At 41.5% G+C, this 61,002-nt stretch overlaps 3 protein-coding genes across 5 annotated transcripts in view; 1 reads left to right on the top strand and 2 right to left on the bottom strand.

Moving 5' to 3' along the window:
* The first annotated feature begins 982 nt into the window (after positions 1-982).
* Positions 983-26,472, top strand: pip4k2aa (phosphatidylinositol-5-phosphate 4-kinase, type II, alpha a). 3 transcript variants are annotated; one of them, XM_080489071.1, is made up of 11 exons: positions 983-1,969; positions 14,425-14,522; positions 14,675-14,771; positions 16,028-16,180; positions 16,491-16,637; positions 16,986-17,024; positions 20,508-20,615; positions 23,628-23,741; positions 23,884-24,124; positions 24,708-24,811; positions 24,919-26,472. In XM_080489071.1, the coding sequence occupies exons 1-11, from the start codon at positions 1,829-1,831 to the stop codon at positions 24,997-24,999; spliced, it is 1,323 nt and encodes a 440-aa protein (XP_080345197.1). In that variant the 5' UTR covers positions 983-1,828; the 3' UTR covers positions 25,000-26,472. The 3 variants fall into 3 exon arrangements, with proteins under 3 accessions (XP_080345197.1, XP_080345196.1, XP_080345198.1); XM_080489070.1 differs by having other exon boundaries at positions 20,508-20,624; XM_080489072.1 differs by lacking the exon at positions 20,508-20,615.
* An 11,145-nt stretch (positions 26,473-37,617) lies between these two features.
* On the bottom strand, positions 37,618-41,765 carry spag6 (sperm associated antigen 6; the record flags this gene model as incomplete). The annotated part of the gene is made up of 11 exons (XM_080488976.1): positions 37,618-37,681; positions 37,999-38,144; positions 38,211-38,327; positions 38,909-39,100; positions 39,166-39,318; positions 39,394-39,567; positions 39,953-40,158; positions 40,245-40,428; positions 41,078-41,244; positions 41,548-41,643; positions 41,741-41,765. 11 exons carry the CDS (start codon positions 41,763-41,765, stop codon positions 37,618-37,620), a joined length of 1,524 nt encoding a protein of 507 aa, XP_080345102.1.
* Positions 41,766-47,856: 6,091 nt separating this feature from the next.
* The window catches only part of bmi1a (bmi1 polycomb ring finger oncogene 1a), a 13,834-nt gene continuing 688 nt past the window's right edge, over positions 47,857-61,002 (bottom strand). Inside the window, exons 2-18 of the mRNA XM_080489946.1 lie at positions 60,599-60,710; positions 59,809-59,872; positions 59,693-59,727; positions 59,160-59,220; positions 59,031-59,087; positions 58,873-58,926; positions 58,360-58,415; positions 54,912-54,978; positions 53,161-53,296; positions 52,916-53,012; positions 52,077-52,132; positions 51,611-51,658; positions 51,338-51,446; positions 50,774-50,813; positions 50,430-50,528; positions 50,223-50,303; positions 47,857-49,113 (exon numbers count right to left, since the gene is read on the bottom strand). Of these exons, the coding sequence (XP_080346072.1) occupies positions 48,706-49,113; positions 50,223-50,303; positions 50,430-50,528; positions 50,774-50,813; positions 51,338-51,446; positions 51,611-51,658; positions 52,077-52,132; positions 52,916-53,012; positions 53,161-53,296; positions 54,912-54,978; positions 58,360-58,415; positions 58,873-58,926; positions 59,031-59,087; positions 59,160-59,220; positions 59,693-59,727; positions 59,809-59,872; positions 60,599-60,710 (1,580 nt within the window). The 3' untranslated portion in view covers positions 47,857-48,705. The remainder of the gene's footprint in view (positions 49,114-50,222; positions 50,304-50,429; positions 50,529-50,773; positions 50,814-51,337; positions 51,447-51,610; positions 51,659-52,076; positions 52,133-52,915; positions 53,013-53,160; positions 53,297-54,911; positions 54,979-58,359; positions 58,416-58,872; positions 58,927-59,030; positions 59,088-59,159; positions 59,221-59,692; positions 59,728-59,808; positions 59,873-60,598; positions 60,711-61,002) is intronic.

The raw sequence follows: 61,002 nt of genomic DNA, 5'->3' as shown, positions 1-61,002 counted from the left end.
CCCTGTGTGTTCATCATTTCACATTTATGATTTATCGGTAGATTTTTCTCTTTGACATATTATCCATTTCTTGTTCGTCATGCATCCTCCCAGTAGGGAAAGTGACTCCCCAGGGACTGGGAGAAGAGAAAGATCTCAGCACCATGAACGCATCATGAAAAAATCAACCATTATTGATGCTGTATTAGTTTAGGTTATACTGTACAGGCCAGTGTTGTCATTCATAAGAAAATAGCAATGCATGTGTGCAGAAAAGACAAATATAATCATGCAAATTTAAGAATGAGCCCAAGACTGCATCATTTGCTCTCTTGCGTGCTGTACCACAATTTATTAACGTATAACACCACAAACAGGCAGGTAATAAGCATGAAGATGAACATTTTTGAGAAACACTTTGGAACAACGTTACATGTGTGATTGTGGGATACGTGCATGGGATGGAGGGTAGTAGTATTGCGATATAAATGAGCAGTAGTGAGGAGTGAGTCATGAAACAATAAGGCATAAAGCCCGCCGAGGCTCGGTGCTTTTAGAGAGGTATACTGACACAGCATTGTGCCAGAGGAAACGGCACAGCATGCACCAGAAAACCAAATGACCTCTAAAGACATTACCTCTGGTGGAGTGGAACATCATCACTCTGCTTCCTGAAATCAGCCTCAGATTAATCTCATCTAAAGCCAAGAATGGGTGCATGTCCAAGGATAGTGTGCAGGGGTCTGTTGATGCATCATTATTTATTACAAGGCTGCAAAATAGGCCAAATGACACACGTGCGCTCACACCACAGACCGTCGATTGTATTCCGGTCTGTAAGTATGAAATGTAAATGTATTTTGATAATGGAAAGGCTTATGGGCGCTAGTAAAAAAATTTAAAAAAATAAAAAAGCAGAGCTCGGCAGCAGAGGCCCGGTGGAGGGAGGGAGCTGCAGCGAATCAGCGCAGCAGACACTGCAAAGCTCGGGCTGTCACCTCCCATCCGTCCAGCTGTCAGTGGACGGCAGCACACATGAACATCAGTGCTGCAGCCGGAGAGGAGAGGACCACCCGCTCAACTCACGTCGGCGTTGCGCTTCAAGCAGGGCACGGACATGACAGGATACACCCCTGTCATTTCTCCGGACTAACCAGGAACGTGTAGGAGGAGCAGGGCTGAGCCGCTTTTGGCTGCGAGCAGCTGGCTAATGGCAGTTAGCTCGCAGGCTAACGGCTAAACTGCACTGCTGGCTGGCGAGCGAAGGTCGGAGGGAAGCCGCGTTAGCGAGGAGCTACACCCTGCAGCGTCGTTTACATGTCGTTTTTTTAATATCTCCTTTTAAAACCGCGCCATATCTCGCGTCGCCCCAGTCACGTGCTTTCGCGCATTTTTTTAAAAAAAATTGTTTGCTCTCCGTGCGTGTTTTAATTTTCTGAAATTGCCCGTCGGGCTAGCAGTAGCGGGCTAGGCGGCTATGCTAACGCCAGCTCAGTGAGGGCTGACATCGCTCCGCACGAGTCGAGGAAGGAAGAGTGTTGACTTATGATGTGGGCTGGGGGAAGCGGAGGAGATCAGCAGTATTAGCTCAAACACACCGTGTCTTTTATTTTATTTTTATTTTTTTCATATTCCGATCGTGGTGTGGGTCCACACCGTAACGCGAGCTGCGTGGGACGTCGGATGCAGACGGGCAATCGGGTCACTTTGATTTTGCGAGCCGTGGCTAAATGAATAGTACTGCTATTACTGAGTCGTGAGCTGCTGGTGGCCGCTGTGCCAGCTTCTGGTTGAAGACACTAGGTCGGGGATTATCGCACAGACTGCAATAACCAGTCTGCTTGAAAAGATGGCTTCGGCGAGCAGCATTGCCGCATCTATTGCGAGCAAGACGAAGACGAAGAAAAAGCACTTCGTCGCGCAGAAAGTGAAGCTCTTCCGTGCCAGCGACCCTCTGCTCAGCGTGGTGATGTGGGGAGTCAACCATTCGGTGAGTCAGACCGCCTAATGTCCCTCCGACCATCCTCAGCTCTCTCTCTCTCTCTCCCTCTCTAGACCTCTCCAGGTCCCACGTTAAGTCCCACTCGCTGTCATGTATGGACATTTGTGTTATTGCAGCTGGTTTGACAAATACATGATGACAGCTGTCAAATGTGCGAGTGGCTGCGAAGCGCGCCGTCTTCCTATCGCAAATCATGAACTCTGTGTAGCTGAGCCTGCAATCATTACTATCCCACAATTGTGTGTGTGTGTGTGTGTGTGTGTGTGTGTGTGTGTGTGTGTGTGTGTGTGTGTGTGTGTGTGTGTGTGTGTGTGTGTGTGTGTGTGTGTGTGTGTGTGTGTGTGTGTGTGTGTGTGTGTGTGTGTGTGTGTGTGTGTGTTCGTGTGTGTGTGTGTGTGTGTTTTGAGTTGCAAACTCCTCTTTGGCTTCCTGTTGTGCACATGTAGGATAAGCTCCTAGGGCTCTGTGTCATGAGAGAGCAGATCTTCCCATGCAAGACAGCTTATCTCTGCTCTGGGCTCTCTTTCCTTCCCTTTACTGAATATTTTCTCTGCTGAGCACTAGTATGTTGAAGTGAGCACGAATTTGTCAGCCAGAGAACAGACGAATATTTCTGGCATCAAATCACTTGCGTTTAAACCTTCAAGCTATCTCTATTTATTCAAAATATTAAAACAATTGATCGACTGCGGTTGAGATTTCTCCATTGTTATATTAATCTCTTAGCTCATAATTATTCTATTGTGTCTCACAGTCATATTATGGTTATTACAATATTGCGTTGGGTTGCCCACACACCACTCTTTTTTTCTGGTGTTTAAGATTGTAGCTTTCTAACATCTAACCTAAAGAAGTAAGCTTGCAGCACCCAGTCAGTTAATACTGTAATGAAAATGTTAACTGTTGTATTTAATGTACAAAACATATTAGATAATTACGATTCAGGTCCTTATTTTCCAGGTTGCAGCTCTAAGTTATTTCCCTTTATTCTTGTCAGCCTGTCGTCACGCAGTTTGAAACGTATCATCAACACTACTTTTTTTTAACAAATTGGTTGTGCATCCTTCATCCTGGAAGCAGTATAAATATTCAACTGGCTTCATATTGTGTCAGCTGTATATTAAAATCTATTTACTATTACCTCAATGAGTCAGCTTCAAACCTACTGACACAGCAGTTGAGTTTGTTAAACATTGCTAATAAATGACACCACAACTGGGTCACATGTCGCTTTGCAATATTTTTCATCTTCCCACAAACTGTGGACTTTTCTTTTCTCCAGACTTAGATTTTTGATAGTTGCTAATAGGTTTTGTTGATATGTTTCGATTCTTTATAACTTCCGTCCTGTCACGCCCGATGCTGCTTTATCCAACTAAGTTGGCGCCCGTCTCGGCTGACAGCGGGTAAAGGCAGGTTATACGCTGAACAGATTATCAGTCCATCACAGGACAAACACACACACAAAGACAGAATCACATTAACAAATATAATTACTTTGAAATGCATGTTTTTGGAAATTGGAGCATATGGAATAAACCCATGCACGTCCAGAGAGAACAGGCAAACTCCACACAGAGACCCTCAAGCCCAACCCAGCCTTGATCCAGAGATGTTGTCAGTATAAAGCAGGCGTACCAACCAGTACGTCAATGTGCAGCCCTACGGTTATCATAACGCACTTTTTACACGCTTCACTGGTTGTAATGTAAATCATCAGGAGAAGTCATAACGACATAAAAGTCATAGTGCAACAGTATAATGGTTGCATGGCTATACAGCGAGTGTTTCCATGCGTTACACTTTAACAAGTAAAAGAAACCAAAAAGAGGTTAATGCAGCAGCCACTTTTTCTTTTTATTTATTTATTTTTTTACATCTTTTGGCTTTCTGTTGTGTGTTGCTCTCAAAACATAAAATGTCATACAAACTATACTTGATTGGCAAATTATGTTTTAACTCACAACTTTTTGTTGACTGTTTCCAGCAACAGATTCTCCAGGATGCAGTATTTGACTAACAATATTTACCTCACCTTGAGCAGTTCCTAAGTCATTACCCAATTCTATTTATTCTTTTAAACTGTAGCGTTCAATTTTTGCCCCAGTGTTAAAGGGTTGCTGTTAAGTTTGGATTACATTGCCTCAGAATAGCCCGATGTATGAGAGGCCAAGAGAGCTAAGGACCCAGAGCTTTTATTCTTTATCTAAGCTTTAGACCATAGATGGATTACAGTCACCTGGCTGTGCTGTTAAGCCTGAGGGGACAAGGTAAAGTGTTTAAGAGGTACACGTCCCAGGAGCTATTCAGTCTATTCAGTAATAATTAATGCACTGTTTGAATGTCACTTAAAATGCTAGAGAAGGATGAAGATTGATGCATGGTCCACTTCTTTGACTAGATTGCCTTAACATATTTGACACGGCCATTCATCAGCTGAAGTGTGGCTGGAGCAACTTCGCAACACCAACAAACCCTTTAGAATTTCGATTTCAACATTAAAGCAGTTGCTATAATTTCTGTCTTTTAATTGCATGATTAATAGAATCCAGTTTAACATAATAACATATATTTAGTCTGTTTCTGGTGTCTTAGAAGTCCCTGCTGAAGAGAGTTGCTGGGTTTCAGCCACAAAAAACTGCACCAATAGAATCTACATGTTCAAACTGTTCTTGATTGCATAACACAGACCAGGAGTGCCACTAGCACATTTCTTTCTCTCGCCTTAGGCTACTTCCTTTGCTGTTTTCTCATCACTTCATCAGGCACTCGGTTTGTCATACCAAGGGCTGCGTCAAAATGATAATCGGTGCCAAGTCAACAGACTGAGTGATCCCAAGTTATTGCCAGCGGGTGTGAACGATGGAAGTTTGCAAGTGCTAATGTCAGGTTTGAGTACTTTAACAAGGAGAATGCAAAAAGTAGCCTGCAAGACACTGCAAAGGAATGAATGAAGGGTGAGGCTGGAGAATGCAACTAGGCTGCAGAAGCTGCATGCAAACACAGGTTCAGCAAAAAGTAGCCCCCACCTCTGTGGCCTGTCACCCTTAAACATCCCCAACCACACCTCCTGGAAATGAAATTGGTTCAGATCTCTGGTTCCCTAGCTGTACTTTGAATATTACTGAGAAAGTAGAGTTACTTTTTATGTCCACAGTAAAGTAAAGATTGTGTAGAGAATGAACATGCACTACCAAAGAAATCCTAGAAATAAATTAATGAGTAATTTGGTGACAGTACAATTCTATTTATTCTGTTTCGGTTAAGCCAAGTATTTTATTCCAAAGCTTATAAGGTTAAAGCTATGTAGAGACCTGAAAATATTTTTCTTATGGAGGTAGCAAATTTTCCATCAGTTCTTATATTATGAATTTTTACAAGTGTCCATAAAGTCCTAATAAGTTAAGTGGCTTGTGGTTTTTACAAAAATTGGGTTTATGTCACAGAGAACATTTCAGACATTTGTCAGTGACCATTAAAACTCAAATGGTGCAAAACCTCAAAGGAACTTTGAACATTTGGAAAATGAATCACCATTGTTACTGAAGCATCTCCAGGCTTTAGGTCTCTATGACATTTCAGATTAAGAGTAGATTTTATCTCTCTAGGAGGCGCTGTTTGAAATTTACGGATTTTGCTTGAACTCTTTCACCCTAACAAAAGCACAGTGAATTCTATGAACGAGTCGCCTTTTATCCCATTGAATAGTGACTCTTATCTTCTACCACACATACCTGTGTTTGGAATATAATGGACCCAATTGACACCCTAACGACTCGTGTCATGACTTTTTTTATGAATAGTGGAAAATTGTTCCATGTCTACTAATCTGAGTATGGATGGATGGCATTCTGGCTTGTCTAACTTTTTGTAAGCCCTTGGAGTGTGTGAGTGCTGAATTTGAATTAGAAGCATTTAAAATATCGACGTCATAGTTTGGAATACAGCTTTAGTTATTCCAGTTTTCTGAAAATTGAGTAGATTGTTGTTGTGCTTTTCTATTCTAACAGACTCTAACCTTTATGTCAGTAAATTGTATAGGAGGATAAATTGCAAGTCTTTTCTTTCACGATTCACTTTGGGCTTCTGTTGGTTACAGTTAGTGTCTTCTTTATCCCTTGAGTACTCTCATTAAACTCCCTCCAGCCTGTAGCTTTGTGGGCTGGCTTCATCAGAACCCCCCCCTTTGTGCCATCCTGTCAATGTGGCTAAGTCCCCCCTCCCCATGTACTCTCTCTTTTTTCAATGTCTCTACCTTTCTGCCTGACTCAGAGTAGCTGTGTCTGGTCTGTGGATTGCATAAGAGGCTGATTCTATAAATATCTGCAGGAGTAACCTACAGCTAATATGTGCAATGATTATGACTAAGAAAAAGTGGGACCTTACATCTTGGCACCCCGACGAAACAACAGATAGAAGAACTTGTGAAGGCATCTTGTGCATTTGCACAAACATTTTCCTTACCTGCTTGTGTGAGTGGCTGTCCTTTGGCTCCTTGCATCCATTGATGGCTAAAGAAATAGCGTTGACTGTAATTATCTTTACCTGTCTGCAGTGATCATTTTGGATATGCACCTGTCCGTTGCAATACAAATGTATGCAGCCCTCAGGCAATGCTGACTTTGCACTTTTCTCTTCATTACACACTGTATTGGCGGCACGATGAGGTCCAGTACTCCAGTATGAAGGTGATGCCAAAATTCATAAAACATAATTGAACTTATTTCACTAAAGCACCATTCGCACTTTGTGTTAATACTGAAATGCGGCAACGTTTGGAATGGTGTAACAATGGGTGAAGTCCAACACACGCGCAGTCACCTATAGAAATGCTTTATATTAAGTCAGACCTGGTTTCAGACTGAAAGAATTCTGAGCACTTCAAATAAAGAGATGTAACCTTTTACTGCACGCATCTTCAGAATGTGGTTGCTCCTAACATTGCTAGGCTACTCTTAATCAGTTCTTTCATTAAAGTGAAATGTTTATTTTGTTTGTGTTATAAAACATAGAGCTATGGAGTGGATGTTATTGATTTTATTTCTTCTGGGTAGGTCATATTATGTTGTTGTTTACATCGTTCTAAGATATCTTTACTTAAGGAATCATAACTGCTGTACTGTATTTCATGTGACAGACATTTTTTCAGGTAACAAACTCCACCTGGCAGTTAACTGTAATCTAAAACCTGAAGACTCAATTTCTTTCTTTAGCACTGGTGCGTGTGTATGTATGTGTGCGTGAGAGTGACTGACTGACTGACAGCAACGGACAAAAATAGACTTGCATAAGCTGTTTCTGTCTGTTTTCGCAGACGTCTCACAATTCAAGGCTTGACTAAGCTTTTAATTGCCCCGCAGGTGTCTTACTCAAATACTATGATGCTACAACTTTGACGGGTAGTAAAATCTGACTTGGGGTAAAAAAAAACAAAAAAAAACAATGTAATTGCCGCAAATTGATTATAAAGAAACCATTAGTACTCGAAGGAAAAAAGTATTGTTTGAGGTTGATTATATTTCTTTCAGAACTGCTGAAAGTTGAAATCAACGTCACAATTTACTTTGCAACCTGCAAAACAATATAAAGAGAATGGCCTTCCTCTATCTGCCTAAACAGGATGTTTAGCACAAATTTTAAAAGAAACATTTACAAAATGAATCAATTTATCAATTTTCCATTATCTGTATTTTATTTTCAGTGCTAGAATCTTTTGTTTTGATGTCATTGTCAGCTTTTATACTCATCAACAAAATTAAATATAGCTGTTCAAGCTCATTAAGGTACAGTTCATCTAGGGTGCTGTTTGTTTGTCTCTCTGGCTCTCTTCCTCTGTCTCTCATACACACAGTTGGCCTGCTACCTTTCCTCTGCTCTACTTTTATCATCTATGTGTCCTCATTATTTTTGACCTCTCCTCGGAGCGGACAAGGAACTGATCTACTTTACTCTTATCTTCCCTGCTTTGTGTATGGTCACTTTTTTTTTCTTTTACTTGTGTAACATCCAATGATGTTTCAGTTTTCCCTATGGAGAAGACACAGCTAAGATCTATTACACAGTGAAAATTCACAGGTTGTGCAAACATATTGATGAATGTTGTGGCACAGCTTTTGTTTTGAGTGCAAAACCTAATTTCCTCCAAATAATTGCCAAATTAATCATGACCAGACAGTAACGATTTAAATTAGAGCCATATGCTTCACAGTATTGTACGAATAATTATAGTAGGGCACAGCTGACTGTCTGAAAGTTGGTCTCCTTTCTGTAATGTAATTTGACCCTAATAATTTGTTGGTAAACTTTTGTGATTTGTTTTGTACATGTGTGTCTTAAAACTGTCCTCTAATCAGTGTTTCATATTGGTACAGTGTCAGTGTTTCAGTTGCGCATACAATTGTGATTCACAGTAACTTCTATACAAAATTCCAAGGGCAGGAGGGTAACCATGACCTGCATACATTTTAATACATTATTATGTTACACTCATAACACATGACAAATAGTCCAGTCTTATTCAACAAAGTCCTTTAGCAAGTCTATTCATAATTAAATAACCTAAGAAGAGATCTCAAGCCGTTTTGTACCTTAATACTACACCGTGTTTCTATTGGCATTTTAGAGAAACACCCACTGCTAATAGTTGTTCCTGAGGGGGGGGGGGGGGGTTCCCCTATACTCAAATGTGGTATTTTCTTGTCCCTATACAGCTAAGTGTTTGAGCCTCAATATGTGAATAAAGTATGCACACATATCAAACCAAAGCAGATTTCCTTCACGTCACAGCAGTTAATGGTAAAACACTTCCAGTACATATGGTGAGAAGATGAACATGTGAAGTAGGCAGCACTTTGTTTCAAGCACTTTATTGGGTATGCCTAAATATTTTAGGTGGTCCAGAATAAATTTCTGCTTTAACATTTGTGGGGTTTATTTATGTGAAATGTGCAGTATTGTTTAGGTTGAACTCTAACGTATGCATAGGTGTTGCATTCATCCATTCATTTTTTGATCCGACTTTATGCAACTTAGAGTCACAGGATTTGGTTTGTTTGCTGGCTGGCTGTTCTACACATAATTTCACTCACCAACTAACTTCAACTGCAGGTCTTTGGACTGTGGGAGGAAACCCAAGTTCCTGAAGAAACCCCACACACACGAGAACATACAAGTTCTTCACAGAATGGCTTCTCAAGTATGGCCTGGAATTGGAGATAATCTTAATGTATAAGTGTGCTAAACATTACACCACCATGTATGTTAGCCACATGATTAGAAAGGAGGAAGAGAGCATGGTTTTTTCTCACTTAAATACTGTTTTATAAAAGATGTAAGTAGCACACAGTAAAGGTTGTCAAACGTGTCTACAAACGTCCTGCTGTGTCATGCTCAAACTGACCCAATTTTCTCCGAGAGATTTTCTAAATTTAGAGTGAATTATATGATATTTTAAAGAAACTATTGAAATAAAGACAAACCAAACTGGAGCTTCTGTGTTTAGCCTTAAGACTAATGTAGGTTGACGCCAAATGGATGATCAGTGACCTTCGCAAAGAAAAGTACTGTCAAATTACTACAATACTTTTGCACTGATGTGGTATTTTACTGGTTTCTTGCATATCAGTGACAGTGTTGTGAGGAATTAGAAAGGATTTTTAAGATGTGTTGGTCCATTTACTTTCCTTTTTAAGCTGAGAATAAGTTTACTCTCTTTTTTTTTTTCCACCCCTGTGTGCTATTACTAAGTGTCATCTGTTAGTAGGGAGTCGTGTATAATTTTTTACAAAGATAGGGCCGTGCCAGGCTGCTGACAGTGCACGTTCTCCTCATTGACTTCCTGCCCAATGGAGCAACAGCACACACTTGCTTCACTCTGGGCCGGAAAACCAGTCTTTGTCACCAAGGAGACAAAAAGGAAGTGGCAGTGTGAAATTTGTCTGCAAATTTGATAGCTGCAAGATAAGATGAGATATCGCATGCATCAGATGAAACTAAACAGGGGAGTATACGGCTCATAATAAAAGTCCTGGCAAGAGTAGGAAGTACATTACTTACTAAAGGAACACATTACTTTATGCAATTAAAGTACTGCCTGCGAACAGGAAGTGACCGTGTGAAACAGCTTCCTGCTTTCTATCAGTCAAAAACTGGTAAATCATAGTGACTGTCAAAATCTTGATTGGTGATAATGGTGTTATGAAATGTGTTGCATTGTCACAGACTTTGACACTCGCATGCTCCTTGGTTTTGTCAAAGCAAAGTGTCATGACAGGAACAATCTCCTTTGGCACCCAGAGGAAATGATACAAAATGGGCTTTGAAATTTAGGGTTTGTCAACTTGAGGACATCCATTGTCTTTCTTTCTCAAAGATTGATATGTTCACCTCCTTTCTGTGTGTTTCTTTTTCATAGCTTTACACCGACATTCTCGCAGACTTATGTGTGTGCTAACATCAAGCATTGTCTCTGCTATTGTGTGAAGCACAGCTTTGTTGGTGAGGTGACATCTCCCTACCGAGTACCCAGGATGCATCTGTTCTGTAACATCACCGTGACGTCGGTGCCTGTCACACCAGAGTGTCAAAACAAGCTTGGCTATAGCATCTGTTGGCTTAGATCTCATTGCTCTGAGCTCGTTAATATATTTTTTCCATATTATTCACACCTTTTACTTTTGTAGTGATGTTTTCTTTGTTTTCTCCCGCTGTCTTGACTTGGTGTGCTCTCTTCTAAAAATAATCTCCTGCATTTATTTTTGAAAAATTTGTTGTTTAATGTTTGAAATAATTGCAGATTTGTTTATAAGTTCATTGTAGCTGTAACCCAGAATATTCTAGTGCTGCATCCACTAAAACAGCTTTGTCTTGTTCAGTAACTGTTCAGTTACTGCATGTGTGCTGAGCCTATTTGTGATTTGTGTGTTGAGGCAGTGGACAAAGGCAGAGATTTAGATGCCATTACATCTTGTGGAGTTCAGCATTCATTTACATTTGATCAGTCGATGCCATTAAGTTGGCGTTCCTTATTTAAGCACAAGCTGGAATAATTGATGAGGCCGACGACATTGAAGAAATAATGAATTGCTTTTTGTTAGTTTTACAGTGGGTCTAGTGCATCTTAAATCTGTCTCATAGATTTTCTGCTTCCCACCGCCTCTTTGCCTTCCTTTCATCAGCATACTGCGACATCCTGCCAGCTCCTGTCCTAGATATTAGCTGTGTTTAACTGCTTTTATAGCGAGCGACTTCAATCTGCTGTGCACCAACGCTGCCAGAAAACACTGCCTGCAGTACCGGGACGATATACTTTGAACACAAATGCCATTACTTCCACAGGAAGGGTTAAAATAGTCTATTAATAATCTTGACAGCTCTGCCGACAGTTTTTCTGTCATCAGCAACGTTATTCATCTCGCCTACCTGCTGGACAGATTTCTCCAGTCGCTCAGAAAGGCTCAGATAACACATTGCAATACGTTCTCAACAAAATATTTAGGGGGAAAGGTAGCTGCACGTCTCTGACTGTGCCGTTAACCTGTCAGTCACTTGTTGTTGACTAATCAGGACTTCTTAAGGTTAAGACGCTACAACTTAATGCAGTGCAAGTGAGCCACAGGAATGAAGTAATTTGAGTGGCCACAAGCTTAAGTAGGTGCTCTTCCAAGGTCAGCCCCTTAGTAGTAATAACAGGGTTCACATCAGTGCAGTGAACGCTTTTAGTCGTAAACAAAAATAAGATCTGATTTGCTTTAAAGAAAATGTTTCAGCCTAATGATTCCAAGAGTCAGTCTGGGGTGGGTGTGTGCATCAAACGCCATCCTGCAGATTTACTAGGCAACAATGTACTCTACCTCGTCGAAGGTCACTACTACAGTTGTGATAACATGACACCAAGTCCAGTGTGAGAGAAATCACTGCATGAAACCTAAATAAGATTTCGGACTCTGCTGTAGATAAACGAGAACAATTTGTGTTGCAGTCAATCGAAGTTTGAGTATTATTCAGTACACCTACAAGTATGCTTGGTTAGAATGATTGGTTATTAATAGATTCAAGAAACCTGCCAGGCACCCTGCCTGCAGCCAACAACACACACATGCACACAGGCAAACACACACAAGCATCCACACACATCATATGTGCATCAAGCTGTGTCTGAGTCATAACAAATGTCAGATCTACGTAATCTCGCAATGTGAAACATAGCCAGCTCCACGGTGAAACTCTTGCCATGTACCTGAGGTGTTCGAAGCCCTGCTGTGTGTTGGATCGTGAGATGTCCGTTTTTGTGTTGATCATTCAGATTTTCCACTCCCTCAATTGTTCATCTGCTGACACAATTTGGGCATTGAACAGGTCATTGATTCTCTGCTGCATTCAAAGAAGAAGATTATCAAAAAGCAGTGCTTCCCACACTGCAGCAGGATATTGAGATTATCTTGATGGCCTGAGCGACTGTCACTCATAGATGTGACATGTCATCTGGTCTGGCATACTTCCTGAGATGCCCAGGCAGAAACAAATGTACTGTGTCTCCACTTGTTCTCCCGGCTTGTCTTTTTACACTTCAAAACACCTTGATGCTTCTGCAGCTCTGGCAGCGTTCCCACTTGCCCTTTCCTCCTAGCTGTCCTCCAAAGCTGTAGGGCTTCCATTGTGGAAAATGTAATCTCTGAGCGGCTCACACCACATAGTGGTCTGTTCCTAAGATTGGTATTGATTTATGACCCCGAACTAAATGCTTGGCATGAATTATAAACTTGCCCAAATAACTTGGCATCTGCTCATTTTCATTAGTTTGAGGATAAAAAAAAAGGTGAGGACATAAGTTCACTCTCGTAATTTGTATTCTTACTTTTTTCTTATTGTTCTGCCACGTGCCAAGTTTTACACTTGTCTCATATCACCAACTTTAATGACTTCTTTTGTTTTTCAACTGTAAAAGCTGCACTGTCTCTTTCATGTCCAGATGTTTGATCATACTATTAATGCAATTCTAAACCTATGGCCAGATGTGTATGTTTTATCACCTGATTTGTCTTTTGATCTTTTTTATACTTAATAGATGAGTAAATAGTGTTGCATTGTTCAGCGATGTTGTCCTGTGGCTTTGATTCCAGGCTAAGACCTTACTTTGTCAGCTTTGATGTTTTTGTTGAGCCTGGCTGGATTTTCGTCTGTCAGATTTGTTGGTGACACTAAATATATATTATGTGTGAATGTACTTGATTTACTGTCTCTGCATTAGGGCTCTTGTCTATTGTGGTCCCAAACTTGGATAAAGTGCATCTGGATGGCTGTTTACTGTATTTAGTGGTGAGGTTTCATATGAAAATGTGTGATTGCCGGTCCTTCCCAAAGTCTGCCAAAGGTTATATTTCGCTGGGTTCTATTAAAATGCATCATAAAAAAGCTTATGAGATGTTCTATGAAGCATAAAACTTTCATTAGGTGGTGTTGCTATCGAAATACTCAGATATGAAACACTTGGATCGGACAATTTATCAGATTTGTGACCTACTATATAGTATTGATATAAAATGATTATAAAAAATTATATAAAATGAAAATAATCACATTTGTTTTTAAGACAATTGGCCACAAAATGATTCTGATTCTGACTGTCCTGCAATCAACTGTCTTCATTCAAGGGTCCCGTTTATACAGTTCAACCTGCAGGTTGTCAGAAAGGCCCTGTGTGGTTTAGTACCACAGAGGATTTAAATTCATGACTGAAAACAAGTTCAGGGTCTCCCAGCAGAATGGAACCTGGGTGAAAATCTGTCAAACAGATGGTGCAGGCGGCAAGTTCAAAAAGACTGGAAAATGCCAAGTGTCAGGAAAAATGATTTGAACCACATATGTGACAGGTGGACAGGATGCACAAATGCAGGTTTTATGCACAAGAATATTTCATGTTTCAATTCTGCTGGAGAGGAAAAACATCAGTGGAGAGGCCATGCTCTTTATTTGATAAAATGTGTCAGTGACTTTCCCAACAAGATAAAATTGTAAATATGTTTCCTCAACATTTTCTTTATCTTTGAAACAGATGTTGAAGGTGGGTGTTGAGAGGTTGTTTGTTATAACAGTATAACATCAGTTGGACATGAAACAATTGCCATGTCATGAAATGTGGCCTCTGACGTTTTCAACTAATGGTCACTGTCATTGTTGTTTGTATTGTGTTATTTATATTAGATGACGCTTGTCTCTCTATCGTCACTATCCTTCAACTGAGGGATTTTTTTTTTACAATCTATTAAAAAAATGGAACAATTAAATCTGCATTGCAAGAATCTTTTCAATAATCAACATATCTTTTTGGGGGGGATTACTAATGCCTGTGCTGTTCGAAGTGCTCAGCGACATGCTTCAGGCTGCTTTGGGTTTGAAGATACTTCACTAATCTCTGCCGCCCCTGTGTTTTTTTTCCTTCACAGATAAATGAGCTAAGCCATGTTCAAATTCCCATCATGCTCATGCCAGATGACTTCAAGGCATATTCTAAGATTAAAGTGGACAACCACCTCTTCAACAAGTAAGATCCTTATAAGTATATTACATAAAGTTCTCACCATCTCGGGAATTACACTGTATTCTGTGTGTTTTCCTGACAAGTTTGAAAATTTAGCAAACTCAGCTGCCTGATAAACTGTGTTCCTTGTGTTTTCAATATTTGTGTGCACACAGGGAAAACATGCCCAGCCATTTCAAGTTCAAGGAGTACTGCCCTCTGGTGTTTCGAAACCTCAGGGAGAGGTTTGGCATCGACGATCAGGACTTCTTGGTATAATCAATTACTGTACTTTTTCTCTAATCTCATGAGAGCCTATCCTCACTATCACTTCTGGGTCAACTTCCTTTTTTACTACCTTTTACTACTTCATCAGTGCGAACTGGCAAAATATGAAGCAGCCAGTTACCACTCATGTACGCACTAAATCTGATGAATATACAAACACACTGTAATTTCAGAACCGATTATTGTGCTTTTTCCTCTCCCCTCTTCTGTTTTCGCCGACTGCTTCTCTTCCTTTTATTATTCACTCTTTCCTAGTAAGTCCCCATTTCCCAGCGCAGTCAGTGAGTTGGCAGTATTTGGAGGTCATTGTGTCCCAGCTCAGTGCAGCTGTCCGTCTCTCATGTTTACATTAGGGTACAGCTGGCTGCAGTGAGTGGGCATTCAGAGCTGTTAAGAAACTGACCACACCAATGGAATTGGATGACGTTCGTACCGCAGCCACTTGTCATCTTTTTTTTTTTTTTTTTCTTCTTGGACTTGTGGCAGTTTCAGCCTGGTGTTGTAACTTCTAACTAATTCTACAGTGTTTTTCTTCACATCATAGGAACTGAATGCTTAAACAAATGACCACACAATATTAGAATAATACTTTGAAGTAACATTTACTTTCTTTTGAACAATTTCAGGTTGTGATACTGGCTAATCCAGTCATCGAAGCTTCTTTAATCTTTTTAGAAACCCCAAGAAACAATACTTTAACACACTTTAATTGTACTCAAATAAAGAATATTTTATTTTTCATGTACCTCAAAAGTGAGTTCTCACTTTGCACCACAGCAATGGATGCTGAGGGTTGAAGTGAGGGGAGGGATCTGAGGAATTCTTGGAGAATGAGGCACTGAGCCAGGGGTTTTGGATCATGTTACTTTGGAGCTCCAAAGTCTGGGCAGCAGCTGTTTGTGTCTGTGTGTAGCTTTGGACAGACAGCATACGCAAAGGTCAGAACCTCATATGTTTAGACTGACGTGTGGGAGGAGGTGAGACAATAAGAAGGCAGATTTAGGACAAGCTGCTTCCAAATACAGTTCAAGAGCTTTTCCTTTAACTGTTCCCTGCCCAGAAATTGCAAGCTTCCCTTTTCAATCATGAAATGGAAATGTGGCTTCTTAGTCTTTCTATTTCTAAAATGTGGTGAGATAATAAAATCCAAATGTAAAATCTATGTCGTAAGTATGTTATTACAGTGTGTTTACCAACTACGGTCACTTTTTTTATTTGTTGTCTTTTCTCTATGTCTGCAGAACTCTTTGACACGCAGTGCTCCCTTGAATAGTGAGGCCCAGGGACGGAGTGGGGCCCGCTTCCATACCTCTTATGATAAGCGCTACGTCATCAAGACCATCAGCAGCGAGGACGTGGCCGAGATGCATAACATCTTAAAGAAATACCATCAGGTGAAAGCAATCATTCTTTGAGTAGTGTCTTGAAATGGAAACACTTAATTGTTTTCATCGGATTTATGTAAAAATTGCCAGGTTTTTTTCTGTCAAGCACAGACTTACACTCATAGCTTCATTTCAGCTTTAGACCTTGCTACCTTAGTTCATAGTTGACCACAGAACAAAATTAGGTTATCTTTGAATAGCTGCATCTTATCAACTATTCTGATTCATTTCTTATGGTTACACCTCTGGTGTAAGCCCTTAGCATCTGTTGTGACTAGAACAGGATCATGAATTTGTATTCCTCACTCTCTGTTGGTAGTTCATTGTGGAGTGCCATGGCAACACCCTCCTCCCTCAGTTTCTGGGGATGTACCGGCTCACCGTGGATGGAGACGAGACCTACATGATTGTTACACGCAATGTCTTCTCCCACCGTCTTTCTGTCTTCAAAAAATACGACCTCAAGGTAGGAGGACGGGGAGGAAAGCACAGAACAAGATAAAGGGAAACGAGGAAAGGAACCTTGTCTGATAATGTTGTGCAGTTATGCAAATTAGAAAGCGAGTCACTCTTTATCCCGTTTTGAATTCTCCAAGTCCAGACACCTTTGTGGATGTAGTTCACCTATTTGATAAAGTGTCTTGTACAAACCTGGGCCTTTGAGAATCATTCCTGATAATGAATACATTTTCAAAGTGTGGTTCTAATTTAAAAAGCAGTTGCTTATTAACAAGTCTCCAAAAGAGGGTTTGATGTAAATTAAGTCACACATATTCTGTTTTTGTTCATTTATTTGGCTTTATTATCTTTTTAGGGTTCTACAGTGGCAAGAGAGGCCAGTGACAAGGAGAAGGTACAGTCGTCTCTTGTGAACCAGGACCAACAATCACACATATTCACACATGTTTAAACTCAGATTTGTATTATTTTTTATATACACTGTTTTGGTTGTATAAAAGGAAACTAAACCAATGCATCTGACACTCAGTGAAGTGTTCAAAGGAACTAGAAAATCTACATCACCATTCGAAAAGTGCAGTAAATATTTTAACGTTCTGACCTCACTTGTCTCTTAGAGCTGATGTCTAAATTTTATATAAATCCACACAACCATTACTGTGTTAAGCATCTACACACAAGCTGCATATGTTTTTGTTTTATTGTAGCCATAGTGAAGCAGTTTCCTATTTTCTGTACATTTAGAGGAAATACAACATCATAATTCACTTCCTGTATTTCCACTTTAAAGCCGTTTTTCTTGTTGTTGAAGTTGAAAACGTCCTTCCGTCCATCAGGAGCTTCGTTGATATCATAAATGTCAAATCGTTCAGTATCTGAAGAACATTTATTTAATACACCAAAAAAAACTGAAAGTGTTTCAACAATGTCATGTAGCTAGCTGTCTGTCAAATTTATTTATCAGGTTTTCTGGTTGAACTGTAGGTAATTGGTGAAATAATGGAGAAAACAACCAGTGGTTCCAATAAGCGACACAGCTTCAAATGGTTTGAAGCTTACTGTCAACACCCAAATGGCCAAACTAACACAACGTCTACCTTTGTTTCCCTTTGGGTGGGGATGACAGGAGCAAATATCCATCTCCTTCAGTTAGCACCTGTTTCATCACTCCATTTCTTTTGTAGCCACTGCACGCTATCCGTGTCTCTTTTATTTGCCACATCCCCCTCTAACCTTGCTTCTGCTGTTCCATCAGTTCCCCTGCTTGCTGTCTGTGTGTGTGTGTGTGTGTGTGTGTGTGTGTGTGTGTGTGTGTGTGTGTGTGTGTGTGTGTGTGTGTGTGTGTGTGTGTGTGGGAGAGACATAGGGGTGTGTTTGTGCGCGTGTCTGTGTACTGTGGTGTGTGCTGGATTGAGAGTTCGTATTGTCGAGTCAGTTGTTGTCTGATGTTCCGAGTTGTCTTCTGTGTGATGTTTTTTCTTTGTAGCTGTGTGTCTGAATGGGTGAAGCGTCTATATGAGGAAGATTTATGTGTGTTTGATAGCAATGGGCGTGTTTTCATTTCGATGTGAGACGCTGCCTATCTCAAGTTTTTGGCTTTTGGCTGCTTGCACAGAGTCACCTGCCAAAAATTAAGTAATTGTGTACCCGACCAGTTGTCTTTTGCTGTTTCTTCTCAGTTGATATGGCGTAAGCTGAAAATTAGGATTGTTACGCTCCCGGATATAAATAGTTTTATTTGAGACAGAAATAGGCTTTGTCCTCGAGTGATGAAAGCTGCTGACATCGCCCTTGAACGCTGTGACTTTGGAGAACAGTTTGTCAGCTCAGCAGTATTGTAAGGGGATTATGGAGGTCTGTAAGGATTTTGTTTCCACTAAATGTCTTCACTTTTTGCATCGCAAAGGTTGTTTTCTGGTAAGGCTTTTATACGAGGCTGCCACACGTTTGACCCAGAGCAGTTTGAACTTTCCACCAGGATTTACAGGGGTTTAATTGTGGAATACCATGAGGTGAGGCTTGGGAGACTTCAGGGAATCCCTGAACTAAATATAGCCTTCTGTAAATGGAGGAAGAAACAAAACATTATTGGGGTTAAAACAGAGGAGTGGAAAAGCAAAGCAGCTGAGGATTTAACACACGTGAGCCTACTGTGTGACCTCTTTTCTGTCTGCAGCACAGCTGTGTGTGAAACACCGTTCACTCTCTCGCAACAGATTAAACTGACATGAATGAAGTAGATTTTTAAACTTTATCCACTGACTCGTAACTCAAGCTATTGTTAGTTGTTTTAGTTCCCATTTATTTCTTTAGTTGCTTTACTTTATTAGTAAAATTAGATGATTGTTGAAGTTTCTCACTCCTATACATATAACATACTTTTGCATGCAGAATGCAGAAATATTGTATGTAATCACACTTGGTCACATCTGACTTACAACAGATCTCTGAGACATGACTTATTTTTTCTTTTCTGTTTTGTTTTTTGTTTTGTTTTTTCAAATTTAATTGAGAGGAAGCAAATGCGAAGCCTTATTCTAGACCGGCTTAAGAAAGGCTGCAGTTAGTTTCTATTCTGAGTGGGTTTCTGTTAAATTACTCTGCTTTCACTCAGCTCCAGTGTGTGGACACAACATTAGATGACATTAGCCCGACCAGCACGCACTAAAATCAATGAAGAGATTGAATCATGTGAAATGAAGGTGAAACATAACATTTTTGTTCAGAAGATGCCGAGTGTGTCTGGAACAAAAAGAATCGCTACACGTACACACAAACGACAAGCACGGCAGGGTCCTCTCCTGACTGCATGGCCCTCTCCCTTTCATGCATGCATCTGCATGGTATATAATGTTTCTCTGCATCCTTTATGAACTTACTTTTTTTTCTAACACATCTTGATGTGTATGAACACCAGCCTCATTCTTTTGCCCATTGTGGACATGTTCTGTTCTATCCACATATGACATGTATTTTTCTTTCCATAAAAGTAAATCTTGTGGTCCTTGTAGCTGCTGTCTGACAGTTTTGTCTATTGGGTTGCCGCAACCGGCTAAAGTTGCTCTCAAATTATCTTAACTGAAGCACAAAATCAGGTCTTGCGGTTTTTATGCAGTTTCATCAAACCATACTGGGTTGTTGATGTTGCTTTACTTTATTTGTTGCTAATCTATCGAGGACATATTGATTCATGTAATCAGTTTTTTCTATTGTCACTTATACAATGTCGGGGTTGTATCATTAAATATCTTCAGGTTAATGATGTGTGGAGTAGAATCCGAATCTCCATGAGGAGTTCTTGTTTTCTTTATGCCCTCTCTTCTCACCAGCACACACTGGTATCTCTGGCTAACTGGGCGTGTGCACATATTTTTATATATGCTTCCCTATATTCAATAGTTGTTGCCCTTTAGAAATAGCTGCACACCTGATCAGATGCAAAATAGCGGTTTTGTGGTATCCAAATTAGTTCACAGCTGTTTGCTTGCTCCGCATAGCCCCAGTTGACGTAGTGTTTCCAGGCTGCAAGTAAATGACAGAAAACGGTCATAAAACCACCAAAAGTAGAAATAATCTTTTAGAGTGTCAGAAGTCCGTTTCATAAATAAAATCAGAATATTCTAACCTATCAAAAAGGATTATATTTAGTGACTTCTAACTGGAGGTGCAGGTTTTCTTGAATCAGCTATTGTAAACGTCGCGCAGACCCTTCGCGCTGATGCCCTTTCCAACCCTCTACCAATCTGAAATAACACTTGTGTTCTGTTACATTTTAAACGCTTTGCCTTTACTTCCAACTTCCTCCCTCCCTTCCTCTCTCCTTTCTTCTCTCCTTTCCTCCACCCCTACCGTCCCTCCCTCGCTCCCCCTTTTCTAGCAGCCACCCCCACCAGAGGATGCGCCCCCGCGGCCCAAATCTGGTAACGTTCAGCAAAGGCTGCAAACACTGCGGATTGCCACGCGCTTTTACTGCGCCATGAAACACGTAAGAGATGTAAGAGAACCAGGGCTCATATACCAGGCATGATCTATTAAATCAATCTTATTTTACTGTTTTCCTTTTATTTGGTTTTTTTGGGGGTTTTTTTGTTTCATTTTTTATTTTTTGTACGGCCGAACTTTTCCGTTCTTTTGTAACCTCAAAGCTGATTCTGAGTCATTTGAAAACCATATTTTGCGCACATACCATCCATTTTCAGTCGCCTTTTGCTCAACTTATTAGTAAGTTTGGTTTCACCGGACAGTTGATTTTGCTCCCACCATTCACTCATCGGCACCTACGTGTTCCTAAAACCCAGAGAACCAGTGGGGGAAGAGCAGGATAACTTTAGTTAAGAAAGAGGTCTCTTGGATCGTTGCTATTTGTCTCATGTCATGCAGGGAAGTTGTGAGTCAACTCAAATTGAAATGTGATAATCTGTCAAGAAAGACTCGTCCGTGTGTGCTCAACACCGTTGTAATAAAACCACAGTACTAAATTAGGTGTATTTTCTAGCTACTGGCAAAAACCATGAGGCCTGTATAGAGGAGTTGTCAAGATGGCAAATATCTTTCCTTCAGATCTTTTTTTTTTTCTGGTTTTGGGAGCTATTGCCCATTTTTCAACTAAATTAGGAAAATATTTAGAAAGCAGTACATTTGTATTTGAATGTGCCGCTTTTAGAATTCAGCAGTTCAGTGGTTTTGTCAATTGATTTGGCAACTGGTTTAACACTTTATAAGCGCCTCAACTGCTTTCAGGAGCAATTTGTTTTTATGTATGTTAACTAGTAATTATGAAGAATAGTCAGAGCTACATAACCTCATGAAAGTTAATGTTACTTTACATGTTTAGGCTGTCGCCATACACATGATGATTTGCAACTAACTGAACTAATCAACTGCCTTCATACTTTAAAAATCTTATTATACTAATGTGAAAAAAACCCTTGTATATTTATGTGCACATGAACACGTCATCAGGAAGGTCAAACATTGCAAATATATTGGAACTTTGCGGTATTATCATACCACAAATCCTGCAGCAGGGCGAAGCTTTGTGAAGACATCCAGATCCTTTACAGTAGCAGCTGATATGAGACACAAAAGAAATTGCTTCAATCGTTTGAGGTGGTGGAGAAATTCAGCTCCTGTCACAATGCTTTGCAAGGCTCATTGACAACCCGCCCTTTCTTCCTGCCTCTAATAATATCTTTCTGTTTTTCTACTTACTTACCTCAGTGGCGTTCACCAGTCACAAGTCAGACGCATCTTATTGCAGTCTGTGCAACTGAGAAACTCTTCGACAGTGCAACCGACAGAGTCTTTAAGTGTGACAGAGAGGAGTTTATTACATAATGAACCCATTAGTATGTGTTGGGCCAGAACATTAGACAGTTGACGTGAATTCACAGAAAGATGGATGGTTGTAATTTTGAGGCGTCTGCTCAGGTAATAGACCTATAAAACATTTTCAGAGGATACGCTCGCTTTCTACAGTCAGCCTCACGTTGCGTCCTCATTTACTTTTTATGTCGCATCTATGTTCAGTCAAGCAAGTTGTACATCCCATATTTATTGCAAATTGGAGGTCCATGTCTGTATATATATGTGCTCAAGTGTCCTACTTTGTGAGATGTATTTCTGTGTTTCTCTGTATACACTGTATGTGTATGTATGTGTGTTAGTGTGCGCTGTCTGAGCTCATTCTAGTGCCACAAAGTGCTGTTATGTATGTGTTGCTACTTTTCTCCTGCTGCCATAGAAACATTGTAGTAGCTAAACTGCTGCTGTACCCCTGTTACCTCATTTCCTGCTCTCTTTTTCCTTAGTGACTCAGAACTAGGTCCCGTCCCTCCCCACATAACACCTCTTCCCCCTACAGGCTGCTGGCAGCTTTGCAGTAGCCTTGTTAAGTAGCAAAACGGATCCCAATAGACACATTTAAATAGGAAACTCCATCTGTCTGCCTGTAGACCTCATAAGGGGAACTTGTCTGAAAAAAAAAACAGATTTATAGAATGAGAAAATATATATGGAAGCTGCAAAACTGGTTTCTGAAAAGCATCTTTCAAAGAGATATCATGGCACACTCGGTCTCTGGCAGAAATATATGCCTTTCTAACTGATAAACATAGATGCTTTTTAGAGTCCTGCCCAGTGCTAAGAAATGACTTCTCATGGCTTTGAGTTAGACCTGCTTTTTTCCCATGTCACAAAGTGTATGGATCTAACAGATGCATTTAAATCACTATGTAAATATGTGTGCAATGTGCCAGTAAAAGCGCCATTGTTTTTTACGGCACTGTAAAATAAGTTTATTTCAATATGAACAAGATGCTAAATATGCATATTGTTGCATCATATGGATCTGTACCCTGCTGTGAGCATGCTGCATGCACAGTCTTCCACAGTCGCCACATTTAGTGTGAAACGAGGTATGCCTTGGTTTGGAGACAAGACTGCTTGTGACTTTTAACAGCCAACTTTACTTACCAATAAAATCTGCTCCATTTGGATGAATTTGACAAGCTTATCCAACAAACCACAGGCTGAAAGCCTCATTAAGATGAACGGGGTATTTCAACATGCAGGGTTGCTCGTTAGGTTCACGTGCACAGAATGATAACTAATGTCTACCGTTAGAATTAATCTTTGTTGTTGTGCTTCTTGAAATACCCCTTAGTACATTAGAGTGGAGCAGCTACGTGCTGTCTACCTGCAATATTTTAAATGCTGCATTCTGGTGGGGAAAAGGTGAAGAAAACAAATAATGGTGTAGCTAATTCCTAAATATTAATGTTTTAATCATTATATGAATTGTCCATCACCAAGATTTAATATATAGCTATGGATCAGAACTTATAATTAATTTTTATCATCTTCTGAATGAAGAATTTACATTCAAGCACCAGAATTTTTTCACGTTTTTGCCCAACCCAGCTGAAAGCAGTACTGAAGGTTGTGTTGTAGTTTTTAATGTTTGAAATGGTCGCTAATCTCCAATACTAATGGCCAGGCCAAGGAGCTGCCCACCTACAAGGACAATGATTTCATCAACGACGGCCAGAAGATCTACATTAATGAGGAAAACAAGAAAATGTTCCTTGAGAAGCTCAGGAAAGACGTGGAGGTATGTGCTTTAAATCGAAATGTGGATCGAAGGTGGTCAATTTTCCTCTGGGCTTCATTTCTTTCCTACTCCACCTCTGTTTGATCCACCTCCACCTTAAGCGCATTACTCAGTTGGTGTTATATCTTTCCCAATCCCTCAGTTTCTGGCCCAGCTTAAGCTTATGGACTACAGCCTGCTGGTGGGGATCCATGACGTGGAGCGGGCCGAGCAGGAGGAGGTGGAGAGCGAGGACAACGAGGCAGAGGACGAGGGTGAGAGTGACGGAGGGGGCATTGGGACGCCCCCCGACAGTCCCAGTAACACCCTGGATAGCAACAAGCCTCTGTCACCTGGAGAGTTTGACCCCACCATCGATGTCTATGCCATCAAAAGTAATGAAAGTGAGTGGCACACCTCTTGCAGAATCAATCCCGTGAGAAGAAATTTTGTTATTTGAATAGTTTTGGCCCAACAAGAAGAAGAACGACTAGATGTGTAAAGCATTAGGTGACTACAAAATGGAAAAATGCTGCAGCTCAGCTTGACTGCACAATCGGAGCTTGTTTTCCTCTTGATCACAAACCTGGAAGTAAAGTCTGAATCTTCACCAGTAGTGCGAGACTGTTTGGTTCCTGCGATCTTTCCTTCTACATGAATTGTTATTAAACTTTCTTTCTAATTAGTGAAGATTGTTGCACATAGTCGTATGTAAATGGGGAAAGTTTGTATCACTGTATGAAACATAATAAATTAACAGCTGTAGCGAGCCATCATGGCTTTACAGTCAGGATGTAATGTGATTTCATTAACTCATTGAATTTGAAGAGTTGTGTGAGCCATCTACTGCTTCACATAGTACAGAGAGCTCCCCCTACTGGCTGCTGTTTCTTTCACTCTCGTCCAACAATCCCTCCGTCAGATAAGTTTTTCATGCTACTGAAGAGAGAATCCATATTCAGCTGTAGATTTCATTTTGACCTCCAGGTGCCCCGAGGAAGGAGGTTTACTTCATGGCTGTCATCGACATCCTGCAGCATTATGATGCCAAGAAGAAAGCTGCCCACGCCGCCAAGACTGTCAAGCATGGGGTGCGTAGCGACTGAGACCTGTTTAGGTTCATATGCTTAAAGGAACATCACCCCAACATGTATAAACTGTTTTTATTATGTCTAATGTGTCTGTGTGAACTCTGCAGGCTGGAGCAGAGATCTCGACAGTGAACCCGGAGCAGTACTCCAAGAGGTTTTATGATTTCATCACCACTATCCTGTCATAGCCTCCAGGAGTGACGGGGGCACAGAGGCACATGGGAAAGGGAGGGGTTGGGCAAGCGGGGAGCAGGGTGGAGAAAAGAAGTGACGGAGAGGGAAAACCATCGAGTGGCTGCATTCATAAGGTGCTGTGATGGCTTCGTATCACTCTCCCTCATCCGTTCTCCTCATCCCTCCCTGTCTGTTCCTCTCTCTTTCAGTAGTGTGCCACACTGCAGCTAAAAAGAGAAAAAGAAACATCGTTCGTTTACATTTAACCTCTCCTCTGAGTTCTGTTCATGTGTTACTTTGGATGATAAGGGTGTTGTTACAAGCCAGTGTCCTAGTCATTACATTTTCATATTTTTTGTTTATGTGGGAATACGGCTATTTTATTATTATTTTTTTTTGCCTCTAACACAACATCCTGCACCCTGCATTTTTTTATTTTATTTTTTTGATCTTGTTTGCATTTGTGTTTTCCTCGTGGTGTTCAGGGGAAGGCTTGGAGAGTGTAATGTGAGGACAAGCCGAGTGCAGACGTTGGATTACAATACGGACTGAGGTCCCTCTTGCAGATAAAACGTTGAAACTCAAAGAGGAAGATTATGTTGAGCCTCGCCTAATGCAATTGCTTCGTTTCAGGAAGTAGGAAGCAGTCTTCCAATAGGCCAACAGCCAGACCCCCACCCAGATGCTATTCAAGTGCTCAGCCAAACCAATCTTTCCATTTGGGTTCTTCCTCCATCATTCACCCTTTAATAGACGAACCCACCCTCCAGTTACTGAAAAGAGCGTCTGGATTATTCGCTGGCCACAAGCTTGAACATGCGTCGTTAGCTGAGCTGAGCTCACTTGTAGTCTTTTACAAGGCTTGTCTCCAGCACTGGTCACTCCTCTGTGTCTGTCAGCGCTTTGTTCTTGTTGTGAAGCACGGCGATCGGGAACGATAGAGGGAAGAAATATGCATCGTAAGTTGAGAAGAAGAGGGGATTTCAGTGGCCACTCTGAGCATGTTGGGCATCATTAGAAGGCCGTGCTTTCACTTCCTGTGGCAGAGAATGGCCCAGAAGTCACATGTGGCTGCAGCTGCTTCAGATCGAGTCGCTCGTTATTGTAGTAACTTCACATTGGGCGTCGGATTGAACCGTCAGCTGCCCTTTACTTTCTGTTGCCATCAGCACCTTATGAGTAAAATCAAAACAATGTTGCACTTTTATTTGTTGTTAGAGGTTAGGAGCTATTATTCTGTTACATGCGCAGCAACAAAGAGGAAAAGGAACTCGAATCTTTCACCTGAATCTTGAAAAGCCTGTCTCCTCCTTCCCAACAAGGATCCTCCCACGGGCATCTTTTGGGAGGAATTTACAGCAATACTGGATACGGAAAGTGGACGAGTTGTGTTTACAAAGCTTTTGTAAACTAACCCCTCCGATCCTTTAAAAAAAAAAAAGAAAAAAAAAAGACCCCTGCTGTGTTTTGATGGCGGCTTTGAAAAGCAGGCCGGAGTGTGGCTGCTTGTTCGTTCAGGGCAGACTGAAGACGGTTTACCTCCAGCATCGTACCAGCACACACCCAGTACTCAGTGTGTGTGTGTGTTTGTGTGTGTGCGTGTGTTTGCGCGTGCGTGTGTGTGCGTGCGTGCGTGCGTGTGTGTGTGTGTGTGTGCGTGTGTGTGTGTGTGTCAGTGTTCATAAGTAGAAAACAAGCTGTGGGAGATTGGGATGAGTAGCTACAGATGTAAGGATACATAAAGTCATTAACACCAGGAGCGTCGTTCTCTAACCTCGGCTGTGAGTCTGTTATTCATCATCGGTTCTGTTGTTGTCGAGTTTTTGTCCAAGGTGGATAATCTGTGTTTGAATTTGGCAGTTTTATGAATTGACGTGATTTTATTCTTTTCTTTGTTTCTGTTTGAGGTATTTTGTATATTTTGCACAAGAGGAAAGGAACCAAATGTTACGAATATGATCCCAATTAGAAGATGCGGTCTTAACAAGGGAAATGCAATATACTTGTAAGTGAGAAAAGTTGTTTTGCGTGTGTTGTTGTTGTGTATCACTTCCGGATAACCAACTAAAACAAGTAATCGTCATCCGTCTTGACTCCTTAAACCCATGCAAAAAGCTTCCATCACAATATGTTTGTTTAGATATCATAGATTATATTCACATTTATATTTTTACATTGGATTTCAGTCATAAAATATAGTTGTATTTTAAAGGAAAAAAAACAAAAAAACAAGCCACCCTTCAGAATGAATGATGGTGCTGTGGTAAATGAAGAATGGTATCGCTTGAATTTTTACAATTTATAGATGTACTTAAAACAAAAAAATATCTGAAAAAAAAAAATTTGTTTTGCATGTGACAGGACTAAGTTTCCTCTCCCCTCCTTATCGTCTGTGTCGTTGGCTGTTCAGGTTCTTCTTCTTTGTGCCCTTCCACTTTAACCGAGTCTGTGAACTGTTTGGCGTAAAATAGTCCCCCCCGCCATGCTTTAAATAACTGTTTTTCATTGTATACACTGTGCAAGATGTGTGCCTTTATATTCCAAATTATTTAATTTTATATTTTGTAATCTTTTTTTAAAACAAAAGTAAAAGGTTATTTTAATAATAGGGTGTTTATGTTCACGTGTTGTTTTCCATTTTACTTTCGACCGCCCCTCCCCCGCCCCTCCGTGTTCAGGTTTCTTGTAGTTGGTCATTCGAACAAAAGCCGCTCGGCTGCGTAAAACCAGCGGGAAGGTGTCGAACATCTGACGACGATCTGACTTTTGACTCTGTAGATTGAAATCCATCATTCTGATTATCCAATTCCCCCCCCCCCCCCCCCCCCAAATATCCTCTGCTCGGAGGTGGTGTTTGTTTATATTAACCTTTTGGTGGTCCGTGCTGGTGCTGCCTTCATAAAGAATGACTGTGCATGTATGTGGAGTGTGTGCGTGTCGCGACTGTATTTTTGTTGTGGTCTTCAGCTGACGACTTCAGGAGCCGTTCAGCATTTCAACACTTTAACCAGCTCCAGATGCTTTTGTCCCAGATTTCACTCAACCCCCCCACCCCCAACCCCCCATGTACTTTTAATTTCTTCAACCAGCTTGTGTTCTATTGCTTCCTCACCTCCATGTTATTCTGGTTTTTGTGTGTAACCCCGATCACATGCTTATCAGGGAGGTTATCAGCCCACAGTTCTTCTCCATCCAGTTGTTTGTGGATATTTCTGTGTTCTTCGACTTTAAATGGGCCTGTTCTGTTCCTGTTGTCACATCGCTCATACTGTACGTAGATCTGTGTCGAGGAGAAAACGGAGAAATGAGGGAACTCAATCATCTTCGTTTGGCCCCCCCCCCCCCAAAGAACTCCTTTGTGCAAGTGCAGTGCATGCTGAGCAACTTATCTTCTTTTCTTTGTTTTGTTTCTGCTTGTTTCTGTTTTTCTGAGGGGCAATATTACCACGAGATGTGAAGTAAGAACAAGGAAAGGTGAAGCCAGACTTTTAACAGATGCAAAAATCCAAGAGGATATTAACACACATGCTCTGCTGCTGTACCTTGAAATAAATAAGTCTTTGCTTTTGTGACTTCTTTCATGAATGAACTCCTTCACCCACCAGTGAACCTGCTGCCAGCGTCGTTTGTTAACTTGCCAAAAGCATCTTTCAGCAGACTGAACTACCCCCCACATGAGCTTGAAGAACATTGTGTATTGTAAAATGTCTGTTTAAACTAAAAAAAATATATATATTATTTTTTTTGTGATAGATGGAGTGAGGTGTGCAGTGCTCGTGTGTGAACATGTCCAAACTTATGGGAAAAAGCCCCGTGTTTCATGTGGTTTATCAAATGTTAAGGGAAAATTACATCACAAACGATAAGAGGTCTGGCAAAATTCTGCAGAGGTGGGAGACGTTCGTTTGGCTTCAATTTTGGAAATCAGCTGCAATTCACACAAATATCAGAATTTCAATGCGGCGGCCCACCTCTACAGAACGAGCCTCGACAGCCCCAAGTGCTTCGTGTGTGTGTGTGTGTGTGTGTGTGTGTGTGTGTGTGTGTGTGTGTGTGTGTGTGTGTGTGTGTGTGTGTGTGTGTGTGTGTGTGTGTGTGTGTGTGTGTGTGTGTGTGTGTGTGTGTGTGTGTGTGTGTGTGTGTGTGTGTGTGTGTGTGTGTGTGTGTGTGTGTGTGTGAGAGAGATAATGGTTGCTGAGAGTTTCCCTTCAGTGGCAGAGGCCAAAATGATGTTGTATGTTTATTGTTCTTCACATTTAATGATGATAATAATAATACACTCCATTCCATAAGCATTCACTCAAACCAATTAAAGCACTTGTTCTGCTTAACTTGAAGTCTGCCTGGAGTGTTTTATTTTTTTATTTTTTTAAATCCAGTATTATTCAAGATTTCAGTTTCCGTTTTGAACAACACTGCTTTCACAGCTTCTTTTATTTTTTTTTACAATAATTTCTATTCAGCTGTGTCTTTTTACAGAAGTTACCTCAGCACCTGCACCTAACTTTTATTTTGCGCTGAATGAATGTCCTTTCAGGGATTCGAACCCGCGACCACGGAGATGCTTTTTGTGAACGGCTAAATTATCTATTGCGTAATGATCAATACACAATAACTGAAAAGCGATCTGGATTTATTTTGAGTGCTTCATGCTTAATAGTTGTAGCCTGTTATTTGATGCATGCATCTTTAAGTCTTAAGAATGCTGAAATATCTGTCTTCCAAATTGTTCCACATTAGTGCAACTTACATGTTCGTTTAAATGCAGTGAAATACATTTACATGAAGAGTAGACTTGGATTAAAAAATGATTAGATTGAATTTGGCCACAAATTGTTGCAAATGTTTGCGCAGATGCCCTCTTGTCATATTTATGGTAATTTATTCTATTAAAGCGTTTAAAACACCGCTTCCGCTTGTGATCCGCAGCTCACTTTAAATACATGAACAACCTTGTGATGGAACACCGCCTGAAAAAAAATTCGTCTTTTCTTCCTTTAATTTGCGCAAATCAAAAGTTAACCGGACGAAGTTTTTCTTTTTTGTCCGGCAAAAAATTATATATGTAAGTAAAGAATATACATTTGTGCGTATTTTCTTTTTTCAGTTTGGAAAAAAAGACATTACAATTAAGTTTTGATTTTGTCTCGAATATCTCTACAAGGTTAGTCCGTTTGAATCAATGGATTTCCTTATCGTTCCTCTATATCAGCCTGTTTCTTTAAATTTACATGTCATACTTATTGATTTATTTATTTTTTTAATCAAATACCCAACGTTGTTCTTTACCGTTAGGATTTGCTGGCTTCATCCCGATTTGTCCAATTTCATTTCCATTTTTCAGAGGTTTCATAGTTTATTTATTTATTATAGGGACGTTTTTTAAAATGACATTTACACGAAATGTTCTCACACAAACCTCAACAAAATCATGTTTGACTACATTAAGAGCGCCAGCTTTTCGACCCGTTTCAAAAAGAAAATGTTTTAAAACGGCTCCATCAGCAGCTGCATGACTGTCAGTGGACTCAGATTAAGAAGAAATACAGGTTATGTTTCCGATTATACAGTAAATTACAGCGTGTTATTTGTCTGCGTAATTTTTATTCGTTTAAAACCTGCAGCTGCAAAAGTCGATGCAGGGTTGGTTTTTTTATTACATGAGAGGAAACAGCATTGGAGCAGGAGGTTCTACCACTGGTCATAATCTGCAGCATGCGTCAAACGATAAAACAGGTTGTGGGACAAAACACGAGATGTTTCTGCAGGAGGAGCGGGGAAGAGGGGCCGGCAGCTGCAGAATTAACGTGCTCAGGTCTGCGCGAGGCTTTACCCGCGTCGTCAGTACAATGTGGAGAACAAGCGGAGGCAAACCCTGCAGGACAATAAACAAAGAGCGGCTCGCCATGTGCGCTGCAGCTGCTGCGGCGGGGCGCGGCCACGGCCGCCAGGAGGCGCTGTGACCCGTAGAAAAGGAAAAAGGTTGCATCCGCACGGGCATTGCGTCACATCGTCTGCATTTTGACGATTATTATACAGATTGAAGGCGCATGAGGGAGAAACTCTACATCCAGATTCGTTTATAAACAGTTGCTGTGTGATGAAAGTGAGCTGCTCCAAAACAAGAGCTCACACTGAAATCCACGTGTCAGCAAGTCTCCAGCATGATGGTGTCTGATTCCCAACCACCTGCTGCTGTGCCACTGAACCTGACGGCTGACCTCTGTGTGGAGGCTGCAACAAAAAGCCTTCCAGCTCAGTGACTCTCCACAATGTGCTGTAAACACTGCACAAGTCACTTGGTACATTTCGATGTTTGGTTTCAGCTCCACGCTGGAGTATTACAAATAAGCTGCTGCTGCCAACATGTATCCATGTACATGGGTTTGAAAAAAAAAAGTCAATTAAAAAAACCACAAGAACTGCTTGAATTGTCTTTAAATGCACAAGAGACGTGTTTATAGGAGGAAGATGGTGAACTGATGTCAAGCTGGCAGGTATTTCTACACGCGCTCCAACAAGGCCTGTGAGTATCCGGGGGTGTAGTACCTGAAACCACACACACACACACCTGACACTGTGTATAGCTGGAAATTCAATTTTCTTTATTTATATCATGTTTCTGCATCTTTCTTTGAACATTCCCAAATAAATAATTAATTTATTTGTTTGCACCATCAATATGTTTCCCTCTGACGTACCAGCCTTTATCCAAAAGTAGAGAGGAAGGAAACTCTTCTCACCTTGCTGTCATGAAGCAGCACTTTGGAGGGAAGGATCGATGGTGTTACCATATCTAAATCACTGTGCAGAGGTCTGGGGCAACACTTATAAATGTTCACTGCAGTCACTATCAATTCTACAAAAAAGAGCAATAAGATCATTCATAAAGATCTATAGATCATATAGAGATCATACAAGTCCACTCCTTAAAATCAAAAATACTAAAATTCACTGACCTGGTACAATTTCAAACAAGGCAAATAATGTATAAAGCAATAAACAACTTCCTACAAATATTCAAAACTTGATTTTTAGCAGAGATGGGGGTTATAACTGGAGAGGGGATTTAAAGTGAGAACAACACTGAAGTCATTTTGTCTTTTTATATATGGAGTGAGATTGTGGAATGGTATTGGAGGTGGAGCTCAGGCAGCGAAACGATTAACAGAATCGTGAACAAAAGTCATAGCAACCTATTCCCGAACGTTTCGCACGTGCTCCCGACGGACGCTGATCTCCTTTGATCTTCTTTGATCTCCTCCATGAGGCGCCTCTCCCATCCACTTAGTATGGGACATTTTTTTCACAGTTTTTTGGGATATAGCCAAATTGTTAACAAAAGACATTCCACACATTTTGATGTGTTTATTGTGTCCATGATCCCAATGACAGACATGTCACATGGGGTGGGGGATCTCTGTGGATCTCTGTGGATCTCTGCACATCTCTGCACCCATGACGCTCTGTGAGTGTGTTTAGTCTACCTCAGGTGTGTGTTTGACCACCTCCCTCATCAACACGGTGACGTTCTTCTTGACGTACTCGTCCGGATCTCTGAGGGAAGCCAAAGCCCCGGGGAAGATCTCCGCCTCGACCACCAGCTCAGCCAGACTCACCGAGTGTTTACTGATTTGACTGAGAGCCGAGAAGACCACTAGCTCAGTTTTTCCTCTTCACTAACACTTTGCTTATGTGGAATTGTAAGAGTATTGGAGGATGTTTTATTTCATAATCTAAGTAAATCAGATTTGAATGCTGTCAAATGTGTTGCAGGTCTTTTCAAAGAAGTCAGATATTATGTTGTGGTTGTCTCTCACCTTTAAAAGCTACAAAACGACCTCAATTAACCTGTTATTGGTTAATCTAAATTACATTTTGCAAACAAAAAACATTGCAAATTACTTTATTCTATTGTTTTTAGAAAGTGATGTCCATTTTTAGCATTAAGATTGAAAAGTACAATTTCCCCTTGAATACCTACAAGTTGTCCACATCATTCTTAGTGAGGCTGTGAGTGGGCTGAGAGAGAAAGAAGGAGCAGACAAAGGCCTGCTTGCTCTCATGTTAAAGGGCTCTTAAGTATTGAAGTAGCCCCCAGGCGAACTGCCAAGTTAGCCCAACACACATTCTCACATTCAGAGGGGGCTGACCTTGAGGTCCTGCAGGGTGACAGCCTCTGACTACTTCTTTCCTCTCTCGCATGCACAGCGCGGCGTTACAGCTGGAAAGCCTGTCATTAGTAAACAATCTGCTCCGAGCAGGAGATACTAACGTTCTTGGAGGCCAGAGACTGCACCAGCTGGGGCAGAATGTCCTCTCTGACCAACGCCTCGGCCAGGTCGTCGCTGTGGTCAGCGAGGCGGCCCAGAGCCAGAGCCGCTGTCTGCTGGATGGTGGGGACGACGTCCAGCATCAGCGGACGCAGCATGGACATCACACCTGCAGGGGAACAGAGGCTACGGTTGGAATGATGCGTTTTTAGTAGTTAGTACTCTCATCTCATACTCAGAAGGGTTTAGGTTTAGGGTTAGGATGGACAGATGGACGGATGGATGGATGGCTTTATAGACCAAAATTTTGGGGTCGAGTTGCCAAATCAGGGTTAGGTTTCCAAGTTTATTTTAGGTCTGGTCCAATCCTACCTTCAGACCTACATTAGTCACTTACTGTCTGTAGAGTCAGGACTGAACTGGGGGGGGGGGGGGGGGGGGGCATTCAGGTTTGAAGCTCCATTTTCTTGGAACAAACTACCAAAAGCCCTGACACACAAAAACCTGGTTTCACTGGACTCTTAAGAAATTGCTTAGCAACTTGGAAACACATCTGCAGACAGATTTTAATTTATGTTACATATAACTTCCTGTTTCATGGCGAACCATCAGATATTCGTTGGAGCACCATGGACAGGCCATTTGAGATTATAGTTACATTTTTAAATGTTTTCATCAGGAAGTCCTGTTGTATATACTGGCCAGATTTCAGGCCTCTAGGACATACCCCCTAGGAGGAGTGCATTTCAGGCGTTTTACCCTTAACGCAAAATGGCGGACTTCCCGTTGGATTTAGAGTACGGGTGTCGGTGACGATTCTGTCCAGCTTCACGTGCTGCATGTCTACCAAATGTCTTGGACGTAGGTGAAACGTGCTAAACGTGTTAGTGGTGGATGTTACAAAGCCATTTTGCCAGACACATGCACAATGACCATAGAATTTAAAATGGCTCACCGGTTCACATACAGGAAGTAGGAAGCAGTCTTCCAATAGGCCAACAGCCAGACCCCCACCCAGATGCTATTCAAGTGCTCAGCCAAACCAATCTTTCCATTTGGGTTCTTCCTCCATCATTCACCCTTTAATAGACGAACCCACCCTCCAGTTACCGAAAAGAGCGTCTGGATTATTCGCTGGCCACAAGCTTGAACATGCGTCGTTAGCTGAGCTGAGCTCACTTGTAGTCATTTACAAGGCTTGTCTCCAGCACTGGTCACTCCTCTGTGTCTGTCAGCGCTTTGTTCTTGTTGTGAAGCACGGCAATCGGGAACGATAGAGGGAAGAAATATGCATCGTAAGTTGAGAAGAAGAGGGGATTTCAGTGGCCACTCTGAGCATGTTGGGCATCATTAGAAGGCCGTGCTTTCACTTCCTGTGGCAGAGAATGGCCCAGAAGTCACACGTGGCTGCAGCTGCTTCAGATCGAGTCGCTCGTTATTGTTGTAACTTCACATTGGGCATCGGATTGAACCGTCAGCTGCCCTTTACTTTCTGTTGCCATCAGCACCTTATGAGTAAAATCATGTTGCACTTTAATATGTTGTTAGAGGTTGGGAGCTATTATTCTGTTGCACCTTAAGGGCGCCTTCGCATTTCCCTTTTGATCTGGACCAAAGATCTCTTCAGGGCGTTTCTGGGACAGACTCTTTTCTTTTGGTGTCTTGAACTCTCCCCCAAACTCTGAACCAGATGTAACATGCAGTCTGTGGTCCTCTTGAAAACATCGAGCTCGGTTCTCATGCAAATGATCTTGCCAGCGAGCAGGGCGAGAGGACGCGATGTCGTGCGCAATGCATTCTGGGTAGTCAACAAACAAAGCTAACGCGCGAATCAGAAGAAGCAGAAAAAGTTGGAAAATATCTTGTGGTGAGACGTGTAGTAGTGAGGAAGAAGTAGTGAGAACGGCGCTCATTAATATCTAGTCTGAAGACTATGGCGGTTGTTTGTGGCTACCCGTTAGCCACGAGCTAATTAGCCTTCTCGGCACGGGTTAAAGCAGCGGGCCTTCTGCTTTTGGTCCGGACCAATCAATGAGCCGTGTGACATCTTTACTTCCTCTCTGGTCAGTGTTTGGATCAGGCAACAGCGCCCCCAAACGAGCAGCTGTTGTAATTGCTGTACGTTTTTCAAGCAGTGGTCCCAAAGGTGCTGGTTGAACACCCCCTGAACCAAATGAAGCTGTGTGTGTGTGTGTGTGTGTGTGTGTGTGTGTGTGTGTGTGTGTGTGTGTGTGTGTGTGTGTGTGTGTGTGTGTGTGTGTGTGTGTGTGTGTGTGTGTTAGAGAGAGATAATGGTTGCTGAGTTTCCCTTCAGTGGCAGAGGCCAAAATGATGTTGTATGTTTATTGTTCTTCATATTTAACGATGATAATAATAATACACTCCATTCCATAAGCATTCACTCAAACCAATTACCGCACTTGTTCTGGTTAACTTGAAGTCTGCCTGGAGTGTTTTATTTATTTATTTGATACAGTATTATTTTCAAGATTATTTTCTGTTTCTCTCTTAAACAAAACCCCACAATAAGCAGTTTATTTTCATTTGAGTGCTTTATGCTTAATAGTTATAAGTTTGTTATTATTTGATGCATGTATTCTTTTTATTAAGTCTCAAGAATGCAGAAATATATGTCTTCCAAATCGTTCCACATCAATCCAACTTACATGTTCGTTTAAATGCAGTGAAAAACATTTACAGGAAGAGTAGACTACAAATTGTTGCAAATAATTGCGCAGATGCCCTCTCGTCATAGTTCTGTTAATTTATTCAATAAAAGCAATTAAAAGGCCGCTTGTGATCCGCAACTCGCTTTAAAAACACGAAGAACAACTTTGTGATGGAACATGACCAGCAAAAAATGCATATATTCTTTCTTGAATTTGCGCAAATCACAAGTAAACGGAAGTATCTCTCTTTGCAAAAAACCGATCAAAATACATTTGTGTGTATTTTCTTTTTTCAGTTTGAAAATGACATGACATTCAAGGTTTGATTTTGTCTATTTCTACATGACTGGTCCGTTAAATCAGTGGATTTCCTTATCATTCCTCTTTATATCAGCCTGTTTAAATAAATGGACAAACATGTCACATTTATTAAAAAAAACTAAATTATGATAAATACACAACGTTGTTCTTTACCATTAGGATTTGTTGGCTTCATCCCACTTTGTCCAATTTCATTTCCATTTTTCAGAGGTTTTATAGTTTATTTATTTATTATAGGGACGTTTTTTAAAATGACATTTACACGAAATGTTCTCACACAAACCTCAACAAAATCATGTTTGACTATATTAAGAGCTTTTAAACCCGTTTCAAAAAGAAAATGTTTTAAAACGGCTCCATCAGCAGCTGCATGACTGCCAGTGGACTCAGATTAAGAAGAAACACAGGTTATGTTTCCGATTATACAGTAAATTACAGCGTGTTATTTGTCTGCGTAACTTATATTTGTTTAAAACCTGCAGCTGCAAAAGTCGATGCAGGGTTGGTTTTTTATTACATGAGAGGAAACAGCATTGGAGCAGGAGGTTCTACCACTGGTCATAATCTGCAGCATGCGTCAAACGATAAAACAGGTTGTGGGACAAAACACGAGATGTTTCTGCAGGAGGAGCGGGGAAGAGGGGCCGGCAGCTGCAGAATTAACGTGCTCAGGTCTGCGCGAGGCTTTACCCGCGTCGTCAGTACAATGTGGAGAACAAGCGGAGGAAAACCCTGCAGGACAATAAACAAAGAGCGGCTCGCCATGTGCGCTGCAGCTGCTGCGGCGGCGCGCTCACGCGCACAGCTGAGCTGCGGGGCGCGGCCACGGCCGGCAGGAGGCGCTGTGACCCGTAGAAAAGGAAAAAGGTTGCATCCGCACGGGCATTGCGTCACATCGTCTGCATTTTGACGATTATTATACAGATTGAAGGCGCATGAGGGAGAAACTCTACATCCAGATTCGTTTATAAACAGTTGCTGTGTGATGAAAGTGAGCTGCTCCAAAACAAGAGCTCACACTGAAATCCACGTGTCAGCAAGTCTCCAGCATGATGGTGTCTGATTCCCAACCACCTGCTGCTGTGCCACTGAACCTGACGGCTGACCTCTGTGTGGAGGCTGCAACAAAAAGCCTTCCAGCTCAGTGACTCTCCACAATGTGCTGTAAACACTGCACAAGTCACTTGGTACATTTTGATGTTTGGTTTCAGCTCCACGCTGGAATATTACAAATAAGCTGCTGCTGCCAACATGTATCCATGTACATGGGTTTGGGGAAAAAAAGTCAATTAAAAAACCACAAGAACTGCTTAAATTGTCTTTAAATGCACAAGAGACGTGTTTATAGGAGGAAGATGGTGAACTGATGTCAAGCTGGCTGGTATTTCTCCACGCGCTCCAACAAGGCCTGTGAGTATCCGGGGGTGTAGTACCTGAAACCACACACACACACATCATCAATACCTGACACTGTGTATGCTGGAAATTCAATTTTCTTTATTTATATCATGTCTGTGTTAATCTTTCTTTGAACATTCTTTAATGAAATTATGAATTGATTTGTTTGCATCATCAATATGTTTTCCTCTGACGTAGCAGCTTTTACCCAGCAACAGTTTCAAGAAGTAGAGATGAAGGAAACTCTTCCCACCGAGTCAGCACACAGCTCTGAGATGATTTGTACTTTATGATGTTGTCTCATGTGATCTGATGCGAATCGCAGACCAGGAGAGTATTGAGGAGCGTATACCTGACTATCTCTTCAGGGAAGCAGTTGTTGATGGTGTTGATGTACTCCTGCAGAGCAGAGCCGGGCTCAGCCTCGATTTCCTGCACTTTCTTCAATCCCCCGCTGGTCACAAACAGACGGCGAGCCTTGCTGTCGTGAGGCAGCACCTAGGAGGGAAGGATACAGTTACAACTGACAGAAAAACAACCTCAGTGACACCAACAGACACCCACCTTGCTGAACTGGCAGACGACATATTTCAGAATGTTGCTGGGAGCTTCGTGGAGAAGCGACTCCAGGGACTGCAGGTCGGTGCACTTCTGCAAGATGCTTTTCAGAGCCTTTTTACTCTGAACAGACGCCAGAGGAGGAGGGAAACACACTGCATGTAATGCCATGGAAAGTGCAACTCACTGAAGATACTTTCATTATGTTTTGCAGCAGCAAATACAAAACAGGGACAAAGATTACACATTGTTTCACAAAAAAAAGACATTATGTTCTAAGAAGAATGACAACCACACACACTTACTTTCACACTAAGTTTACAATCCTCAATTTGCCATTATTCATTTCTTTGAACCCCTTCAAAGGAACATATTTTTATAATACTGGCTCTAGACACTGTTACACATTTTGTTTGGGGATTTTCTACAATAAGTATTGAGATCAGATATGACTGGTTGAATCAGTAATTTTGTGAAGTAATGCATATATGAAAGAGTTTTGATTTTCTTTTATAAAGAAAATCCCTTCACATGTTGATTCTGGAGTTATGTATTTTATTAATCCTACTTCAGGGCAAAGAGCATTACAAAATAATATTTTCTGTTGTGCTTTTGATAAATCGGGTTTTAACTTTTGGCAGTGCAACACAGTTGCGTGTCACATAACGTGCTTTAGCCACAAACCCTGGTGGTCAGAGTCTTACTTTGGCCTGCAGGTCCTCGGAGCTGCTGGCCTCCATGTAGAGCTGCAGTAGTCTGGGCAGCAGGTTGGCTGCGGCCACAGCCCTGGCATGTTCCGGGGTGTGCTGCCCGATCTGCCCGATGGACCAGACTGTGGCCGCCTTGATGTGCTGCTCGGCCTCCTCGGACAGACACAGGGACAGCTGGGACACCCCCTGCAGGGCAGGAGGGGGAACAGTCAGCGGTGACCTACTTACCAGAGAAGGTTATTTTCCACCACCTTGGAGAGGATGACAGCCATGGCCAGGCTTTCACTGTGAGCTGCCACGTATCCCAGAGTCATGATCCCCGGCAGCCGCTGGCTCCCCGTGCTGACCCCCAGGTGGTCCACCACCCCCGACAGACCTCCGCAGTTCACGATCACCTGGGCGAGCTGGACACAACAGGACCTCTGTGGATCTCTGTGGATCTCTGCGCCCATGGCGCTCTGTGAGTGTGTGTAGTGTACCTCAGGTGTGTGTTTGACCACCTCCCTCATCAACACGGTGACGTTCTTCTTGACGTACTCGTCCGGATCTCTGAGGGAAGCCAAAGCCCCGGGGAAGATCTCCGCCTCGACCACCAGCTCAGCCAGACTCACCGAGTGTTTACTGATTTGACTGAGAGCTGAGAAGACCTGCCTCTGCAGCACACACACACACACACACACACCATGCAACACACACGTCACACTTTGTTAACTAGAGTTTCTGACAGTTTTTCTGCAAAAAACACTCATAAATATTTTTTTACTTGTTTTAACATTACTCTTTCCTGCAGAACTGTAATCAACCTATTCTGTAATCTCAACTCCCATGAAAAATAATCCTTTATAATGTGTGAACAACAGAAATGCTGCCATTCTCCAACACCTTGAAACACTTTTACACAGCAATGTAAAACTAAAATGTACAGTGATGTATTGTGGGCCTGGTGTCTCTCTCACAGCCATTACACATCACAGGCTTAGTTTAACCAGCAGCTGATGGGATGAGGCGACGTCAAAACAATTATTAGGCTGACCTCACCTTGAGTTTGGCGTCTGGGCTGAGGATCATCTGCGCCAGGTGTGCGATGGCGCCGGTGTCCACCACGGTCTGGGCCAGTTCAGGCGAGTGTTTGGAGATGTCACTGAGCGTGGAGGCCGCGATGCGTTTGAGGGCCACCTCAGGCTCCGTCAGAGACAGCACCAGCAGGGGGACGGCGCCCGCATCCACGACCGCCTGAGCCAGCGCTGCAGGGCGACAGAGGGTTTGCATGGTGAAGGAGGCGTGTGGCTGCAGCAAAACCTTCAAACTAAGCAGGCAGAGTTCTCCTCACTCGCATTGTGTCGTGCGATGAAGCCCAGAGCCCAGGCTGCAGCCTCCTTCACCCCGGGGTCAAACTCCTCCAAGCAGAGAACCAGTGCATCTGCCCCATTGCAGTCCACCACCGCCTGGGCCAACCCCGGGGAGTGTTTGGCTACTGCACGCAGGACGAACGCTGCGGCCTTCTTATAGAACCTCTACACAAGAATACAGACACACATATTTAAATAAATGCCCCAGATAAGGAGGGGATTTTCCTCTTCACTAACACTTTGCTTATGTGGAATTGTAAGAGTATTGGAGGATGTTTTATTTCATAATCTAAGTAAATCGGATTTGAATGCTATCAAATGTGTTGCAGGTCTTTTCAAAGAAGTCAGATATTATGTTGTGGTTGTCTCTCACCTTTAAAAGCTACAAAACTACCTTAATTAACTTAAATGACATTTTGCAAACAAAAAAACATTGGAAATTACTTTATTCTATTGTTTTTAGGAAGTGATGTCCATTTTTAGCATTAAGATTGAAAAGTACAATTTCCCCTTGAATACCTACAAGTTGTCCACATCGTTCTAAGTGAGGCTGTGAGTGGGCTGAGAGAGAAAGAAGGAGCAGACAAAGGCCTGCTTGCTCTCATGTTAAAGGGCTCTTAAGTATTGAAGTAGCCCCCAGGCGAACTGCCAAGTTAGCCCAACACACATTCTCACATTCAGAGGGGGCTGACCTTGAGGTCCTGCAGGGTGACAGCCTCTGACTACTTCTTTCCTCTCTCGCATGCACAGCGCGGTGTTACAGCTGGAAAGCCTGTCATTAGTAAACAATCCGTTCCGAGCAGGAGATACTAACGTTCTTGGAGGCCAGAGACTGCACCAGCTGGGGCAGAATGTCCTCTCTGACCAACGCCTCGGCCAGGTCGTCGCTGTGGTCAGCGAGGCGGCCCAGAGCCAGAGCCGCTGTCTGCTGGATGGTGGGGACGACGTCCAGCATCAGGGGACGCAGCATGGACATCACACCTGCAGGGGAACAGAGGCTCCGGTTGGACCGATGTGTTTTTAGTAGTTCGTACTCTCATCTCATACTCAGAAGGGTTTGTTAGAGTTCTCCTGCCACCAGATAAAGCTTAATAAAAAATGGATACAACCTTAATTAAGTGTGCCATTTGTGGATTAACATGTGCCTGGTGTTTATTTGTTGTCATTTACCTCTAACCCCAACAAGACAAGCAACAACATCCCATGTGATGTTGTCAATAGTTTCATCAAAATAACACTGAATGTTGATGGATGGATTCATAGTGGAAATAACAGGTTTCTTACCTGCATTTCTGAGGATTTCTGTATTTTGTGGTCGAGATGCCAAATCAGCAACCGTTTGCACAAACTGCATCCGGGACTTCTGATACTCTTCAAACACTGCAAAAGCACAGAAAACAGTAAAACCACGAGCATGTTTTAATATATATGTATATATATGTAATACTTCTGAATCCAAGCATCTCATGTATCTCACCTTGGATGATCTGTCGTTGACTCATCGTGGGAGAATAACGTGTTTATCAATGTGTCGTTTTATCGTTAACGGAGCTGCCGCTGAAGGCGTGTTGTTGTTTGATGTTGCCATGGCAACAGACCAGAAGCACAAAGGTACCTCCCTCCTTTCTCCTTTCCTCTCTACTTCACCTTAACCCCGTGGGTGACGTCACGTGGTTAAGGAATTGTTAGGAGGCTTCCTAATGCAGTTAGGGAAAGGTGATGACATTAATGATTGTTGTGTCCGTCGGACCGCACTTTCACTAGAAGACGTAATAATAATGCGACGGCTGCGCGGGTCAGTGACGTCTGCCATTATGAAAACACTACAACCTTCCGAAGATGGACTACAAAAGGCGCATTTATAACACTTTCCCTTGTGTCTCTAAACGCCGTTTTGAGCTCAATTATCACAAGGTTTGAATTGAAATAAAAGGAAAAGAGGCTACCAGGTGAATAAATATCCAATGCAAACCGAGAATAGAATGTACAAAAAATTGACTTTACTGTGTTTATTTTACTAAATCCGCATTCCTTTTTTTTTTCTTTTTCTTTTAAATTGAATACGATACAAACTCTCGTAGAGGACTATAAACAAACCAAACGCTAGAGGCGTCAGACATACACAAAATAGAAATAGTATATATATATAAAAACGACCAGTGTTGGATTTTGCTATGGGCGAAGTGGGCGACTGCCCAGGGGGCAGGGCTTCAGAACTGTTCAATAAGATACTGAACTCTTCTCCACCTCTTTGTAACATCCACCTCAGCTTGTCCGGTTTTCTGTGGTGATAGATGCCGTGATGTGGAAGGTACCACTCTGTCCCTCCCTCGGATGTTGTAGGGGCAGACTCTGCATCACCATTATTTTTTGTTTCCTCCATGAATGTTTTGTACTGATCATAATATTGCTTCTTGGCCTTTAATTTCCTTTTAAGACACTGCAGACGAACTGTGGCGAGCCTCTTGCTGTTTGGTGGGTTGGGTGGACTGTTGCACTGAGAAACTGTATGAACCGAACATCCTCCTGGGACACATATTTATCTTCATAAGTTCTCTCTCTGATTCTAGGGCCTTTAGCTGTTGGCAGTTCCTTTACTGTGAGCTGATGCACAAAGCTCTGACTTCCTTGTCTGTCTAGGTGGGGGTGTGTTGATCCTATGATACTCCACCCGAGTTCTGATCTCTGTGCAAACGGTTGATTTTTGTCACCAATGACAACCTCAAGAGGAGCTGCTGCTGATGGACAGTCACATCCAATCAGGAGTCCTACATCACAGTCCTGAAGGCATGGTAGCTTAACTGCTGAGTGTCTGAGATGAGGCCACTGTATTGGACTTTATGTATTTCCTGGTTTGCATGTTCTTCATCCACACATCTTTGTTTCCCATCATCGTGCAAGCAGGTTGGCTGACGACGGCTGCATGTGTTGCATGTGTGGCGCCTCTTGCAATCATGGTCATGTGACCCTTTCTCAGGCACCCAAAGCGAAGCCGATTTTTATATATAAATGCAACATCCTTATCTGCTTGTAACTGTCACAACTTCGCCCTCTTGTTCCAGCCTCTGTTGCATTTCCACCTCTTTTTGTTTCCATTCACTTTCTAACTTGTGACGATGTGTTTGGATTTCTTCCATGGCTTTTGATTGTTCCAGCTTGGCAGCAGGTTGTGCTTGTGCGTCTACTCTTCAACTGTGAGTACCGACTGAGCTGGAATTTAACGCATAATCTCTCAGATGACTGATGAAATCACACTTTCAGTTTTGGTGTGACCAAAGACAGAACCATATTCGCCTTTCTTAAGCGTTTCTCTGACCGTTTCCTTCTCAAGTTGGTCATTTTAATCTTGATTAATAGTCTTTTGTCCCAGTCTTCCATGAGTCGTAGACTTTGTTAAATGTTTTCTCACGTTTTCTGGTGTCTTGTTCATACATCTCCTTTAGTAATATTATGTCAAGCATTAACAGAATATGGACATCAAACATCAAACAGTGAGCGTTAATAGTTAAGACACTTCATCCTTCAGCCTTGTGATAAACAGACATCTTATCAATGAGTCCTCCACAAACAGATGTACCAGTTTCTTTGCATATTAATTAATTTAGTAGTGGGAAGAACTGGGTCAATGACAAATGATTTTTGGCTTCACAATATCATGTCATCATAGGTCAGTTCATTAGTGTTGTGAGCTTCCATGTGTCTATAATGGTCCTGTTTTGTAAAATGTTTTTACTGGTCCGCTTGACGATGGAGACACACACACACACACACACACACACACACACACACACACACACACACACACACACACACACACACACACACACACACACACACACAAACACACACACACACACACACAAAAACCGTCTGCTGCTCCACAAAACAAGGACATAGCTGACCACAAGGTGGCACTGTGGGACCAGAATATCCTCCTGATAGATGAAGTTCCAGTGTGGCGCAGAGCTTCACTGCAGTTCTATCAGACATTTACACTCTTGTCTCGTTTCCTCTCCGAGGAGGCTGGGAGCTTCTCGTAAACTGCAGAGTTTTTAATCTTTGTTTTGCATTTTCATTTGATCAGCTTTTCTGAGCCAGTTCACCACTTTTAAAACAAACTGCACGCACTGAATAAATGTTATAGCAGCAGGTTTTAAGCATGTTTAGGGAATGTGACCTTCACAAAATCAGCACGTCCGCCAACAGCCTCTTCATTTATGGCAAACATCAGCAGTTATATTTAACCCCTCAAAGAAAATGGAATCAATATGAAATTAAAACAATTAGTGCAGGTTGGAGTGTTAATAAAGTAAATATGACGTTCTTTTTCTCTCCCTTAAAATACTTAATCAGGTATGGTGGATTTTTTTCTGTTAAATTGCAACCCAAACCGATGCTCAAAGTAAAGAAATATAAATTTTTTTAGATTTACTGTATTTAGTTACTGATAGTGCCTCTGGTGAATTGTGTCGAGTCGTAGACTTTGTTAAATGTTTTCTCACGTTTTCTGGTGTCTTGTTCATACATCTCCTTTAGTAATATTATGTCAAGCATTCACCCAGAATGGTGTTTTTTTCTATCTAAATTTTCTTCTATTTTGAAACATTGGATGAATTTACTGAATTATCACCAATTCAACAGACATTATTGTCTTCTTTTCTGTGAGATGAAACCAAACATTATTATTATTATTATTATTATTATTATTATTATTATTATTATTATTATTATTATTATTATTATTATTATTATTATTGCATTTGATTTGATTTGGGTGGATCTATCCCCAAAAAAATATTTTATTATACTTATTACTGTTTTGTTTTGTTTTCTTTATTTTAAATCATGTAAATGATTGTTGAACAAATTCAAGCAAGATTGGTTTGACTGGTTTTACATTTCTCACAGTTTATCAGAAAAAGTATTTGGTGCTTGAAAGTCGACAATGAATCACTTTTAAAAGTATGAAATCATGTTGGGACTGCTGTACTCTAACTGCTATTGTGGATGTACTTCTGGAAACACGTAACTCCTGTCATTGCAAATAAATCTTAGCTATCAAAGAGTTATTGATATTTAATTTAAATCATATAAAAGTATTGAGATGGTTCACCTGTAATGCTGAGAGAAGGTCAGTGTAAAATCCATCTGGCTCCATCAGTTTTCAGTCGTTTAGGTTCGTTGTTATTCACCGCTGTTGGTCGGGTTATGATTCTTAACCTATTTTTACTCTGTGCTTTCATTTGCACCTCACCGACCCACAGGCTGAGAATATTTATGTAAATGAGAAGCAGAGCGTGACGACCTCTTTAATAATGGTATTATTTTACTTTCACTTTTCATCCGCCATGACATCAAGCACTTCACAATACTGAAACCCTTTCCTCTGTCACATTGAATATGTCTGTTATTAAGCACCTATAAAGATAATAAAATTTGTCAATTTAACAGATTTAAGTTCAGTCACACAACCCACAAGCATATGCTTGTGGGTTGTGTGACTGAACTTTTTTTTTATTGCTTTACTTGATGCTGATGGACATTTGGCTTCGACAGTGCGGACACAGTGCTGCTGTGTTCTTTTTTAATACAAGGTAAACATTAATGATTCACACCTGTGAGTTAGAGGGGCCTTAACGAAGAACCAATTCAACAATCTAATTTTACAAGGAAGGGGATCTCTGAGTATTGTGTGTTTGATCACGTGTTTGACCAATTTTCTGAACTTGCATGAGAGATCTGGACGCTGTAAGAGAAGTGAACAGGTTCTACGGGACATTTTCAATCACTTGTCCAGATAATGTTTGACTCACAAAAGCTTCACAAAGTAAAGTGTCTTAGTCAGTATGTTAACATTTAATCTGTGCTGAGAAAATGGATGCAAACAATCCTCATATTGACTCGTGATTGTCTTTTATTATCTCCCTCTCCTTTTTTTCATGCAATAACATGCAAAATCTGCCAAAGTCCCTCTGCCCTGAGGTGTTTACTGAAGCAGGCCACGTTTTAATTTTATTTTCACGTTTCGCCCTTGATGGTTGTATTTACCTCTGTTTGTTCAGTTGTTAAGATAACAATACTTTAGGGGGCGTATTTACTTTCTAAAACTGCTGTACTTTATATTTTACACACGGTAAAGTCCCTGGTCTAAAATTGAGTAATTCAAATTGACTAATAAAGTTACTTCATCAGTGGGTCATACAAAACATTAAACATTAAATATCCGGCACACTTATACCACACACTACTATATTTTGGTTAAAAGATTTATTTATTTCTTTTGTGATTCTGACGACACGATGATTTCTTCGGGTTTTTTTTTGAGCGAATAATTGGTGTAATGCGCGTGCTTGCGGTGGTTTGGATGCTGAAACTATTCGCTCTTGTTTTCTGTGTTGTAACAATGCGCAAATTCCCATTCCTGCCTAAATCATGACTTGTCCTCGTACTGTAATATTACCGTTCACAGTATCCATTATGAAAGTCGTAATATTTAAAATCCAATCGAAAAAAACGATCAAACTGAACTTATTTTATCAGTCAAGAACGCTCAATATTCTCTATTGCGCGCGGGTTTTTTTACGCACTGGTTTGTTCATTTTGTCATCAAAAACACATTTCGGGCGGAAGTGGAGAAATAAATGGTTCAGGGTAAAAGTGTGAAACAAGCGATTTAAATTCAGACGAGCACAAAAAGGAGGAATAAAAATGTTTAGGTTTTTTTTTCCCCGCTATCAAAACACAATTTAAGCGTTTTTCGTTTCATGGGAACAGTTTTGGGACTGTCTTCATAATTTAGATGTTTCGTTTTAGATTTTTCAAAGCTTCGATTCATGAGCAGTTGCACATCTAAAACCACAAACCGGCCTGTCCGACATTATATTGAACTAAATCTCATAATATTGTATTTGGGACAAATTGCGCGGAGGAGAAATTCTTCAACAAATACTTGATCAGTTGTGTTGAATTAGATTATGTTAAAAAATAAAAATAAAAATCTGTCACCGGTATTTTTTATACACTTCTTGATGGCCTGATACATCGGGCTGTCCGAGTTCCAAGGAAATAAAAGAATGAAATAAAAAAATCCAGGAAAAGAAAAAGGCGTAACCCTTGCGTAAAAATATAGAATAGATAGATGGATAGATTTTATTGTATTTTGAATTGATTGCTTGTATTTATACTTTTTTAATATAAAGATATTTAATCCAAGTTTAAAAAAAAAAGAAGAAGTTGTAGAGACAATATGGACTGATTACAATCAGATATTCCAAATAACTCAATGATTAAAAACATGACAGTAAAGAATTTGGAATTCACAGCGGCTGGTGGACTTCAGTGCCGAGAATCAGACATTATAGAAAGGCAAATAAACGAATTATTAAATGAACAATGCATCCGTCTTAATAGATGCGTAAAGTTAATGTAATCAGGCTGGATCTCCTCCTCCTCGCTCCTTTTCATTCGTTCCTGCTGATTCAGACATCTGGCGCTCTGCACCGTCTGCTCAGTTCAATCACTCCTTTATTTGCTCCAGTTAATGCAAAACTACCAGACTGCCCAAAGAACAGGGGGTGGAGGGGGAGTGGGGTGGGAGAGCTCCTGTAAGTGTAAAATGTTTTATTTAGATGTTTTATACTGTGCAACAGTAACAATACAATAAGTTGTCCATACAATCGAGCGATACAAATACGGAAAACAGAGACATCGAAAAACATCTGTCATTGAACATGAAACGAAGCTGAATGAGCCCCTCAGTCCTTCCCAAACGGAGAATAACATCATCGCTGATTAAATATGCACTTTTTTGTTTCTATTTACACGCAGATTCTCTAAACCTGTGGAGGAAAACTTCATTTCTCCCGCAGCTACAAGGAACTTTGATTTTCCAGTAAAAGGCAGATAAAGTTTTATTCTTCCCCCCATCGACTCAACAAATCTATACAAACCTTTTCTTTTCTTTTTTTTCCCCCCTCAAAGCTTGGGAGGATTTAGTCCAAGTTTTAAAGGCAAACAAGCCAAAGAAAACGTGATCATGAGCATGCATGTTTAAAAAAAAAAAATTAAAAAAAATCCCAGCACACATGAAACAATCATGATGGACACGTTTCATTTGAGATAACAAAATATAAACCTTCAGTCACTTCTGTAAAATAAAGATGTAGCTTCAGAAAAAAGGGAGAAATGTCCTTCTTACAAACTCCCTTTCTTTTTTTAATAGAATCTCCTCGTTCCTTTATTTGAAATGTCTCTGGTTCCACTAAACTTACAAACGATGCCAATAACAAATGGAGAGAAAGAGAGAACAGTTCTACACGATGGAACTACGTTGGCATGAATACAGGATCAGCTGAGCAGGGGGTCTGGCGGTGGCTGGTCCGGTCCGGTGGCCCGGTGATCCGGTGGTTCCGGTGGCCCGGTCCGGAGCCCCCCCCACCCGCGTCATCCGGAGGAGGTGGACGATCCGTTGAGAGAAACCTTCCGCGGCTTCCCGCTGACCGAGCCGCTGCCGCCGAACTGGGTGAACGGCCGGCTCGGATTCGGGGTCTGGACCGGGGTCGCGGCTGAGGGAGTCCCGTTGAAGGCGCTGGGCTGGTGAGGCGGGTGCGGCGGGTGCGGCGGGTGCGGGAGGTGCGAGAGCTGCGGGTGCGGGGACTGCGCGGGCGTCCCGGGGCTCGGCAGGGAAGAGGAGGTGGACGGAGCTCCGGCAGGACTCCCCGCCTTGTCGCTGTTGGAGTCGCTCTCCGGACCGGATCTGCCGGTGCTGTTCGGCCCGTCCTGGTGCACGTGGCTCACCTTCATCTTCTTACAATTGGGTCGGACCCGGTACTTCAGGGGCAGGGGGCCGTTCTGGGGGGGATGAGGAGCAGAAATAATCACTAAATCATCTCCATGACACACACTTGAATCACTTTGCAGGAAAACTTGTATCATTTTGGTAATAATTTAAAAAAAGTGTTAAAGGATAAATAAACACATTTTCAACGTGTCTCTTTCATGATTGAAGTTGTGGGAAAATATCATTCTTTCCAGACTTTGTATCAAGCATGCAGCATCATCTTCCCACCCCAGAGGGAAGGAATACAAATAAATCTAAACTAGTGAATTTAAACAGATAAAGGCAAAACACAAAAGCACTTTTAATAAACTACACCATGTTGCCTTGTGCACACTTTATTTACTCTCCTATAAAACAAGAGGATAAATAAGAAAAGTGCTTGTAAACCTGCAACTGTCCTTTGGTAATGTTCGCAACTTTCTATTTTCTTCAAATCAATGGTAAATAATTTCTATTGTGAAGCTTTATTAATATATAATACATGTATATTAGAAATATGAAAAAAGTGGAAAACTATATGTCTAATAAGACCTAGATAAGGTAATCTTTAGTAAGTAATACCTTGTATTGTCAAATTGCAGCACTTTAACTTATAAGCAATCTTTCAGGAGGACTAAAATCCTTTAAATGTTCTTTTAACCAGCAATTAGGACATTTTTCCTACTTTGCAAGCAATTCCAATGTATAAATTGACATGTAATGGTATATTTATACTTATTTAAAAAGTTTTGAAGCAATGTCAAAATGTTCAATTTACACAGATTTGACTAAGAAAACACTGGTATTTAGATTAAACACAATGTACAATGATGGCTGATACAAAGTCATAACAGACAACTGTTAAAGCAACTCAATAAAATTAAAAGTTTGGTGTTTGATTGCTATTACAGGGAGAAACTAAATACATCCTCAGCAATTTAGTCAACAAAACAAACAAAAAAAAGGACATACCTTTTGGTTACAGCTACCTTTGTAAATATAAATTGCATTGTAGTAAATATCCCCTCCAGCTTATAAAAATGCGAGTATAATGAACATTTCCAACACTAAAGATGTCACTGAAAAGCAAACTAATTAGGAATTTGAGAAGTCAAACAACACAAGTTTAATATACACTTACCCTTCTCCAAGTGTAGATATAAGCTATATCCATTAATGTGTAGTAATCTTTCAAAGGTTCATCTTCATACATGACTTCGACCTGGAGGATTGGAAAAGGTCAGCTATACATTTATATTTAATTCAGATTTATTTTTAAAATTCATTTGAGAGATCTTTCTGGAAACATTTTCTTGATTCATTATTTAATCATTGAAAAAAAACAGACCTGGTAGGTGTTGGGTATGTCCATTTTACTGCGCAGAAACTTCCTCAGATGCATGATGGTCATGGCTGCTGGACACTGCAAGTACCTCTTGTTAGCCACCTGCACATTTAATCAGAAACAATCATATATGGGCATGTTTTAACACATACAGGGGAAAAAAAAGAAGAGAGGATACACATGGGTTGGTGCAGCTTGCAAGTGGGACAATGAATTTATAAGAGAAAGTGTGTGAATATATATGATATTTAACAACAATCAAAAAGAACCTGGTCGATGCTTCATTCTTACAATGTTATTATCAGGAAGAAAAATGTGATAAAAGAAAAGAAGAAGTGTGAAAATACCTGATCTTTTGACTGCTTGTCTTCCAAAATGCCTCCCAGTCTGTGCAGAATGAACATGGGAAAATATCAGCAACTTTACAGATGCATACTCAAAATAAACCCCAAAAATCTATTTTAAAATCAAGCTTACATTTTTTTTTAAATGCCAATATTTTGCCAAACAAACTGTGTTAATCCTTTTTTTTTTTTTTTTTTGGTTAGAAAATTGTATGATTTCTGTATTAAAAGAAAATTAAACTGCAACATTTTAATCAAAATACCAAAAACACATATGTACACAGTATGATGTATTTGTTATGAAATAGGGGGAAAATAATCTAAACTTTAATCTGGATAAATGAAAAAAAAAAAAAAAAAAGTGTTGTGTGTCAGTGGACAGTGAGATTGGCTCCCCACACCTCATGACATCAACATTTAATCTCAATCTGATCATTTTTGACAAATATCTGATCAAAGACAGTGAAGTTGTTCAATCTGCTGGGACTTGCTTGTTTAATAAAAACCTTGTAAAGTTTAGTCATGGCATTATGACACTGGGTCATAAGGTTTTAAAACCAAGCCCACCTGCTTTGATCAAAGAATTCAATGGAGAGGCTGATGATCTCATCATCTGTGATTATTCTCTTGTCCTCATCTGCCACCTCGCCACGGTCCTCATTCGATCCGTTAGAGGCTACAGGGGGAAACAATACAGGACTGGTAAATACACAGAAGCACTTTGAAACAAGGAATTCTGGATTTCTGACACTTTGGTGTGTAACAAGGTGGACACTCTTCCTCTTTCGGGGTGGTGCCATTAAAGAGACCAGTCATATGGGCAGATGCTTTCTGACTCACCATCGACAGGATGATCCGCATAAAAGTCTCTCCGCCGCTTCATTTCGTCTGAAAACATTCAGAAAGGCATACAATTACAAGTCCGCTCACTTTAGGTTCTCAGCAATGGCATCGTTTTTAGAACTGAAACAGCAAATGTGTCAGAGCCACAGGAGAGGTCTATTTTAATGTGGATCCATTCAGTGCAGTTTTTTTTTTTTTATTTATTTATTTTTTTTTTTTAAACAACTTTCAGCTAAGGACATAATTATACCAACAACTCAGAACACATAGAGCTTTTTAACAGAACCAGTGAGAAACGCATCAGACAATACAGTGCAACTGTATCCAAACAATGTTTCCAGACAGTAAATCTCCAACCATCAAATACTCCTGCAACGCTGGGTCAGTACAGAACAGCTGGGACAGAAATAAGCCAAAGAAGACTCAATGAAAGTAAACATACAACAGAACGCAACGCTCTTACTTTTGAAGAGGCCAGGGACCAACTTGTACACGATGTCCTGTAAAGTTTTATCAGACCTGAGGAGAGAGGAAACTTCAATCGGTGGCTCCGAGATGGAAACTAAATCTCAAACTATCAAGTGACTGCTCAAAGCTCTGCAGGGAGTGTGAGTAAAATGGGTTTGATAAGCCATAATGTCCCCTAAAGATACACGTTCTGAAACATCAAGTTGTCGTATTTCATTGAAACTAAAGTCTGTTTGGGATGTGAAACATTTCCAATGGGGTCTTTAAGCGCCTCAGTATTTCAAGTGTGGCTCTTATGGCTGTTCAACAAGGAAACAAAAATCAATCCTACAAAAGAAAGACAGTTTAAACACAAAAATATTGTTCTTTATACACCTGAAAAATAAATCTAAAAAAATAATAATCTGTGAATGTAAGCTTTCTTTGTATTATATCCAAATGTACTTGCTTCACAAATATAAGTCATTTTAAGCAAACAAAGATTCCACTGTGTGACAGAGAGGTTAGGCTAGTTTACTTTAATTGTACTTGTAGGTGAATCCAGTTTTCAGTGAGTCACACCAGAACAGATCAAACCAGACAAAAGTGTTGACAGACATGAAGAGTTGAGATATACGATCAGAGCTAAGAGTAAAAAAAGACGAAGAGAACAATATATTGATGAAAAGGTAAATGATAAAGAGTAACCCATTAGTAAAGGAGATAAACACGATCAACTGATTCACAAATGAGTTCAACATGGTCAACAGAAAAGAACAACATGTACAAAGATAATACCATGATATTAAATGGGAAATTAAAAAAAACTGAATTCCATTAGCTCAATACACTGACCTTATGTTGAGGAGTGGCTTGGTTTTATGCACTTGTACATCACAGATGGGACAATATTTGCTGGTTTCCAGGTAGCGCACAATGCACATCTTGCAAACTGAAAAACATTTTTTTTTTTTTTTACAAGTGAATAGGAGGTCCCATGTTCAAGCATATTGTGAACAAACTGTGTATAAAGGTGGATTTTGCAGCATTGTGGCTCGAAAAAGTAAACATGAGATCAGACTGTGTGTCGCTTTACGCACAGGAGTGAAGACATTCGATGATGGTGGTTGCGTCTATGAAGTATCCTCCGCACAGGACGCACATGAGGTGAGGATTGAGCTCGGTGATCTTTATCCTGGTGGTTCGATGCATGTTTGAGGGAGTGGAACAACAAACCTGCGTAGAAACGGAGGACAAGTCACAACAGTGCATGCATGGCGGGCGAGCAGGCATCAGGCGGCGGCTGCGGGCACCGCTGAAGCCGCAACAAGGACCATTTGGGGAATTAAAAAAAACAAAAACGGGGCAGTTTGTTTGTTTGAACTGTGTTAAAGCAACACCGTGGTTTATTCTGATTCAAAAGAATAAGCAGAAGGAGAGGTGCTCCTCGCCTCGGTGGCAGATTGATAGACGGGAGCGCGGCAGTCACCTGACGGGGGGAATAATCATAAATCAATCACCTCCTGGTGGATCGATGGAGCTCCGCGCTCCCCTCCTTTGCTTCACCTTAAATCACAATAGTTTATAACATAGCAGCGCTGCAGGTCCGACAGTCAACCGGAGCCTTCATTACAATGATTTTGTAACTCAGCATTTGCGTAAAATTCCAATTTTTGTGTAAATCAGAGAAAAATCGAATGACATAAGGAAAAAAATTCAGAGCAATCGGATATTCGGATATGGAAATATTTAATAAAATAAATCATGTGTAATTTGGTAAAACACCGATTTTGCTAGTCGCTTCCACTTTATGACCTAATTTTGGTGAGAAATTACGTGCGCCCCGGGGTGAGGAAAAGAGGGTGTTGGGTGAGGGAGGAGGGGGGGGAGAGACGGTGTGAGGCTCCCACTCACTGCGTCAGGTGTGCCACACAGGCGCGCGGGGGAAACCTGAGCGTTTCTATGGCAACTCCCTTTGCTTTTTAGCCCACATGGCTGGTCGCCAGTGACCAGAACAAGGCAGGATGTCTGAACCAAAACAAGCACGGCGAGCTGCCGGTGTGCCGAGCGGGAAACAGGAGGGACCAAGCCGCTCCGTCCCTCTGTGCGCACACACACACACACCACAACACACACACACCAGAGCCGCTGGACTGCCAGGCTGCCGACAGCACGGCTGCCATTTTGTGGAGGAAAAAAAAAAAAAAAAGCTCATATCGGTTCAACGGGCTTCGAAAAAAAGAGAGGGGGCAAACACAACCCATATCCGATCCATTCACGCGAGCGTTTCTCGGAGTACAGAGGAGAAATGCGCCTTATTCTCGTCGTTTAAAATAAATAAAATAAAATTCTGCGTAGCTTTTTGCGCCGTGTTTTTCATGGCGTGCGCGCGATAACCAGCAGCAGCAGCAACATGGCCAGACGGCGGAGACTCGGCGCTGAAGTTGAAGGCGCACACTGTATCACACTTTTATTCTGCGCCATTCTGCCGAGCAAAAATACGGCGCGCACACTGCCTTTGTGAAACAAGCATGTGCTTTGCGTTTGTGGGCGTCCAAATTCAATTAGGTGAACCACAAAAGCTCGAGAGGAGTAACTCCTCCGGTGGGTTTTTTTTTTTTTTTCTTAACGTGAAATTCGCAAATGCAAATATGTGGAGAAGTTAGTCATCAGCGCATCATATCGGTGGAGTTTTTACACCTATCTCTAAAGATATATATATATATACACAGAAAAACAACAACAATAGTTACAGGCGCCTAAAGCCTGGATGCGAGGTGACCTCTTGGATGACAGCCAGCATGTCCAGCTCTGCTCCCACACTGTTACTTTATGGAACCATGGTCGGCACCATGCCCGAGTCCCGGTTGGTTTCAATGCTCCAACGGACCTCTCCTGGCCGCCGCTCAACAGACAAACTGCAGGACAACTTTGGACAGACACTCAATCCGAAGGATGCCTCACACATGGATAATGATGGATAATGTCCACGTATATGCAGGGGAGCCTGTTGCGCCATTAATCGATTGGCTCGTGTTTGGACAACTGCTCTCCCTCAGTCCTGTGGGAGCAGTATGCTCACTTCATAAGACAAGCCAGTCACTTCAGACATCCAAAAGTCAACAAAGCTCCGAAGATTTTAATAAATTGCTGCTGCACCAACTAACAACCTGCTGTCAAATCACATCTGTTCAGGATCTCTGTCATGGATACAGAGAGTCGCTTGTTTTTGATATACAACAGCTTAATTATGGAGTTGTTGACAGAACACACACACACACACACACACACACACACACACACACACACACACACACACACACACACACACACACACACACACACACACACACACACACACACACACTTAACATTTTATTTTTTCCACGTAGCACCAACTTGTCACTAGTGTTTTTTTGCACTGATCCAAACTTGTGTTCACCTTTCTTATCCCCAAATCACCACTGCACACGCCGCTCAGCAGTAGCTGAGAAAAACTATTGAAATCAGCAATGGTGGGGGGGGGGAAAGCCAGCCTTTCCATTTTACGTCTTACAAAAATCGTACATTAAATAACTAGAGAGTACATGACCACACAACCCGCAATAGTCGACACACTGGAGTCACATTTATTCAGTGTAGAAGGTTTTGAGCCACCCAGCCTGATGGCCGACATTATCAGGTCTATTCACAGAGCTGCGAGCCTGTCAACCTCCAAACCCGAGCGGGGGAAAATACATTAATTTTAACCCATTAGCCACACACAGGGTCCCCGCCAGGATTCATGGGTAAAATGATCATTTCCCCACCTCATGAAGCTGATGTTAGTCCAGAGCCGCCTGATCCAAAGCCACACTGTACACCATGTTACTGGATGGAAACTACTGCAATACAATCTGATTTTAAATGGAAACAAACAAGCAGTCGATGCTGGCACCGCCAGTGTGATTTTAGGGGAAATTACCGATGCTCTGGCTGCTTGGTAGACAGCCACCTCTTTGTATCCTGACCGACGCGTCGCCAACCCTTTTAAAAAAATATCAAAAAAAATTAAACTCAACTTTCCTTCTTATTCAAGATAGTCACACATCAAACCACAGTGTTGGTTAAACAATGGTCCAGTGTTTAGCAAGTAGCCGTCATGAAACATTTATGCACAATTGAAAGGGCTCTACTCCCTGTCACGTCCATGGGAGCAACCCAAGTTAAGTTAATAAATTCAACACTGAGACACATTCACCAAAATCCTTCATAAACCCCAATGCGCAACACCCCAAACAACCAAACTCTATAAAATCAAGAGGTTTGGGGGGAATGTGAGCACACAGGGGTCGTTTGGAGTTTATGCTGCTGTGAATGTCTCAGTCAGACAAGCTTGGTTCGCCTCAGATCCTCCACTTGACATAAATCTAATTCGCTCCATCCAAACAGTAACCGCGATAAACTCGTACAGACGGATACCTGAACATTGGACCATGCAACAGTGAGGGATCGGGACCCCTGGGAGGTGTTTATTGCCGAAAGGTGAACATGTTTTGCAGAGAAAGTGGTGCGCAGACACACACACGGAGCTCCACGTCGGAGATCGCTGCAGCCACCGCTGAAAGCTCCACATCCACCGCTGGATCGGTGCGTGGAAAAAAACACAAAAGCCCGAACGCGAAAGCTCGCTGATCGCGTCCGTTAGTTCGAGCCGATACGGGGGAAGGCTTACCTGGAGGCTCGGCTGGGAATCGAAGGCTATCGAGTGGAATAGACAATGAAAGTTGGGAGGCGATCAGCAGAAAATGAATAGGAGCCGAGCCGCCATCTTGAAGTAGGCTGCAGACGCTGTCAGTGGCGGAGAGCGCACGGCGGACCGGAGCGCATTTCAGATGTGCGAATAAAACTCCTCGTTTCCTCCTCCGCTGCGCGCTTCCCGAGGATCCCACCCGCGGCTTCGAGAACCACGTTGCTCCGGCGTCGGCTCCGGACGGTTTCCCACTCCAGCACCGGGAACTTTGCCTCCAAAATATCCGCTTTGCCCCCAGTAAAACGCAGCAGTGTGTGTGCTCTGTGGAAACTGACACCGTCCCCAAAATGGCTTGTAGTTCGACCGCCCCGCTGGGGTCACGTGGTCCCTTGCTTAAGGGAGCCTTGGAATTACTGTCGGTGTATGCAGTTTGCTCGTAAACCAGCATGGAAGATGCAAAAAATCTCAGAAAACTCCAACGAAGATGCGTAAAGCTTTTGAAGAACTGAAGTGTTCTTTGTGCTTTTACTCGGTCTGCAATGACACCAAGCAGCTGCTTAGGAGTCCAGACAACCGAGGCTATTCTGGTCTTTCTCATGTGTGACGCATGATTTAAAATAACACATAATCCACATACGTGCAGTTTGAGACTGTTTTCAACACGACGGGGCAGAAGAGGGAGTAACGTGGATTACATGTTTGAACAAATGACGCAGTGATTAGAAAGTCGGCTGCTCGCTGTGTGCGCGCCCCAGTCTCTCTGATGTTAAAAATAACACAGGATCTCACACGCGTTTTGTGTCGTTAAGACCGTCAAAAGTCTCGATTCCCCCGCTCACTAAAACATGAAGTCTATTGGGGGGGCACCGGGCAGCTGCCTTATTAATCTCTGTTGATCGTCTCTTTTTAAGACCCACGCACTTGGTTAAAATACGTCCGAGTGACAAATGGCTCTGGTGTCAAACCTTTGTCACAGGCTGTCCTGACATCTGCAACAAAAAAAAAAAAAGAAAAAAGAAAATGCGCCATAACTTCCACTTGATGAATTGGGGTCTTTATTTGTGCACCAGTGCGGCTGAAAACGAAGGCACCTCGGATGTTTATGGAATCTGATCCGAGCAGCTTTGAACCTTCATCTGAGGTGGATGCCTAAACATTTTAAAGTCGTCGCTGTGTGGAGCGCAGAGCATCTAAACAACCCTCATTTAAAATAGGTTCAAGCTTCACTGAGCCTCTTGGAAGAAAATGCAATGAAAATAAACACACTGGTGTCATGCAACTATGGCAAAAATCCCATTCAGACGTCGATGTGTTTACAAAACATAGAACAGACGTTTTTCTTTCCATAACCCGACAAAAATACTCCATATGACAACGTTTATTCAAACACTTTTCACTTTAATCAAAGAACACGGAATTTATTTTGTTAAAAAAAAAAAAAAAAGTGAAAAAGGCAATTCTCAAATGTTCTTGTCAATCAGAGACAGAAAAAAGAGGAACGTGAACAGAAGCTGGAAACGGGTGAAGTCCGACGCTTTGTGCTCAAGAAACTGGACACCGGCATCACATCTGACTGGCTTTCTCTACACTCTTTGCAGCGTCTTTCAACTTTCCCACTAGATCCTGAAAACAAGCAAACATGGTCATTTTCTGTGGGAGTCAAACGGAAAGACAAAGTGAGAGAACAGGAAAGGTGCACTTACAAAAATTATGATTACTACATGACTATATGCTCAAAATATTGATTTATTATGAACAAACAGACTGTGAACAAAGACATTTGGATCCGTGTTTTGCCGTGTGAAGCTTATATTTCCAACTACTGGTCACGTCGTTGACTGAAACACAGTAAACTATCAAGCTTTACATTGCACTGATGCGCCATGGCGCATAAAAACCTAAATATGTGCTCAGTATCATAGGTGCAGTTTCGTTATAGCAAAGGTTTGTGCAGCAGCTCTTCGGACAGATGCGATGATTAAATCAGGATTTAACATGGGCACTCAGGGTGGAAATTGCTCTGGATTCCGTTTGATGTGTTTTTGCTTCAAGAACACGATGCTTCCAGATAATTTTTTACCTGGAGCTGCTCCATCGTGCAGGTGAAGTCCACATCCTCTGAACAACCATCCTTCTAGAAAGACACAAAACAAAACAAAAAACATCTGTGTTCAAAACGACTGAAAAGAAAAAGACCCACAAAGCCACAAAACAGTGTGCAGGAAAGCTGAAGATTACCTCGGTCTTTAACGATAACATGTAGAATGGCTCGTTGACTTTATCCAGCTGTCCATTCTGTTGGAGAAACCAAATTTTAGATGAATGCAAGAGATTGTGCAGCAACAGTCCTCGTCTCTGGCGGCTCACCTTCATGTGGTATTCGAGGCGCCACGAAATGTCATTAATTTGAGGTGGACGCCTCCCGATGCTACAGGAGAGAGACAGGAAAGGTATGAGCGCCTTCTGCAAAGCTGGCTCAGAGCGAAGTCCGAGGAACGGTTGTAGTGACTTTAACTGGTGTTTTAAAGTCACTTTTTATAGTTGTCATTAAAAGGATTCCAGTTTTACCCGACTGAGCAGGGTTTTTTGGTTGTTGTTTTTTTTAAAGACTTTGCAGATATTCGTTAATGACGCGTCATAAAGAATTTTCACAGCAATTAATCACCCTGGAAAAAAAAGAATCCTCCCCGTTAATTATTGGCCATAACTCCTCCCCCATCATCCCAGTTTGGTAGATATAGTCTAGAGTATGTATTTATTGAATAATGTGTCATGTCTAATATCCTCAGCAATTTCATAACCCCCCCCCCCCAAAAAAAAACCTTATTCAGGACATGATGAAAGAGCAAAATCAGAAATTTCCACCATGACATTCCCAGTTCTGCCCCTGTCAGCCTCACCTCGCTAATACATGTTCCAGTTCTTTCGTATGTTTCTGTGAAACAAAAATACTCTGGTTAAAAGTATTCAAATAGCAGAAATGTTCAGAATAAGTATAGCACAATTGGAAATGTACCTGATAACCGCTGTAGAATATTTCTATTCTGTCTGCAGTGAAGGTGAGCTCTTCAAGGCTGGAGCTGAAAGAAAAATATCACTTCATTAGCAGCTGACTTGAATGGGCTGAACCTATAAAACAGACAAAGTTTAGTTTGGAAATAAGAATTGTTACCCCTGATCACACCTCTTCAGAGAGGAAGAGATCCTTAAGGCCTAAAAAGTGTTTACTTTGTGCACATGAACATAAGGTGTTGAAAAGCAACTTTTAGATCAACCTAAAAGGTTGTGTGCTTAAAAAAATAATTAAATCTGTAAGAAAACCTTAAGGATTCAGTTAATCTTTTATGAGAGACAGAAGCCAACAGCAGCATGTATTTGAAGGATCTTCATCAACACATCTGACACAAAACTCAACAATCATAAAAACACAATCGACAAAGAAAGGGATACAAACTGTTAAATATTACAGAGGACTTGGAAATACCTGGACCAGAACTCCAGACTGAGTCAAAATGCAAACTGGGTATTTGCTGTTTCAGACGTTCCCCTATAATATTTTTCTCTAATGAACATGAACCAAACCACAGAAATATTCTTCCAATGCAAACAGAACATCCAATCTAATCAAGTAGTATTTAAATCAGTAAGATGTCGGAAAAACAATGGTTCACTGTTCATCAATGATGTGCAGCATTTTGCAATCCGGTTTTCATATTACCGTCACTCTGTTTTCATTCAGAAATATCTCCAAATCTATAATTTGGAATTTATGTCAATGTCTACATGATAAGATCAGTCGTTTTCACCATATCGTTGACTTGTCAGCATTTTGTTTGACCGCTTCAAGGATGAACGTGGTCGCTGCAGTGTGAATCTGCTTCAGCAGGATCTGGTCGATCTGCTTCAGCTCGGGTTGATCTGAAAGCACAGAGACACGGAATGAAGAGGAGGAAGAGGATGGTGCCACCCCGCCGTCTCAAGCATTCCTTCTCCGCTGAACAGACGTGCTCGGTTGGTGAAGGTAAATAAACGATCTCGGTCCGCGATCCATACTCTGGCTCTCCAGATTGACGCGCAGAATGGAAATCAATGATGATTTGCATGTGAATGGGCCCCTCAGCTGCATCAGTCGGGGGTCCTTTGTTTGTTTGTCTGCTGAACACTTCACTTTTCCACATAATTCGGCCAATAAAATGAGCCGGAATGCTGC

This window comes from Lipophrys pholis (assembly GCF_963383615.2).
Source record: "Lipophrys pholis genome assembly, chromosome: 20".
NCBI lineage: Eukaryota > Metazoa > Chordata > Actinopteri > Blenniiformes > Blenniidae > Lipophrys > Lipophrys pholis.
This window is presented reverse-complemented; position numbering and strand designations above follow the sequence as displayed.

Excerpts from the sequence above, each read along its gene's own strand:
- pip4k2aa (XM_080489070.1), top strand. The coding sequence starts at position 1,829 with ATGGCTTCGGCGAGCAGCATTGCCGCATCTATTGCGAGCAAGACGAAG. Across the intron at positions 14,523-14,674 it reads GACAACCACCTCTTCAACAA|GGAAAACATGCCCAGCCATT; the intron begins GTAAGATCCTTA and ends GTGTGCACACAG. Across the intron at positions 24,125-24,707 it reads TGCCATCAAAAGTAATGAAA|GTGCCCCGAGGAAGGAGGTT; the intron begins GTGAGTGGCACA and ends TTTGACCTCCAG.